At 47.1% G+C, this 69,904-nt stretch overlaps 2 protein-coding genes, 1 long non-coding RNA gene and 5 other non-coding genes across 12 annotated transcripts; 7 read left to right on the top strand and 1 right to left on the bottom strand.

The window, feature by feature from the left end:
- The first annotated feature begins 3,028 nt into the window (after positions 1-3,028).
- DHX37 (DEAH-box helicase 37) lies at positions 3,029-34,152 on the top strand. Of its 5 annotated transcripts, none has more exons than XR_006264487.1 (27): positions 3,029-3,243; positions 6,278-6,447; positions 9,376-9,488; positions 10,965-11,307; positions 14,199-14,347; positions 15,179-15,271; positions 16,453-16,549; positions 17,424-17,537; positions 20,291-20,392; positions 20,586-20,700; positions 21,308-21,403; positions 21,609-21,691; positions 22,526-22,673; positions 23,120-23,196; positions 23,523-23,755; positions 25,601-25,712; positions 27,422-27,528; positions 27,619-27,807; positions 28,276-28,400; positions 28,516-28,632; positions 29,902-30,074; positions 30,867-30,981; positions 31,106-31,243; positions 31,427-31,535; positions 31,629-31,702; positions 33,358-33,455; positions 33,611-33,648. XR_006264487.1 is itself a non-coding variant. In XM_043442620.1 (27 exons), the coding sequence occupies exons 1-27, from the start codon at positions 3,138-3,140 to the stop codon at positions 33,630-33,632; spliced, it is 3,489 nt and encodes a 1,162-aa protein (XP_043298555.1). In that variant the 5' UTR covers positions 3,029-3,137; the 3' UTR covers positions 33,633-34,152. The 5 variants fall into 5 exon arrangements, 3 of the variants coding, with proteins under 3 accessions (XP_043298555.1, XP_043298578.1, XP_043298563.1); XM_043442620.1 differs by having other exon boundaries at positions 31,441-31,535; positions 33,273-33,455; positions 33,611-34,152; XM_043442628.1 differs by having other exon boundaries at positions 3,030-3,243; positions 31,441-31,535; positions 33,611-34,152.
- A 4,675-nt stretch (positions 34,153-38,827) lies between these two features.
- On the bottom strand, positions 38,828-38,899 carry TRNAA-UGC. Its single transcript has one exon. It is a non-coding gene; the product is annotated as a tRNA-Ala (tRNA).
- A 262-nt stretch (positions 38,900-39,161) lies between these two features.
- Positions 39,162-39,233, top strand: TRNAD-GUC. The gene has a single exon. It is a non-coding gene; the product is annotated as a tRNA-Asp (tRNA).
- A 1,551-nt stretch (positions 39,234-40,784) lies between these two features.
- LOC122424609 lies at positions 40,785-45,391 on the top strand. Its single transcript, XR_006264483.1, has 3 exons — positions 40,785-41,102; positions 41,669-42,082; positions 45,234-45,391. It is a non-coding gene; the product is annotated as an uncharacterized LOC122424609 (long non-coding RNA).
- Positions 41,494-41,566, top strand: TRNAF-GAA. The gene has a single exon. It is a non-coding gene; the product is annotated as a tRNA-Phe (tRNA).
- TRNAD-GUC lies at positions 42,066-42,137 on the top strand. The gene has a single exon. It is a non-coding gene; the product is annotated as a tRNA-Asp (tRNA).
- On the top strand, positions 45,109-45,180 carry TRNAA-UGC. Its single transcript has one exon. It is a non-coding gene; the product is annotated as a tRNA-Ala (tRNA).
- Positions 45,392-51,877: 6,486 nt separating the features above from the next.
- Positions 51,878-55,068, top strand: UBC (ubiquitin C). The gene is given in 7 exon segments (XM_043442600.1): positions 51,878-52,016; positions 52,942-53,675; positions 53,677-53,759; positions 53,762-53,833; positions 53,836-53,879; positions 53,881-54,520; positions 54,523-55,068. Coding segments are annotated over 6 exon segments (2,061 nt in total). The 5' UTR covers positions 51,878-52,016; positions 52,942-52,944; the 3' UTR covers positions 55,014-55,068.
- Positions 55,069-69,904: the final 14,836 nt, after the last annotated feature.

Raw genomic sequence — 69,904 nt, 5'->3', positions numbered from 1 at the left:
AAATGTTTAAAAGAAAAGCATTAAGCACTCCCTCCTGCCCTTCTTGAATGAACTCTATTTCAGAGTCAGCAAATAGTTGAGAACGCGAAGTTCTTTTTAGGAAATCCAGGTAGTAAATGAAAAGGGAGTGAGAGAGATTAGAAAATAAGTTTGCACCCCTTAATGAAATGATGGACCAGGCCATGATCATCAACAGACTGAAACCAAAAGGTGACATGTTGGTGGAGAACTTGAAAATGGAGGGGCCTGGACCCACCAATCTTGGTGGTAGAAGTACCAAAGCCACCTGTGTGATGGATTCTTCCCAAAACACTTTGGACCCTAACTTGATGTGACCTCCACATCTAACTCATGGTTTACAGGAAACATAGGGAATGGAAGCAAAAAAAAATTAGCAACAGCAGAAGTTAAAGTCAGAATGTGGAACACTGAACAGCATAAATGACCTTAGTTTCTTCAATAAGTAAATGATATAAAAATAAAACAATTTTTGTCAACTCAGAGTGAAAAGTTATCTTTTAAAATATTTACTTTATTCATTTACTTGGCTGCATCAGGTCTTCATTGTGGCAGGCAGGAGCTTTCAATTGCAGCACGTGAGATCTAGTTCTCTGACCAGGAATCAAACCCAGGTCCCTTTGCACTGGAAGTATGAAGTCTTAGCCACTGGACCAGCAGGGAAGTCTCTGAATCTTGTTTTGAACTTACATATTTCTAGATTTCTGGTGAGGTTTTCATATATTCACTGGTGTATATTTCATCATCATCTTTTAAAAAAAATATTTAAAGTAAACTTTTAAGAAGTACAGTATACAAGACACCCTAGTGTTTCAGGTGGTAAAGAATCTGCCCGCAATTCAGAACTAGGGTTCGATTCCTGGGTTGGGAAGATCCCCTGGAGAAAGGAATGGCTACCCACTCCAGCACTCTTGCCTGGAGAATCCCATGGACAGAGGAGCCCAGTGGGCTATAGTCCATGGGGTCTCGAAGAGTCAGACACAACTAAGTGGCATACAAGCAGAAAAATATTCAGTCATAGGTGCTTCTCTATGAATTTAAATGACACACAAGGTGACCAGCACCCAGGTCAAAAAAAGGAACATTATCAGTTTTGCCAAAAGGCTTCCTTTGCCCTCCTGTTCACTATGCCCCCTCCAAAATTTAGGGGATTCATTTTTGCCTGTTTTTGAACTTATGTGAATTGGATCATAAAATATGATCTTTTGTGGCTGGCTTCTTTTGTTCATTATATTTATGAGATCCACACTGTTGTGTATTTTCCTTTCTCCTTTTACTTTATAGAATGTTCTTTATATCTTCTGGAGGTAATCCTTTGGTATATAATATTTTAGAAGAAAATAGAATGTACTATTACCAACCTAATAATAACTTTTTATTTACTTAAATAAGCATACTTAAAGAACTATAGACTGCTATTATCCTAAACAATAAAACCCATGAAAACACAAGTGTGATTTGCTCATTATAACTTTTCCCCCAAATCCTTTTTTTAATTAATTAAAAGAATGTTCATATGTATGCTATCAAAATCCTCTCATGCTCCACCTGTGTGTTTGTGGGGATTTGTTTTTGCTTTTCTGAAGAAGAGGGGAGCTTGTTCAGATTAATCACAGTTATCATTCATTCTCACGTTCGACAACCGTTACTTACCTACTTGGCAGCCAGCTCTTGTTCTGGGTTATTCAAATGCTTTTCCTGCAGCAATGACTTTAACTCTGGAATATAACTTTATCCTCTCTAAAATTCTAAAATAACTTCTAGCGCCTTCACTTTTTTTTTGATGATATAATTTACTTACCCTTAACCATTTATGCTTTTAATAGAAAAAAATGGAGACACAGTCAATTCAGTTCACTCAGTCATGTCCAACTCTTCACGACCCCATGGACTGCACCACGCCAGGCCTCTCTGTCCATCACCAACTCTCGAAGCTTCCTCAAACTCATGTCCATTGAGTCAGTGATTGCATCCAACCATCTCATCCTCTGGTGTCCGCTTCTCCTCCTGTCTTCAATCTTTCCCAGCATCAGGGTCTTTTTCAATGAGTCAGTTCTTCGGATCAGGTGGTCAAAGTATTGGAGCTTGAGCTTCAGCATCAGTCCTTCCAATGAATATTCAGGACTGATTTCCTTTAGAATTGACTGATTTGATCTCCTTGCAGTCCAAGGGACTCTCAAGAGTCTTCTCCTTCCGGCACTCAGCTTTCTTTATGGTCCAACTCTCACATCCATACATGACTATTGGAAAAACCATAGCCTTGACTATATGGACTTCTGTCAGCAAAGTAATGTCTCTACTTTTTAATATGCTGCCTAGACTGGTCATTGCTTTTCTTCCAAGAAGCAAGCATCTTTTAATTTCATGACTGCAGTCATCATCTGCAGTGATTTTGAAGCCCAAGAAAATAAAGTCTGTCACTGTTTCCATTGTTTCCCCATCTATTTGCCATGAAGTGATGGGATTGGATGCCACGATCTTAGTTTTTTGAATATTGAGTTAGTGAAGACACAATATAGCTGTTCTATTCACAAAATAATTACAGAATTCAGAAAATACAATATTTCCGAGTGCAATGCAAAAAATGTGATGTGGTCATGAAAATGCAAAGTTGTCTAATCGATGCCTTCTTTTACTTTTTCTGTCTTTGTAATGAAAATATTTAATGCCTTTTTTACTACACAAATAATGTTGCTTGTAAGAATATCAGAAAGTACAGATAAGCCAAAAAAAGAGGGAAGAAGACTGTGTTAGGAGTAGATTATATTTTTAAAGCCGACAAAACACTCTCATTCCCAAATTAATATTAGTAGATAATTCAGATTTAGAGGCTCAAACCATATTCCTGCGAACAGCCCTGGGCTTAAACAGAAGACTCTGTGGCACCTCAGGCCCCGCCCCTCCCTAACTTGGCCCCGCCTCGCTCCGCCCCCACAGGCCTTGATTTTTAAGGTGACCCCGCCTCTAACCCCGCCCCCAAGAGGTCTGTTAGTACCAGCTCTCGCGATAGCGTAGCCCGGAAGTTTTCCGTCCTGAACCTTGGTGGGGGCCCACGTGGGTTGGGCTTAGAAGTGCGCGGATCTTGCTATCCTACCTGCAGGAACAGGAGTTCGGGCGCCATGGGGAAGCTGCGCCGGAGGTACAACATCAAGGGGCGCCAGCAGGCGGCCCCCAGCACCTCGAAAGGCCCTCCCGAGCCGCCCCCCGTGCGGCTGGAACTGGAGGGTAAGAAGGCCCGGGACAGGGGCTGGGTTTCGGGTGAGAGACCAACCAGGGCCTTGGGGCCAGGGCTGGCCAGTGGGGCTGAAGGACGCCGGGACTATGTCTTGCTTCTGCGACTCCGGAAGGCTCCCGGAGAGAGGCCACCCACCTCAGATGATCCAAAGAAACGGGGAATAGTGACAGTTTTCGTTTTAACTGAGTTTGGAACAATACCTGGAGTTTCTTTCCAGTATGGTCGTAGTATAGCAACGTGGGGAATTTGGACAAGAAAATAAGATAATTACATTCATTTTGATGGCATCAATTATAACCTCCCTACCAGCGACCTTTAAGTTTGTATTTTTCAGCCCAGGTCTGTCTGTCTAGCTCCAGGCTGCTTGACATTTGCTAAGACTCCTCTGTTTTGTTAGGGAAGACTATGATGTGCTAGGCACTATTCTAGGAGAGTAACAGAAGATGAGATTAAGGCGGGAGAAAAATCCCTTCCGTGCAGTTTATATGCTTTTGGGAAGAAACAAGTAAAGAAAAACACAGAATATATAGAATATCTTGCATACATTCATACTAAACAGATAAAGTACAAGAGGTGTTTGGTGGGTTGCAGAGTTTCGTAAGGTAGACGGGGAAGGCCCCGTTGAGAAAGCATTGAATCCTTAAGACCTGAGTGCCATCAGAATGGCTGAGTGGAGATGAAATATTAAGTGGGGGCAGGATGGGTAGGACCTGGTGGGTCATGGTGAGAACAGTGGACCTGCAGGGTTTAGAGCAGAGGAGGAACAAGGCATGGGCTTAGGTTTTAACAGCATCACTCTGGTGCTGTGTTGAGGAAAAGCAGTAGAGGGCAAGAATCAGGGTGATTGGAAAGGAGGCTGCTGAGTACAGTCAGTAGGGCAGGAGTTGATGCTTGGTCTGGGGAGGCAGCAGCCGAGGATGTGTGAGGTAGTTGAATTCAAGATATATTTGGAAGATGGAGCTAATAGGATTTGCTGGCTGACTGTGCACAAGAACAAAGGAGATGTCAAGAATGAATCCCAGGTGTGGGGTCCAGTGGCTGGAAGCTGGAGAAGGCAGGGAGGGGCCAGCTTGGGAAGAGGCCAAGAGCTTGGATTTGGATATGAGTGTTTTGGAGGCCCTGTTAGATATCCAAGTAGAGGGATAGTCAGGCAGCTGTTGACTCAGATGCTTAGAAGAGGCAAGTCCAGGGGAGATAGCAGTTTGGAGTCCTCACTGTGTATAGATGATATTTATTAAGTCTGAAGACTGGACCACCTCTCACTGAGCAGTGAGTTTAGCCCAGTGAGGTGAGGGGAGACCCTTGGGAGTGTGGTTGTCCAGGGACCATGAAGAAGACCCACCCAACATTTGTGTCATGTTGCTGTGGGGTCAGAGAGGGAGAGGAGGACCCCTGGATGTAACACCGGGGAGCCCATCAGTGACCTTGATGCGTCCAGTTTCACAGGAGAGTTGAGGATGAAGTTATTGAATGAGTTCAGTTGTCTTGCTGGCCCTTGAAACTGAACACACTCCAAAGTTAAATTCATCCGGCTGCTTGTATAGGATCCCTGAAGCTCAGTCGGATTCAGGCATTAGGGAAGAGTGGGCCTAGATTCTGGAGGTGGAGGGAGGGAGAACCGGGCCCAATGGGGAAGCCTACTTCTCTTCACCCACTAACCAGCCTCCTCTTCCACACTCTCCTCTTGGACCCTGAAGGCAGTGAAGTTATGGGAAAGATTGTCAAGGGGAGAATCTGGAGTCTGAATTCCCTCCTCAGAAGTTGCAGGGATTGGCTGGGAGTTGAAGTAACTCACCTGACATCTCTGTGCCTCAGTTTTCTCAGCTGTCACATGGGTCCAGCAGTTACATACCTGTTCATAGGGGTGGTATTTTGGGAGAATATATTTGTAACTGAGAATGCTTTGAAAAGTAAAGACAGGCTGTGTCTTTACTGACCTGACCTGTGATGGGCATCGTTCGTTGTAGCAGCAGTGACAGCTCAGGAAGTGAGATAGACTGACAGTGAAGTGAGCGCAGAGGAGCCAGAGGTCTTTTAGACCCAAAGATTTGAGAAAAGTTTCTCACCCTCGAACAAGACATCTCCATTTATCCTTGAGACTTTTAGGGGCCAGAGGGACCTTATAAGATTATAAAGCAGCTTGCCTTCTGCAAAGAGCCTTCTCTGATCACTGATCCAAAAGTTACCCTCTTTCTTATTTTTAGCATATCCCCCTCCCCTTTTTTCTTCCTATGGCATATTGGTTCCCAAATTTTTTCCTCTAAGGACATTTTTAACGTTCTTAAACATCGAAGACTCCAAAGTGCTTTTGTTAGTGTGAGTTCTGTCTATGGAAATTTATCATATTAGAAATTAAAACAGGGATTTGGGGGCTTGGGGTTTCTTTTTTGTTTTTGATTGACTTTTGGCTTCCCTGGATCTTTACTGTAGTGCACGGGCTTCTCTTATTGTGGCACGTGGACTCAGCAGCTGCAGCACACGAGCTTAGTTGTGACGTAGGATTTTAGTTCCTCAACCAGGAATGGATTTGCACCGCTTGCAGTGAAAGCGTGGTGTCTTAACCACTGGGACCACCAGGGAATTCCCAAAAATGCTGACATTTAAAAATAGATATAACACAAGCTCAGAACTTAGTCCACTGTACACCCGGAAGAGAGTATCTTCTAGAGTTATTGTAAAAGTGGTTTTGACCTCACAGACTCTATGAAAGCAGGACCCTACTGGGAGGAAGACACTGGTGTAGTTTATTCCCTCCTTGCTGTACCTCCTTCTGTCTCCTCAAAACACAAGTATGGAGGTACCCCGACTCATGGCTGAGGCTGACCTGTGGCAGGTACTGGATGGAGAGTGTAGTAAAGGGGCGGCGGGCCTACATCCCCATTCCTGTGCAGGTGCTTGGATGGCTTGCACAGAGGGCAGGAGGGCCACCCCAGAGGAAAACAGCATTAAGATGCATCTTGAGACCCTAGGCATCCTCGCTGTCCAGCCTCCAGGGCTGTGGGTCAGGCGAGTGTATCTTTTCAGATAAGGACACGTTGAAAGGAGTCGATGCAAGCAATGCTCTTGTCCTTCCCGGGAAGAAGAAGAAAAAGACCAAAGCCCCTCCCCTGTCCAAGAAGGAGAAGAAGCCTCTGACCAAGAAAGAACGGAAGATGCTGCAGAGAATCTTAGACCAGAAGGAGAAGAAGAGCCAGGTATGCATGCTCTGTCTGCACTCAGCCCTCCAGACTGGCGAGGGATGGGGAGAGAAGGGGTCTGTGTCCCCTGACATGATCTCTGCAATAGGACCATCAGATGGAACTTTCTGGAATGAAGGACAAATTCTTTGTCTGCAGCATATAGTACACTGGTCACCAGCCATGTGTGACTGTTGAGCACATGAGATGTGGCCAGTCAGATTGAGAAATTGATTTTTTTTTTAATATATTTATTTGACTGTACCTGGTCTTAGTTGCAGAATGCGTGATCTTTAGTTGCAGCATGTGGGATCTAGTTCCCTGACCAGGGATCAAACCCAGGCCCCCTGCATTGGGAGCATGTCCAGCCACTGGACCACCAGGGAAGTTCCAGAGGAATTGAATTTTTAATGTGATTTGGTTTTAATTAATTTAAATGCAAATAGCCACATGTAACTAGTGCCCCATGTGGGACATGCAAAATCAGAACCTTCCAGCCTTTGAAGGAAGACATGCTTCTGGTGTGTCTGTCAGTCTGGAATCGGTTCAGGTTTATAGAGACCAGGTTTGTTGAACTAGGAGTCAAGTCGATCAACGTGCTCACTCTTTATTCTCCACCCCACATTCATTTTGTTTGTTTTTTAAACTTTATCCTAGAGAGTTTTGGCCTTTTTTGCTTAATGTTTTCTTAAGGAGAAAATTTTGTATTGAGAAATTCTAACATAAATAAAAGTAGAGACATTAGTGTTGCAAGGTCCCGTGTACCTGTCATCAGCTCCAACAGTTGTCAGGCCCTTTGTCAACCTCGATCATCTCCACAGCCAGCCACTTTCCTTCCCTGTAGATCAGAGCCCAGGCAGCCTCAATCTGTACTGCTTCTGTGTCTGTCCTGACAAATGACCACCAACTGGGTGTCTTAAACTGTGGAAATGTGTTCTCTTGATGATCTGGAAGCCAGATGTCTGAAATCAAAGGGTGGGCAGGGCTGCGCTCCTTCCGAAGGTTCCAGGGGAGGGCAGTGCCTGGCCTCTTCCAAATCCTGGTGGCTCCAGGTTTCCTTGGCTTGTGGCCACATCACTCCATTCTCTGCCCACATCTTCACGTGGGCTGCTTCCCTGTGTCTCTCCTCTGTGTATCTCTGATAAGGACACTTGTCTTTGAATTTAGGACTCACCTGGTTAATCCAGTATCTCATCTTGAGATCCTTAATTACCCTTAACTTGAATAAGATCCTGCCCCGGGACATAGGCTTCCCAGGTGGCGCTAGTGGTAAAGAACCCGCCTGCCAAGTGCAGGAAACTTAAGAGACTTGGGTGTGATCTTGGAGACCAGAAGATCCCCTGGAGCAGGGCATGGCAACCCACTCCAGTATTCTTGCCTGGAGAATCTCCATGGACAGAAGAGCCTAGCAGACTTCAGTCCATAGGATCGCAAAGGGTAGGACACAAATGAAGCAACTTAGCATGCACTGGGACATGGATGTATCTTTTTGGAGGGCCACCATTCAACCCATTATGTAGCATTGTATCCGTGAATATTTCAGTTTGCATCTCTAAAATAAAGACCATTTCCAATAACTGCAGTGCCTTTAGCACATCCAGATTTTTTTCAAAATACCATCAAATATCCAGTAAATAGTCAAACCTTGCACCATTTCATTGCTGCTCCCCACCCCATCTCTTGTCTTTCCCCCTTATCATTTGTTGCAGAGATTGGTTTGTTTGCCTCAAAGACTTTCCAATGGTCTGGATTAAATTTTTTTTATCTCTGTCATTTAAAAAGTGTTCTTCCACTGTCCAGTTTCCTATAAATTGGTAGTTGGATCTGGGGCAGTGGCTCAACAGAGACAGTTTTGCCTCCACTGAGACCATTTGGCCAAGTCTGGAGACTTTTGGGGTTGTGACGATTTGGAGGATGCTAGTAGCATTTTGCGGGGTAGAGGCCTGGGATGCTTTTAAATAGCCTGCAGCGCCCAGAACATCAAAAAATTACCTGATTCTAAATGCTAGTAGTGTGGAGACTGAGAAACCTGACCTAAAGGCTTCAGGACACTACCTCCTAATAGTCTTTTTAAATTGGAGTATAATTGCTTTACAATGCCATGTTAGTTTCTGCTGTATAACAACATGAATCAGCTATAAGTCTACATATATCCCCTCCCTCTTGAACCTCTCTCCCATCCCTCTTTAGTCGTTTTGACAGGGTGACCACACAGGGTGCTGTGACCACCAGGGGACACACACAGGCCTGCCATTAGCAGCTCTGACATTAGTCCCTGGAGCTCTTCATCCAGGGGAGGACTCACTGTCCTGTGAGTGTGTGCTGTTTTTTAATCCTGCGAGCATCTTTGCTTGCTGTTTTGTACGTTGTTTTTTCTTTTCTCGATTATGAAATTTGCGCACGCACATATACATGTGTGTGTACATATATATACATATATGAGCACATATAAAGTATCTGTATAATTTCAAGAATAGTGAAACAAATACTCGTGACTTGCTCACCCAGAGGAAGGGAACCAACTGGGCCCACCCCCCTCACTGCTTTATTCCAAATAGCGTGGGGACTACTTCCCATCACACAAAGAACTGTTCCTCCCTTGTACTAACTGCCAGGGAGTCTTGCATTATACAGATGGGCCCTACTTTATTTATTCCATCTCCCTTTGATGGGCATCTGGCTAGTCGATAATCTCTTACGACACACCATGGGGCAAAGAACCTTGTTTCTCCAACCACAGAGTCTGTAAGGGGACGAGAAGCCACCCCAAGCTCACATGTCTGTCGACGTTAAGAACACTGTGAAACCAGGCAATTGAAGTTCAGCCTTTGGTTTAAAAAAGACTGTGGGTGTTAGGGATGCTGTAAATTTATTTAGAGTCTCAACTTCCCTTCTAAAGAGAGGCTTATGATGCCAAATGCATAACACACTCGTTTCCTTCCCCAGCGAGCTGAGATGCTACAGAAATTGAGTGAAGTCCAGGTTTCAGAAGCTGAAATGAGACTCTTCTACACCACGTCCAAGCTGGGCACCGGGGAACGCATGTACCACACCAAAGAGTAAGTCACCAGGTTCCTCTCTGAAGCCCGTTCCTCCCGCCAGGATTCCCAGGGCAGGGAAATGTCTTGGAAGTTATGGGGTCTTCTGGGGTTATGAGAAAATACATTTGCAATGACCCATGTGCTAAAATACATCCAATGGGTAGAGACCTCACATGCTGCTGAATATCCTACACTGCGTAAGACAGCAGAGTTCCTTACTCCAGGGATGCTGGTGTTTCCCTGAAGCACCGAGTCTTGCATTTCAGGTCCCTCCAGCTGGTGCCGGGATGAGTAGGTTAGAAATTACCATCAGGCGGTCAAGAATTCTATTTAGCCCATTAGCAGGTTTTGTCTGGTTCATGTAGCATCAGTAGGCATTTGGATCTTTTGTCCATGTATGAGTCTTCTAGAACTTCGGTAACAAGGCGCCACAAACTAGGCACCTTAACACAAGAGGAATTTATTCTCGTGGCTCTGATGGCCAGAAGTCCAAAGTCAAGGTGTCAGTGGGTTGGTTCCTGCCAGAGACAGGAGAACCTGTTCCATTCTGTTCTCTAGCTTCTGGTGGTGCCAGCAATCCTAGGTGCTCTGCAGCCCACGTCACCCCAGTCTCTGTGTCATTGTAGTGTCCTCCATGTGTCTCTCTGAGTCTTCCATGGCCTTCTCCTGTCTGGGTCTGGGCTTCTATTTTCTTAGGACACCAGGCACGGGATTTAGGGCCCACCACAATCCAGTTTGACGTCATCTTAATGATGTCTACAAAAACCCTGTTTCCATATAAGATCATATTTTGATATCTGGGTGGCTGTGAATTTGGGGAAGACAGACACTTCCACAATCAATATTTAAGAATTAGGAGATTTCATATGAAAATCCCAGGTTCCACCTCATGCCCCAGTATTGACCTGTTGGATGATGTGGCCACACCAGCTGGCATTCCCGCAGGGCAGCTGGCCTGAGGTGGGGCCCATGTATTCCCTCAGCTCAGGCCCCTGCTCGCTGCTGTCTCACACTTGGCCTGTGTTCATTTCCAGTACCGTCCCATAAGACTTGGGGCACATTTAACGACTGCTTATTGAATGCAAAGTGCATCTCAGGCTCTCCTTTGGGCCCTAGGAATAGAGCAGTGCACAAAAATAAAGTTTCTTCCCATAAGGAGCTTACGTCCTGGTGATGGGGAGATGGGCAGTAGTTAGACAAATACATACACATCTAGTGCTGTAATTGCTCAGTAGAAAAGAGCAGGGTGACGAGGATGGAGGGGGTGGGAGAGGTGATGAAGGCTGCAGAGTCAGGGGAAGTCTTCCTGAGAGGCGACCTTTGAGTCAAGTGAGGGAGAAGTTACCTGCAGGGACCATGGACAGCAGGTGCAAAGGCCCTGAAGCAGGAAGGGGTGTGGCCTCTGAGTCCTGCCTCTGATGAGCCTTCAGCAACCCAGAGCTGCCTCAGGTCAGCTGGCCCACCCTAGAGTCTAATTTCTGGCCTTCCTGGCAGGAAACCAGATGATATGGCAGCCCAGGGTCCGGAGAAGATCAGCAGCCTCAGTGGGGCCCACCGGAAGCGCCGCCGCCAGGAGGCAGAAGAAGAGTCTGAATCCTCAGTGGACTCTGAGCCCGAGGAGGCCCCAACAGACAATCGATCAGAGGCCAGTGCAGGGTCGGCCCCAGTGCACCTGCCACCAGCTCCATCTGGGGCCACAGGCCAGAGCCCAGTGCCCAGCGGCCCAGCCAAGACTCCTGCCCCTCCGGCAGCTACTCCCACAGCAATCTCTGCTCTGGCCAGGCCCGCATCGAAGCCTGCCGTCTTCATCCCTGTGAACCGCTTCCCTGAAATGCAGGTTGGTCGCTCCGGTGTTTGATGGAGAGCTTAGGGGATCAGGTCAGTACGGTGAGGGGCTGAGGGTGCAGCAAGAGGGCATCCCAGGATGTGAGCAGGTTGCGTCTCCTTCTGTGTCTAGGTTTCAACATCTGGGAAAGGGGGATAGCTGTACCCGCCTTGTCAGGCTGATGAATGAGTACCTGGCACGTGGTGGGGCTCTTGAGATGGGTGTCAGCTGCCTTTCTCATCTTCTGGTCGCTGTCACCTGCAGCCTCTGACCATGGGTCCTGGCCCGTGTCCACTCCTCGGGACAAGAGCTTAGGCTATGGAGTCAGTTGACCTGGAACGGAGTGCTGGTCCCTCCACCTCCCAGCTCATTCCTGGGCCCCACTTTTTTGATCTGTGGAATGGGGGTAACTGTCTACTCACAGGGGTTCCACTTCTCTGCACTTGGTTTCCTTGTCTGGTAAAGTGAGTGTCTTACTGGGTTGTCACGACAACAAGATTAAGGGACATGAAGCTCGAGGCCCATGGAAATATAGAATAGAAAATATTAGTGCGTTGTTCCAATTAAGAATAAGTCATTTAATGAGACTGCTTTGAGGTTGGTGATGCCTCAGGGTTTGACCCGTTGTAAATGGTGGTTACTCCATCTACCTGCCAGCCCAGGAAGTAGGGCGGTCTGCAGCCTCTGGAGCTTTCAGTCCAGCGGACAAGACCAAGATGGACAACACAGTGTCACACAAGGGGGAGGGACAAGAGCCACGGAAGGGAAGATCGGGTACCATGAGGGGCAGTGCGGGAGGACATAGGCTCATCAGGGCAAGTGTCTTCTGGGCTAAGAGCTCAGTGACCAGCTGAAAACAGGGGACCTGTCCCATACTGAGAACTGCGTGAGCAAAGGCCCTGAGGCAGAGGGCTCATGGGTCTCAGAGCAGCAATTTCAAACCACAGATTGGATTGTGGAAACATGTGGGATGCCGCCAGCTTTTTTTTTTTTTTTTAATGGAAAAGAATAGAAAATATTAGTCACTGTTCCTTATGAAAAGTAGTAGTTTACTGAGTGGGCTTCCCAGGTGGTGCTAGTGGTAAAGAACCCACCTGCCAATGCAGGAGACGTAAAAGATGCAGGTTCGATCCCTGGATCGGAGAGATCCCCTGGAGGAGGGCACAGCAACCCACTCCAGTACTCTTGCCTGGAGAATCCCTGGACAGAGGAGCCTGGTGGGCTACAGTCCACAGGGTCGCAAAGAGTCAGACACAACTGAAGCGACTTAATATACACGTTTAATGAGATTGCAATTCTGGTCACAGGTACATTTGTGTGCTTATACATGTTAGGTAGTTAGAATAGGAAAAAGGAGTCCAGAATGGCGGTGGCAAAAAGACAAGGAAGGGGAAAGCCCATGAAAATAGAACAAAGGAAGGTTCGAGAACCGGAGTGAAGACCTCAGGTGAAACAAACAGCACTCATGGCTAGCCCAGTTTACATAGGGCAGGCCCAGGGGGAGGAGAAAAAACATATAAAAAGAAGAGCCAAAATTGGGCCAGGGGCCTCTCTTTTCTCATCTTTTAGGTCAGCCTGCCCTCACACCGTGAGGATGTATTTTTCTTTACTTTCTGAATAAAACTGAGCTATAACACTGGTCCGTCCTAGGGCTTCAAATTTTTGTTGTGATGAGACAGAACAGGGAAATTACAAATTCCCTCGACACATATAAAGAATTAGGGTGAGCTCACTGCTCTAACAGACCTTGAAGTGCCACTAGCTTCACGCCACAAAGGTTTCCTTGTAGGTGATGTCAGAGCCTGATGCTATCCACTGGCAAGTGAGGCGTGTGGGATTCTGCTCCACACACTGATTCAGCGACGCAGGCTCACCACCATCCAGCATCCCTCGTGTCCCCCAGGTTCCTCCCTTGGCCTGTCTCTGTGGTTTTTCCATAAGCATATTCCTGAGCCTAGGTTTGTCTGTTTTTATAAGTGGCCTTGTGTCACATATGTTTTCCTGCACTTTGCTTTTTTGTTAATCAGCGTTATGTTCCTTGGATTTACTTATCTGTGAAAATGTATGTCACTGAGGTCCATTTGGTTTGGTTTTGGTTTTGAAACTGCTGTAGAGTATTCCTCTGCTTGAATAGAGCATGGTTTAAGTAGTCATCTCTGGCTGGACATTTGAGATGTTCTAGCTTTTTGCTCCCATCTTCTCTGCTGATGGGACATTTTCTTGTCCTTTTCTTGTCATCACAGGTGCAAAACTTTGGGGGACAGGGTTTGCAAACTGGAGGTCACAGCCGTCATGGGATCATGAGATAGCCAGCGCTTCTTTCTTCCAATAGAATATAAGTAGAGAACAGAATTTTTAAAATTAGACATGCTTCACACATAATCAGAGCAAGCAGGGGTTCACAAAACTCCTCCCTCACTATGTAATACTTGTGTGTGCATGTATGTGTGTGTGCATGTACATACACTCATGTGAGTACCTAGCAGGATCACACCTAGGATGTGATGCTGTGTCTCACATCCTGAACTTTGGTAAAATTAGCACCTGGTTGTTTGCTTAATTGACTCTTCCATAAGTGTGAACTCCCCCCAGCAGCAGCGGAGGATTCTTGTGCCGCCCAGGGGCTTCTCTGCACCAAGCTGACCCTTTGGATGCTAGATGTGACATTCCAAAGGACCCAACCTGTGTCTCTGGCCCCCTCCCCAGCCGTCAAGGCTTCCATCCTCCAGGGGGGCCCACCTGTTGCCCCTTGACTGGGTGCCAGCCGCTGCCTTTGTAGGAACCACATCACCTGTATAGTCTTGCTTTGAGCAAAGACCCCTCATCCCGTCGGCCCTTCTGCAGCGGCTGCAACCCCCCTCTACCCCCCATTCCCTGGGTTCTGACTTCCTCTTTCTCACCAGGAAGAGCGGCTGAAGCTCCCGATTCTCTCTGAAGAACAAGTGATCATGGAGGCAGTGGCTGAGCACCCTATCGTCATCGTATGTGGTGAGACCGGCAGCGGGAAGACCACCCAGGTGCCGCAGTTTCTCTACGAAGCAGGCTACAGCAGGTGGGGGCTGGCCACAGGGTCCGCCGCAGGTCTCTCAGGTGACAGTGAGACTTCCCCGAAGTTGTTAGGAGCACGGGCTCCTGGAGATCTAATTCCAGTTCTGTGGTTGACATGGTGTGTGACTTGGGGCAATTTCCTTAACCTCTCTGGGCCTCAGCTGTGAGATGGGGGCTCAGCATTGCCACCTACTTCACAGGGTTGTTATGTAGATGAAATGACTGGGTTTGTGTAAAACACCTAGGTCAGTTCCTAGTGGGAGCGGCGGTGTGTCATCTCCTGTTAGCCCTTTTGACCCGTGTATGTTGAGGTCCCCAAGACTGCCCCCAAGTTCAGCCGTTTTCTTGGAAGACCCCCAGGTCCTACAGTGAAGGACACAAAGTTCCCATCAGCAAAGGGGGAAGGCACATGGAGTGAAGTCTGGGGGAACCAGGCGCAGGCTTCCAGAGCCCTCTCCTGGGAGGTCACACAGGACATGCTTCATCCCCCAGTGATGACTTGTGACAACACGTATGAGTGTCCTCTACCAGGATGCCCGTAGAGACTCGGTGCCCAGGGTTCTTCGTTGGGAGTTGATCACATGGGCACTCTCTGCCTGGTACCTGCCAAATTCTAGACTCCCTGAAGGAAAGCAGTTGTCAGCATGAATCGTGTAGTTTGTACAGACAGTCCAGGCCCAGGGAACCCCTCTTGTCCATCAGGGAGAGGTGGGAGCCCCCCTGAAACCCAGGGTCCCAGACACCAGCCAGGGGCATTTGTAGGGACAGCAGCCTCAGGCCTGCTGGGTCAGCTCCTTCCTGCCTGAAAGTCAGCCCTGTGTTCTCCCTCTCACAGCGACAATAGCATCATCGGCGTCACGGAGCCCCGCCGAGTGGCCGCCGTGGCCATGTCCCAGCGAGTAGCCAAGGAGATGAATCTGTCGCCACGGTGAGTGCTCTGCTTCATGGGGGAGGGTTGAGGGTGGCCGTCCAGACCCACCGAGCTGAGCCGTGACACACGCCCTCGTTCACCCTCGAGGCTGTTCACAGATTGCTATATCTTTCCTATGCCATTTCATTGCATATCTTGAAATTTATAGTATACACAAAGCTGCCCCCACTTTCTTTCATCCTCTCTATTTAACTTGTTAGTGTTAAATTTCCAACCACATGCAAAAGTGGAAAGACCAGTATAACGAGCCCCCACGTACCCGAGACCCGGTTTCAGGAATCATCACCTCATGACCAGTTCTGTTTCATGTGCCCCATGCTCTCCCTCAGTTCTTGGGGAGCAAGTTTCAGATGTCTCATCATCTCAGCCTCAATATTTCATTGTGTAGGTCTGAAAGATCAAGACTCTGTTTTGGGGATTTTTGTTTGTTTTTGGCTGCCCCTCGTAGCTTGGGGATCTTAGTTTCCCAGCTGAGGACTGAACCTGGGCCCCTGCAGTGGAAACTAGGAGTCCTAAACACTGGACCACCAGGGTACCTAGTTGCTCAGTCGTGTCTGACTTTTTGCAACCCCATAGACTGTAGCCCTCCAGTCTCCTCTGTCTATGGGGATTCTCCAGGCAAGAATACTGGAGTGGGTTGCCATGCACTCCTCCAGGGGATCTTCCCAACCCAGGGACTGAACCCGGGTCTCCTGCATTGCAGGTGGACTCTTTACCATCTGAGCCACACAGGGAAGCCCTAGGACCACCAGGGAATTCCCTGTAACTTGTTTTTTTTTTACAGACAACTCTAAACATAATTGCAGTACCGTCACCATCACTAAAAAGTGTGTCCTAACTCCTGAGTGTGTTCCTTCCATGTTCCCATTTCCTGGATTGCCTCCTAAGAAGTTTTTAGAGTTGATTGTTTACACTGGACTCCAGCCAAGGTCTGTGTGCATGTTTGATTAACATGCCCTGCACTTGTCTGTGAGCTCCCCTCCCCTCACCCTGGAGGCCAGGGTTCTAGAGAGGGAGGCAGAGTGGCCCAGTGTCTGGGCCTTGGTAGGGGAGCTGGTGGGCACTGCCTTTAGCCACCTGCCTAGCAGGTCCAGGCCTACTCTGCTGGTCTCTTTGGAGTGGCTACAACCCCAAGTAGCCGCAGCTCTAGGGGACTGATCCGTAGCTTGTGCCTGCAGGGTAGTCTCCTACCAGATCCGATATGAAGGAAACGTGACCGAAGAGACCAGAATCAAGTTCATGACTGATGGTGTCTTGCTCAAGGAAATCCAGAAGGTTGGTTGCTTTTCTCATGTCACAGAGCAAGGCTGGTGAGCGTAAGGGTGGGAAGCTAGGATGTCACCCAGGGTGTGAACAGCCAGTGTGGCAAAGTTTGGCAAAGCACTGCATTTACCGTCATGTTGCTGTGTGACCTTGAATAAGTTGCTTAATCTCTCTGGGCCTTGGTTTCTTGATCTGCCAGCTGATACCTTCCTCCTAATTGCTTTAAATCATATGCAGCATGAAAGCACTTTAGCAGAACACCTAATAGGTGTTCATTACATGTGAGCTTATATGTTTATTGCAGTTTGGTTCACAGACTTTATGCATTAGCCAGAAGCACACTGCTACCCACTGGCTGTATGATGTCCCCCTGGGCAGGGGTCCCTGGGGAGGACAGAGGTGACTTCCTGCCTCTGCCTCGAGGCCAGTCAAGATCACTGTGAAGGCGGCTGTGTGGTTTGGGGTCTCATGGCCCCTGTCTGTATGGCCCGTGCTGCCTTGTTTCCCCTGGTCCCCACCCAACATCCCCTGGTCTCTTTTCCTGCCTGCCTCCCCACCATCCGCATTGATAGCTCGGCTGTAATAGATCACAGCTGCCTTTTCTCTAGCAGTTTCTCTGCCAGGCCCCAGGCTCTGTGCTGTCTGCTTTACAAACAGTAATTGTCATCAAAACTTCTCCATAACCTCTTGAGATGGGTCCTCTTGTCCCATTTTACAGATGAAGAAATAGGCCTGGGGTCGTAGGCCATGACTCCCTGCAGGCCAAGTGCTCTTGGATCCGTGCCAGCTACCAAAGCAGTTCATTGAATGGGTGCTTTGGGGTGCACACTCGTCTTGGGGTGCTCCGGCCCAGGCGGCCATCCTCATCCCTGGACCTCCTCCCTAGGACTTCCTGCTGCTGAAGTACAAGGTGGTGATCATCGACGAGGCCCACGAGAGGAGCGTGTACACGGACATCCTCATCGGCCTCCTGTCCCGCATCGTGTGTCTCCGAGAGAAGGTAGGCAGGAGGTGCCAGGGAACCCCAAGGCCCACTCAGCCCACGCCCATCCACACCTGGGCTGCTGCTGTGAGAGGGTCTCCTAGAACAGCATCCTCCAGGCCAGGAGCCAGGGCTCTGGGTCTTGGTGTAAACAGATTCCAATCCTAGGTTCAGCCTCCTCATCATCTGTTACCTTTCCCTCTGTCAGAGCAAGAGGCTCAAGCAAGGAGTTCATGGCGGGCCAGGCTGCACTGTGGGCTTCCCAGGTGGCTGAGTGGTAAAGAACCCACTTGCCAATGCAGGAGATTGAGGTTTGATCCCTGGATCGGAACGATCCTTTGGAGAAGGAAATGGCAACCCACTCCAGTATTCAATGGGCAGAGGAGCCTGGCGGGCTATAGTCCATGGGGCTACAAAGAGCTGGACATGATTGAGCACGCATGCACTTAGCCAGACCCCACTGCATCTGGCTTTAAGACACCAGCCAGGTCTTTGAAATCCACAGAACTGATGGGGCCACCCACCAAGCCTTTATGCTCCATGTCCTGTGAGACACCCTGTGCCCGGCCTGGGGTCAACATTTTCCTCCATCTCCCCCCTCCCTCGATCGGGCAGGGATGGTCATCAAAGGGATGCTGTGCTAGGATGGGGTGCCGTGGAACAGTTCCCGCCAGTCCCACTGAGAGGTTGATGTTTCACCACACCCAGTTCTTAGAAGTGCAGAATCTTTGTCATCAGACATCAGTTCTGTGTGGGCTGTGTGCCAGGCATCGATCAGATCTCAGTGAACAAGACAGAGTTTCCTGCCCTCATGGGGTTTCCATTTTAGTGAAGGCAGCTGGCAGTAAGCAACTCAGAAGCCTGTGAATTCCTGGTGGACAAAACCAGAAAGAGGGAGCAAAATCAGGCAGGAGGTAGAGGGTTGGTAGTATGATGAGACTCAGAGAGGGTGGCCTTTGAGTGGGGGGTTGGAGGAAGGGAAGGAGTGAGAAGCAGCTGCTAAGAGGAGGAGATTCTGAATGTCAAGAAAAGCAGGTGCAAAGGCCCTGGGGCAGATGTAGGGCTTGTGTCAGGTTTTATTTTGGGGTTTTTTGGTTAACTTTATGTAATTGATGCATTTAAAGTGTGCAGTTCAGTGGGTTTTAGCATATTCAGAGTTATATGCCATTACTACAGTCAACTTTAAAATATTTTCATCACCCTGAAAAGAAACCTTTTAGCTATCTCCATAGTCCTCCCTCACTCTCCCATCTCAAGGTATCCAGTCTATTTCCTGTCTCTATGGATTTATCTATTCCATATATTTCACATAAATGAAATCACACAATATGTGTGGGTTTTGTTTTTTTTGTTTGTTTGTTTGTTTATTTGGCTGCACCAGGTCATAGTTGTGGCATGCAAGATCTTTGATCTTTGTTGCAGCAGGCAGGATCCAGTTCGCTGACCAGGGACCAAACCCAGACCCCCTGTATTGGGAGCACAGAGTCTTGGCCACTGGACCACCAGGGAGGTCCCAGCATGTGGCCTTTTGTGATTGGTTTCTTTCACTTAGCACATTTCCAGAGTTCATCCCCATTGTCACGTGTCAGTGCTTCATTCCTTTTTATGGCTGAATCATCATCCATTGTGTGGCTGGACCACATTTCATATACCCGTTCATCTACCGTTGGAGACTTGGGCTCTTCCCACTTTCCATCTCTCGTGAATGTCCATGTCCAGGTGACCGTGCTTCCTTTCTCTTGGGCCTATGCCAGGGGCAGGGTTGCAGGGTCCCACAGGGGCTCCTCGTGTAATCATCTGAGCCGCTCTAGACTGGCTTCCGCATTGGTCATGCCTCCTGTCTTCCCACCCACAGTATACAGGCTGCCTTCCACATCCTCACCCACACTTGACATTTTCTGTGTTTTTAGTCCTCAACCATTCTAGCAGCATCTCACTGTGGTCTTGATTTGTGTGTTGAGATGGTCAGGCCGCTGAGGGTGGCGGAGCAGAGCGGGTGAGGTGGGAAGAACAGGAGATGCATGGGGTCATGGAGGTGCAGGGGGTGGGGCCAGATGGGGAAGGTTGTGTTGGGGAGGAGGTGGAACCTTTGGTCTGCACTGTGCCTCTCACCGTGGCTTTTGTTCTCCAAAGACACTGAACTTCTGGGGTTTGCAGTTTACAAGCTTCAGAAGACAGCTTCCACGGGCTCGAGAGCAGAGCCCACCACGGGGGGCATAGCAGGTGCTGCTGAGGAGACTGAAAACCAGGCACACCCACTGCACCCATCCCTGAGTCAGGCTGCACCTCCTTGTCCATTCTGGGGACAGACAGTCATGATGTCGGGCGGGGGCTGACAGCAGCCATACCCACTGTTCCCGTGTGTGGGGTGGACCCCAAGCTCAGCCCTCCTGTCTCGCCTAGCGTCATCAGAGCTTGACTCGGGAATCTTTTTTTTTTTTAAGACTTTGTTTATTTTTTACCGTGACACACTGCTTGCAGGATCTTAGTTCCCCAACCAGGGATTGAACCCTGGTCCCCAGCAGTAGAAGTGCTGAGTCCTAACCACTGGACCGCCAGGGAAGTCCCTTAGGGGGAATCTTAAGGGCTCCTTTAACAGGCCACTACCATCCACTTCTACTTTTTCTTGGATCTTTGGCACCCAGAAGAGGGGTTGAGGAGCAGGTTGTGGGGCTGGAGATGAGACCAGGAGGGAAGAAGTCTGCCCCAACCCTGCCATCAGTGTTCCCGGCCCCGGGTGGCCGTGGGTCCCCGGGTCTCTTGTTCCCCAGAGGCACCTGCCGCTGAAGCTGCTCATCATGTCGGCCACGCTGCGAGTGGAGGACTTCACCCAGAACCAGCGGCTCTTCACCCAGCCACCCCCGGTCATTAAGGTACCATCCAGGCCGGGGTCTCAGGGCTGCCGGGGGGAGGAGGGCCCCTCTGTCAGCCACAGCAGAGCTTGGAGTTGCCTGATGGTTGGGGTGGTAGCAACCAGAGACCTTTATGGTCAGAGTTCAGAGAAGGGGGAGGGCTCAGCCCTGGGCTCAGGTCATCCCCCACCCCCGCCCCCATGCCTCCCGGTAGGTCGAGTCCCGGCAGTTCCCGGTGACAGTGCACTTTAACAAGCGGACGCCACTGGAAGACTACAGTGGGGAGTGCTTCCGGAAGGTCTGCAAGATCCATCGCATGCTGCCCGCAGGTGAGACCCTGGCCGGGTGGGCCGGGGGGTCCTCCCCTTCCAGACCCGGGGGTGCAGGCAGCGGTGGCTCAGGGTAGCACTTGGCCTCTCTGTGTCTCAGTGTCTGCAGTGGTCCTGGGGTGCTCACCGCACCTGCCCTGCCCCATTCTGCCCCAAGGATTGCGAGGCTTCAGGGGCTAACCAGACAGTGGGGCTGTGGGTGCCTTTTGTCCCCACAGACACAGAGCAAGTGGACAGGGGTGTTTCACTTGAGTGTCCCTCCTCACCAGCCCCCCCGCCACAGTTCTCCCCATGTCCCCATGGCACATGCTCTGGTAGTTCCATTTATCCATTTACCAGGTGATGGACACTTGGGTTGCTCCCACTTCCTGGGAGTAGACCTGCTTTCCCAGTGCTCATGTCCAGGGATTCAATGCCTGTTTCCATGGTAACAGTTTAGCGCCTAGTCCCAGCTTGTCCCATTGCTCACCTGGGCCTCTGCAGCCTTGATTTGACCAGTGCTTCCTCGCGCCCCAGCTCTCAGATCAGGGCCTGGCATACGGTCATGGCCAAGGCCGCATCTGCCACGTGAACGAGCGGGTCATGGTGGGTCTGGTTCTCCCCACAGGCGGCATCCTGGTGTTCCTCACGGGGCAGGCAGAGGTGCACGCTCTGTGCCGCAGGCTGAGAAGAGCTTTCCCCCTCACCAGACACAGGCCCCAAGGTAACTCCAAGCGGAAGCCCGTCACCCAAGAGGCTGGGGGGCTGGCGGCCTGGCCTTCGGAGCCTCCCTAAAGGAGCTGGTCCCTTGCTTGCCCTCCCTTCCCCGCGAATGGTGATCAGTGACCCTGGACAGTGAATGGCGGATCCTGCTGACCTGTCATGAGCCCGGAGATGTCTTTCTTCCTAATTGGTTCATCTTTTCCCAGAAAAGGACGATCAGAAAGATTCAGCAGAAGAAACGAGGAGGTTTAAGAAGTCGCGGGCACGGGCGAGGAAGGCCCAGGCTGTGGTAAGTAGAGACCAGAAAAGGCAGCCCAGGCTCTGAAGCGGCCTTGTCCACGTGGTGGGCACCAGCCCTGTGCACCCGCACAGATGTAAAGTTAATTAGAACCACATAAGGGAGTTCCCTGGCGATTCAGTGGTTAGGACTCAGTATTTTAACTACTGAGAGTCTTGGTTCAATCCCTGGTCAGGAAGCTAAGATCCTGCAAGCCACACAGCATGGCCAGAAAAAAACCCAAATAAATTTAAGATTCAATTCCTTGGTCATTTTAGATACTTTTTCGGGTGCCCAGTGAGCCCCAGGGACTGCTGGTGACCTTGTTGGGCAGCAGGGATCTAGAACCTTCCTGCTGAGAAGGGAGTGGTTGGCTGGTGCTGCTTCAGGGGTGGAGGGTGGGCTGGGATTTCAGACATTCCAGGCTCCCTGTGCTGGGGGCTGGGAGGAAGCTTCTGGAAGGCCCAACCCTGAGGCCTTGAGCAGGGCCTGCAGACATGCCCAGGTGGGATGGGACAGAGAAAGCGGCCCTTGGGGTTTGCTGGAGAGCTGGGGGTGGGCAGGCCTGTCGTTGGGGGCTTTCACCCCAGGGCATTTGCACGACTTCACTATTGTTTCTACACCATGCTAGGCAGCGATCTCAGGGCTTCACATTGTGTTAGTTCTGCATCCTCAGGGCAGCCCTATGAGCGGTCCTGTGGCCATCTCCGACTCCCAGATGAGAACACTGAGGCAGGGGTATCATGTGACCGGCCAGGGGTCATGTGGCCTCGGACTCTGCTCGCGACACCAATCTCCACATAGGGCCATCTGCAGCCCTCCATGCTGATGTCTTGTTTACCATAGACGCTGCCCCAGATCAGCTTGGACAATTACTCGGTGCTGCCAGCGGGCGAAGGCGATGAGGACAGGGAGGCAGAAATGGACGACGAGGAGGAGGCGGCCCTGGGCTCTGACCTGGATCTGGACTTAGGGGACGACGGGGCAGACGGAGGTGGGACCTGGCAGGGACTCGGCTCACCTGCCTGTTGAGCCCCAGGCTGCTGGTTCCTGCTGCATGGGCTAGGGTTGAGCAAGGAATCCTCCCTGGGGATGACCCCCAGGGGAGCTGGGGTTTCTGCCTGCTCCACCCTTTGCTGTCTCCTGAGCTCCTGCAACCACCGAGCACAGAGGAGGCCTTCAAATATCTCTTGTGCTGGTTGTCACGGGGTGACGCTCCCAGACTCGGCTTTGCAGGCAGTGCGGGGATTAAAGGGGCTGAGATTAAGCCCTTGGGGGTCCCTATGCAGGGCTGGGGGCTCTCCTGAGGAGAGACTGCAGTGTGCCCACCCTCTCTGCTGGTGCCCGGGCTTGAGCCCTGGCTGTGGAGCTGCAGGGGGGAGCCTCTCTGGCAGAGCAGGCAGGGGCGCAGGACACAGCCGACCTCTGCCGCCCCTACAGGTGAGCAGCCCGATGCCTCGCTCCCCCTCCACGTGCTCCCTCTGTACTCACTGCTGGCCCCGGAGAAGCAGGCGCAGGTAACCGTGTGGGGCCTGGGATGGAGGCCCAGCAGGGGTTCCTAGGATGTTGAGATGGGGGTGGGTCAGGCCCTGGGTCACCTCCCCATCAAGCTGTTAGATCAGCACTCCAGGCTTTTGAGAAGGTCTTGGGATCTCCTACTTGGAGAGCATTCCCACGTTCAGTTTGGGAGCAATGGCCAGAGGCAAGGAGAGAACCCGCTGACCTGGTCACCTCCAGGCCCTGCCCTGCCTGCTGACTTCCTCTGACCTCAGCCCCGTGATTTCTTCCCTGACTGGCGAGACAGTGGTCAGTTTTCTTGCTGCCATCCGCCCCCCCATCCTAGGTCTTCCAACCTCCCCCAGAGGGGACACGGCTCTGTGTCGTGGCCACCAACGTGGCCGAGACGTCCCTGACCATCCCGGGCATCAAGTACGTGGTGGACTGTGGGAAGGTCAAGAAGAGGCACTACGACCGTGTCACTGGCGTGTCCTCCTTCCGCGTCACCTGGGTCTCCCAGGCCTCAGCCGATCAGCGGGCGGGCCGCGCGGGCCGGACGGAACCCGGCCACTGCTACAGGTGGGGCTCCCTGGGGTCCCCCCAGTGTCCTCAGGGCTACTGTGCAGTGGTCACCCACCCTCGTCCGGGGAAAGGGGGTCCCATGTCCCACTGGAGACTGTGTCCTTGGGGTCCACACACCCTTTCATGTTGGCTTTCAGGCACTTGCATTATTCATTATTCTGCTACTGATATCAGGCCCTGTGTTTATTAGCACCTTTGTTTTTATTTTATTAATAGCTTTATTGACATGAGATTCCCATAGCATAAAGCTCACCATTTTGAAATGTGCAATTCTGTGGATTTTAATATATTCAGAGTTGTACAACCATCACCACTATTAATTTTCTTTTTAAAAAAAAAATCTATTTTTATTTATTTATTTTGCTGTTCCGGGTCTTAGTTGTGGCATGTCGGATCTAGTTCCCTGACCAGGGAATGAACCTGGGCCCCCTGCATTGGGAGTGTAGAATCTTAGGCACTGGCCCACTACTGTTCATTTTCAAATATTCTCATCACTGCAAAAGAAACCCAATACCCAGTAATCAGTTTCTCCCCACACCTCCCTACCATCCCCACCCCCCAGGATCTGGCAACCACTATCTACTTCCTGTCTGTATGGATCTGATCATTCTGGACATTTTCTATAAAGGAAATCAGATGGTATGTCACCTTTTGTATGTGACTTCTTTTCACCCCACATCATGTTTTCAGGGTTCATCCACATGATAGCCAGTCAGTGCTTCGTTACTTTTAATGGCAGAACCACATTCTGTTGCACGTTGGATGGACCACATTTCCCATGCCTGTTCATCAGCTGATAGACATTTGGATTGCATCCACATTTTGGCCCTTGTGACTAGTGCTGCTGTGAACACTCACGTACAAGTATTTGAATGTCTGTTTCCATGTCTCTTGGGTAAATACCTAGGGAGTAGAATCTCACAGTTATGTGGTGATTCTGACATTTTGAGGAATATGCCAGACTGTTTCCACAGCAGGCACCTTATTTTATATTCCCACCAGCAGTGTGTGAAGGTTCTAATTTCTCCACGTCTCACCAACGCTTGGTATTTTCCACTTCATGAAAATGAAAGTACAAGGTGGTATCTCACAGTGGTCTTGGTTTGCATTTCTCTAATGACATTGAGCATCTTTTCACATGCTTATAGGTCATTTGTACTTGTCTTCTTGAGGGATATCTGTTCAGATTTGTCGTTTATTTTTCAGTCATGTCTGTGTTTTGATTGGTGAGTTGTAAGTATTCCCTGATGATCCTGATGTTAGATCCTTGTCAGAGGTATCATTGGCATTCTCCAGAGGTATTCTCCCAGTTCATGTGCTGGTTTTTTTTTTCCCCTCCTTCAGTAACTAACTTTACGCCATTCTTCTCAACTTTGCTTTAAATTACAAAAAAAAAGAAAATTGAGGAACTATGCAAAGAAAAGTAGTAAGAAATAAAGTAGTTGAGTGCCGTGTGCCAGGCACAGTTCTAAGCTCTCTGTGTGTGACACCTAAAGTATCTTCACCAGGGACTTCCCTGGTGTTCAGTGGTGAGACACCACACTCCCAGTGCAGGGGTCGCAGGTTCAATCCCTAGTCAGGGAACTACGATCCCACATGTTGCATGCCTCAGCCAAATAAATAAATAATATTTTAAATAAATAAATAAAGTATCTTTCCCAGTCTTGACGGGTAGCTGCTGTGTTAGCCCATCTCACAGGTAAGGAAAGTGAGGCAGGAAGTGGGTAAATACCTTGCCTAGTAAGGTGGTGGAGTCAAGATTCAATCCCAGATAGTTTGGCTGAGTCTCTTTTCTTACTTCCTTTTTTTTTTTTTAAATCTCTGGTGCTTCCCTCTGCTCAGACTCTACTCATCTGCAGTTTTCGGTGACTTTGAGAAGTACCCGCCTCCTGAAATCACCCGGAGGCCGGTGGAGGATTTGATCCTTCAGATGAAAGCTCTCAACATCGAAAAGGTCAGTTGTAGCCACAGCCCTGCCCTCGCTCCACTGACTTGCCAGTGTCCCTGAGTTCAGCCTGGTGTTCTTGGGCAGCCTGAGCCCCCTCATGGGTTATTCCCCTTTCTTGGGCTGTTCCCGATTCCCTGTGGCCCTAGGAGCTGAGCCACGTGGTGCTCACCCAGCCCCCTGGTGGTCTCTTATGAGACCCCCACCTTCCCAGTACTGTACCTTCTGAGGAGAGGGTGGTCAGTGACTTTGGGGCTCAAGGGGTATTCTGCCCACTTGGTCCTCTAGGGGAAGGGTCACTCGCCTCTCCCCTGCTCCCAGTGGGGTGGGGTAGGCAGAGAAACCCCCTCCCTATCAGCTGTCACTCCCAAGCCTTCCTCTCTCGAGCCACTGGCAACCATGAGTCTACTTTTTAATCTCTGTGGAATTTATATTTTGGACTTTTCATAAAAATAGAATCCTTTGATACTTATTCTTTCTTATCCGACTTCTTTCAGTCAGCATTGTGGATTTTTGTTTGTTTGTTTTAGCCAATTTAAAATTCATTTATCAATCAGTTCAGTTCACAGTAAGATAACCTCATAAAAGAGAGGATCAGGCTTTTCATTACATTAGTATGTTTGGTATTTTTTTTCACTGTCAAAGACCCTAGCTGACAGTTTGAATCAGTTTATTTCGGAAAATATTGTAAATTGACAGCTGTTTTATATTTCTGTTGCTTTGATAATCCACGGCTGAACTTATCAGTGGTTGTGTTTTAAAGGTTCATCCACACTGTGACACACGTCAGAGTTTCCTTCCTTTTTATGGCCGAATCGTACTCCATTGTATGGATGCGTAGACCATAGTTTGTCCATCTGTTGATGGATATTTTGGGTTGTTCCCATCTTTTGGCTGCTACAACTAATGCTGCCATGGACATTTGTGTACAACTATTTATTTGAACACTGGTTTTGAGTTGGTCGCTCTTTCTAAGCAACCTTCAGGCGATTCCTGAGCCTGGTCACTCTCTGTTTGCTGATTATCTCATTGCCTGGGCACATTTTCTCCCATGAGACTGTTTATTCACGTGTATACTCACTGGTCATCTGCAATGAAAGGTCAGTGGGGCCAGAGCCCTTGTCTTGTTTTTATTGTTTTTTTCATTTTGTTTTTATTGGCGTATAGTTGCTTTCCAGTGCTGTGTTTATTTCTGCTGTACGGCAAAGTGAATCAGCTATGTGTATATGTTTACCCCTCTTGCTTGGATTTCCTCCCCGTTTAGGTCACACAGGGCACTGAGTAGTTCCCTCTGCTACACAGTAGGTTTTTTTTTTTTTTTTTTCATGCATCCAACCTACACAGTAGGTTTTTGTTAATTATCTGTTTTATGCATAATATCAGTAGTGTTTACATGTCAATCCCGATATCCCAGTTCAGCCCTTGTCTTGTTTTTATCAACCTCTGTCACCAGGAACAGCCCCTGGTGCACACGAAGTGCTCAGTACATGCTCTTGAGTAAGAGATGATGTGAATGAATGAACAAAGAGGGCCTTTGGGGTTCCCCTGGCACATGGACTTTGAGTGTGCCCAGGCCCCCATGTCCCATGTTCTGAGCGTGAGTGGTGCTTGGAGGGTAGGCAGTGGGAGCCCCATCCCCTTGCCAGACCTGCCCTCGCCCCCTCCTCCAGCCCTCCTCTGCACTCACGTGTCTCCCGCCATGGCTCCCTGTGTCCTAGGTCATCAACTTCCCCTTTCCGACACCCCCCTCCGTGGAGGCCCTCATCGCTGCTGAGGAGCTGCTGATTGCACTGGGTGCCCTGCAGGCTCCCCCAAAAACAGAGAGGTAGGGGAGGGACTTGAGGGAAGCGGAGAGCCCAGCTCCCACCCCGTTCTCGGCTCTGACCCCCCTCCGAGCTGACCCTCCATCCTCCAGGGTGAAACAGCTACAGAGGTCCCGGCTGAGCTGCCCCATCACCGAGCTGGGCAGGACCATGGCCACGTTCCCCGTGGCGCCACGCTATGCCAAGATGCTGGCGCTGAGCCGGCAACACGGCTGCCTGCCCTACGCCATCACCATCGTGGCTGCCATGACTGTCCGGGAGCTGTTTGAGGAGCTGGACAGGTGGGGGGCTGTGGGACGGACATTCAGGGATCGGGGTGGGTGGGTGGGGGGAGACCACCCTGGGCTGAGCAATGCTGTGAAACCCAGCCTCCTGGGGCATAACTGACTCAGTGAGTGGTCTTGTATGAAATCTATATCCTCCCTGCGCCCTGCCAGTGTTCCAATCTCTGCAGATCTTGGAGGGGTTGGGGGGGGTGGCTGGGGGAGGTGGTTTGTTTTTGAATTTTGCCTTGCCACAAGGCTTGTAGGATCTTAGTTGCCTGACCAGGGACCAGACAAACCCATGCCCCCTGCAGTGGAAGCCCCGAGTCATAACCACTCGTCCTCCAGGGAATTCCCAAGACCATGATCACAGTGATCAGTAACCCCATCAGGCATTTTCTGGGCCCGCTCTGAGAAACTGGCAGGTGCCCTGCCCCTGTGGCCACAAGCATCAGGGCAAAAAACCCAAGTGGTGTGTGTTCGTAGGCCAGCCGCCAGTGATGAGGAGCTCGCCAGACTGAAGGGCAAGCGGGCCCGCGTGGCCCAGATGAAGAGGATCTGGGCAGGGCAAGGAGCTTCTCTGAAGCTTGGAGACCTCATGGTGCTCCTGGGTGAGTGCCCAGCATGGGCATGGCCTGTGGGTGGTGGGGAGGGCGGGAGGGCAGGATGGGGCAGCGGGAGGGCAGGATGGGGCAGCAAGCTAGTGCTCCCCTCCTCTTTGCACAGGTGCCGTGGGAGCCTGCGAGTATGCAGGCTGCTCACCCCAGTTCTGCGAGGCCAACGGACTGCGGTACAAGGCCATGTTGGAGATCCGGCGACTGCGGGGCCAGCTGACCACTGCAGGTACGTACGGCCCCCCACCACCCTCTGGCCTTCTGCTATCCTTGGGCAACACCCAGCAGAGAACTTGACCCTGTTGACATTCTGAGCAATGTCATCTACATATAGTCATTTCTCGTGCACAGATTCCGTATTTGCGAATTCACACATTCAGTAAAATTTACTGTAGTGTGTGGCACTTCTGTGGTCCTTTGAGGACACGCACGTGATCAGGGCAGTGACACATGGATGCTCTCTCATCAGGTTGTCTGTCCGTCTCATCTTTTCCTTGGTGACGTCCCTCTCATTGCCCTCTGTCCCAGGTCTAGCGTGGACCAGCTGCTGGCTGCACCTCCGGCCCAGTGGCCACATCCAGGGGTCTCTACTCTCAAGTAGGGTCCAACCCTGGTTTGTTTCTCCAGCAGTGGAGAGGACCTCTCTTGTTGAAGTTGGGGAGCAGGTAGCGGTTCAGCCCCCCACTTTCCACTCCCGTTTAGTCTGAGCAGTGAGGACCAGACCTGTTTGAAGCCACATCAAGGCCTGGCGTGGGTGGCAGATCTTCTTTGTCCAGCCCAGGGATCTGCTTCCTTCCCGTTTTTTTCCTTCTTTCACTTTTAAACAACATGGGTTTCACTAAAGGTTTTGCAGAGAAGACAGATTTACATTGCAAATCTCATAACAGAAAGCGCTGGAATTCCCTGGTAGTCCAGCAGTTAGGACGTGGGGCTTCTGCTGCAAGGGGTGCAGGTTTCATCCCTGGTCAGGGAACTAAGATCCACAAGCCCACTCTCCCCTCCTGCCTTCCCGGTCCTTCTTATTTTCACCCTTCTGCTCCCTCCCACTCAAACAGCAAGGCCCAAAGCCCCATCTCCTTTCTCCCTGCTGCACAGTGGGCTTCAGATCCTTCTTGAGTGGAAGGAGGAGGCCTCGCCCTGGGTCTCACGCCAGGGCTCCACAGCACAGGGCGCTCGGGAGAGATGGTCTGTCTCCACGCTCTCCTGCTCAGAGAGCATGGCGCATGCACTGGGTCTCCTGGGTGGGCATGCTCCCTGCCCCAAGGCTGACAGGGAGTCAGGTGTGGGCTGTCTCAGCATAGTCTGCTGCCCACAAGGAACCTGGGGTTTTGTCCCAAGGAAGGGGCAGACATGGGTGTGGGTGGGCAGCTGTTTCTGCCGCACTGGGGGCTTTGTCTCCCGGCAGCCTCTGTGCACAGGGGCCTAGATATACAAGTGGCTGAGGCCAGGCAGAGCCAGCCCCGGGCCTGGCCGTCCTGACACCTGGCTCCCCTCTCAGTCAACACCATGTGCCCTGAGGCTGGGCTCTTCGTGGACCCTAAGATGCAGCCACCTAACGAGAACCAGGTGACCTACCTGCGGCAGATTGTGACAGCCGGCCTGGGTGACCACCTGGCCCGCAAAGTCCAGAGCGAGGACCTGGTGGATGACAAGTGGAAGAACGCCTACAAGGTTTGCCGCTGGCTCGGGGTTGGCCAGCGGGGCAGTCATGCCCAGGGCCCCTGCCCTCCCCATCCTCCCATCTGTCTTGTGTTCTAGCAGCCTGAGCGCTTAAGACACCTGGCTCTGGACAGTGTCAGGATGTCTGTGGGCGGCAGCTGGAGGGACCCTTGGCTCTGGGTGGGCCAGTCGTCCTCGGTCATGGGTCCCCCTGCCCCTGGGAAAGTTCCCACCCAGGACCAAGGTGAAATGACAGTGCAGCTGCTTCTCACTTTGAGCATGAGCTTCCCCCCAACTTCACTGAACAGAGACAGAAATCACATCCCATGCTCGCCACTGTAAAATGTACAATTCAGAGGTTTCTGGTCTATTCACAGAGTTGTGTAACCATTACCATATTAATTTCAAAACATTTTTATCACCCCAAAAAAGACACCCTGTACCCATTAATCACTCCACATTTTCTCTGAATCTCCATACCCCTTGAGTCTGCTTTCTGTCTACATGGATTTGCTGTTCTAACGCATTTCCCGTGAATGGGATCCTGCACTGTGTGGGTTTTACACTGGCTTTTTTAGCTCAGTGTCCCATTTTGGGCGGGTCATAACTGTAGCCTGTGTCTGTACCTCTCCCAGCAGGCTACCCGCTCCATCGGTGGACACACCCTGCTGGTGTAGCCATTTGTCGTTTGATGGATGCTGTCCTGCTTTTCTGGCTAAGGGTGTAACTGAATTCACAGCGGTCAGCCTCATGTGCGGCTCATGTATCTCCCAGACTCATGCCCACCTACTATCTCTCTTGCAGACGCCCCTCCTCGACGAGCCTGTCTTCATCCACCCCAGTTCTGTGCTCTTCAGGGAGCTCCCTGATTTTGTGGTCTACCAGGAGATTGTGGAGACCACCAAGATGTACATGAAAGGTAGTGCAGCTGGCTGGACCCCCACCTGACCCCCTTGCTCTGGTGAGCTGTGTCGCCGGACCTGTGTGGGGAGAGCCCACGAGCCCCTCACTGAGACCCCATCCCCTCTCTCCCGGGCCCCCAGGCGTCTCGACCGTGGACATGCAGTGGATTCCGGTCCTGCTGCCTTCTTACTGCCAGTTTGACAAGCCCCTGGAGGAGCCACCCCCTGCCTACTGCCCCGAGAAGGGGCGGATTCTGTGTCACCGGGCCAGCGTGTTCTGTGAGTCAGGGTGACTTCCCAGTGGCCTTGGGCTCCAGTGGACACATGGTTCCCCATCCTGTGTGCCCTGGGAAGTGTCTGCGTCCTGGGCAGTGTCATCCCAGGCTGCAGGACCCTGCAGGTGGGAAGGGATGGGACTGCGCGGGGAGCCGTGGGGATCCATCACGGCCCCTCGCTCACCAGCTCCTGTGCTCCAGATCGCGTTGGCTGGCCGCTCCCGGCCGTCCAGGTGGATTTCCCAGAAGGCCTTGACTGCTACAAACACTTTGCCCGGGTTCTGCTGGAGGGGCAGGTAGGCAGCCCAGCAACTCCCTCGGCCCCTTCCTTGGCACCATGGGCAGGACGTGAGTCCTGGATTCCCCACCATCCTGTGATCTCTCCCCAGGTCTTCCCCAAGCTGGCCTCATACAAGGGCTGTTTGCTGTCCAGCCCCAGCACGATGCTGAAGACATGGGCCAGGTATGGGCTTCCCTGGGAGCATCAGAGCAGGCAGGTGATGGTGGAGGAGCTGTGTCTTGGGGCTGCTGTAACAGATCCCTACCCACCGAGGGGCAGACATGTATTCTCTCATAGTTCTGGAGGTTAGAAGTTCAAAGTCGGGGTGTCAGCAGGGCTGCACTCCCTTTGAAGGCTCGGGGGGGATCCTCCTGGCCTCTTCCCACCCCTCGTGGTTCCAGGCACTCCTTGGCCACCACATCCCTCTAGTCTCTCCCTCTCTTTTCCCATGGCTTCCCCTCGTCTCTATGTTTCTCAGGTTATCAGATTCGGGGTCCACTCTCTCCCATTTGACCTTGTCTTAATTACATCTGCAAAGACCTTCTTTCCAAATAAGGTTACATCCTGAGGTTCTAGGCAGACATGGACTTTTGGGGAGATACTAGCCAACCTATTGGCTTCCCAGATGGCTCAGTGGTAAAGAACCCACCCGCAATGCAGGAGATGTGAGTTCAATCCCTGGGTGGGGAAGATCTCCTGGAGAGGGAAATGGCAGCCCTCTTCAGTATTCTTGCCTGGAGAATCCCATGGGTAGAGGAACCCAGTGGGCTATAGTTCATGGGGTTGCAGAGAGTCAGACACGACTTAGTGACTAAACAACAAGTCAGCCTATTGTAAAGCTGCCAGGTGCGAGCCCGAGGCACCCTGTACACCTGTGCCCCTGGGGGCTTCTGCCCACTGAGCATGAAGCCACCCCAATCCCACCTATCGTCTTCCTCCTCCTGCCCTTCCTCCTGGTCTCTGCTTATCCCCGCTCCTCTCTTTAGGCTTCCCTGGTGGCTCAGATGATAAAAGAATCCACCTGCAAAGCGGGAAACCTGGGTTCGATCCCTAGGTTGGGAAGATCCCTTGGAGAAGGGAATGGCAACCCACTCCAGCATTGTTGCCTGGAGAATACCCATGGACAGAGGAGCCTGGCCGGCTGCAGTCCATGGGGTCGCAGTCAGAGATGACTGAGCGGCTAAGCACACACACTCCTGTCTTTTTCTTCTTTCTGCCCATGGACCAGTCCCAAGAAGCTTCCTCCCTCTTCCTGAGGCTGGCACCCCAGACCAGGCAAGGGGCTTGAGGCACCAGAAGCAGGCAGACAGGTGTGCGCACACACCTGCATCCCCCGGGGACTCAGGATGGGGCTGTGCTTCCAGGAGCCCCTGCCTACCAGGTCATTCACCCAGCACTTGGTTGTGAGCGTCCACTCTGTGCCAGCGGTGTTCTCGTGCTGGGATCGAGCCACGACCGTGTTCTGTGCGATGTTCCAGTGCAGGGAGGTTGAACAACTAGTACAAAGGGAAGGTGGTGGCCCAACCATAAAGGGACAGAGCAGGACGTGGGAATGAGGCATCGGGCAGGGAAAGAAAAGGAAAGCCTGACTGAGCAGGTTCAGGGGAGGCAGGGCTGTGAGGCAGGCAGAGGTCTGGAGGAAGGTTCTAAATGGGACAAGCAGCAACTACAGAAGCAGTCTGGGTGGGTGGATCAGAGGCAAGTGGTAGGAGGTGATGGAGTCAAGATCCTTTCATCCATCCGGCACCCCCAGCATGATGGACAGAAGGAGACCTCCTGGGCAGGGCTGGCCTGGCAGTGGACTTCAAGATGCCCCATGTCCTGCATCCCACCCACAGGCTGCAGCCCAGGACAGAGAGCCTCCTGAGAGCCCTTGTTGCCAAGAAAGCCAGCTGCCGAGATGCCTTGCTGGTGGCTTGGAGCAAAAACCCCAAATGTGAGCCTGACCAGGGCAGGTGCCCCACAGCAAGGGGGTTGGGGGGAAGATGGTATGGGGCCACCCAGGGGACCTGGGGCTGGTGGGAGGGTCTTCCCTGCAGCTGGCGGGCGGGCACAGAGCTACTCTGACCGCCCTCCCTCCCTTCTCTGCAGACCTGCTGGCCGAGTACCTTGAGTGGCTCCCACAAGCCATGCACGCTGATGTTGAGAAAGCCTGGCCGCCCACCCCTAACCACTGATGCGGCGCCTGCCTGCGGGCCAAGGGGGCCTGGCAGCAATCAGGGTCCGCTGTGGCCACCCTGACTCCAGACTGCACTCAGGAGATGGGTGGAGCCCCGGGACACCCTCTTGGCTCAATCCTGGGCACAACTTGCTGCCATCCTGGGCAGTCCAACCCAGGGTGACTTTTTTAACTATTTATCACATAATGGATAATGGTTTTATCTCCCACGCTGGTCCCGTTTTAAACATGCTCTGTGGACTACATTAGTCCCTTGTAGAGCAGCAGGGCCAAGGGTGAAGGCAACCGTGGACCCTTCCTCTGCTCTTCGTTCCCTGCCTGTATGGTGCAAGCCCCTCCCCTGCCCCAGCCAGGGAGGGCCCCCAGGGCTCCAGCCGGCTCCTGTGGAGCGGGCAGGGTCAGCTCCCCGCCGGCTACATTGCTGTGTAATAAATCATAACTGACAACAGCTGTATACTGAGTCTAGTGAGTTCTTTTGGTGAATCTCCAAATTGGGGTGGGGGGGTGGCAGGTCTGGGAACATCCTGCCTGTGCGTGCTTGCACACTCAACACACGCACACACGCATGTGGAAACTAGTCTGGGTAGATGCTCACAAATGTGTTAGTGGTGATACAGGGCACAGTGAGCCTATAGGAGTTGATCATTTTTCTTTTACTTAGGTTTTTGCCCTGAATCAACTTTCGCTAATAGAAACACAAATTCGGGAATTTCCTGGTGGTTCAGTGGTTAGCACTCTGCACTTTCACTGCTGGGCCCCAGGTTTGATGCCTGGTCAGGGAACTAAGATCCTGCAAGACTTGCAGAGCAGCCAAAAAAATAAACACATACATTCCATAATATACATACATAAGACAAAACAACAAAGATACGTGGGGGTTAATGTTTCCAAAACTATTCACTTTCTCCACAGCGTGGCCCTAGTGTTCCCCAACTAGGAGGTCTCCCCTACTCCTTCTCCGCCCACATCTAAGCCATCTGCCAGGTCTATTAGTTCGCTTCCAGGATCTGCCCTTTGTGCTCCCCACTTCCACTACTGGGCCACCCCCACCTCCACTGCCAGGATGCCACCACCGGCTCCCGCTTGGGCCGTGGCAGTGGCTTCCTGGCTGGTCTCAGGTCCCCTCTGCCCAACTATGATGAATTTTCCACATGGCAGCCAGAGGGAGCCATTTAAAACATATCACATCCTTCCCCTGCAACAGGTCTTCCAGTGTCTTGGAAGAGTCAACCCTCTCCTGTTGTTTAGTCCCTCAGTTGTGTCCAACTCTCTGTGACCCCATGGACTGCAGCATGCCAGACTTCCCTGTCCTTCACCATCTCCTGAATCTTGTCCATTGAGTAGGTGGATGCGACAGAGGACGAGACGGCCATCCAACCGTCTCGTCCTCTGTCGTCCCCTTCTCCTGCCCTCAATCTTTCCCAGCATCAGGGTCTTTTCCAATGAGTCAGTTCTTCACATCAGGTGGCCAAAATATTGGAGTTTCAGATTCAGCATCAGTCTTTCCAAAGAATACTCAGGACTGATTTCCTTTAAGATCGACTGGTTTGATCTTGTAGTTCAAGGGACTCTCGAGAGTCTTCTCCAACACCACAGTTTGAAAACATCAATTCTTTGGCGCTCAGCCTTCTTTAGGGTCCAGCTTTCACATTCATACATGACTACTGGAAAAACTAGCTTTGACTATATGGATGTCTCTGCTTTTTAATATACTGTCTAGATTTGTCATAGCTTTCCTTCGGAGAAACAAGTGTCTTCATTTCATGACTACTGTCACCGTTCACAGTGATTTTGGATCCTAAGAAAATAAAGTCTGTCACTGTTTCCATTGTTTCCACATATATTTGCCATGAAGTGATGGAACAAGATGCCATGATCTTTGTTTTTTTGAATGTTGAATTTTAGGCCAGCTTTTCCACTCTCCTCTTTCACCTTCATCATGAGGCTCTTTAGTTCCTCTTTGCTTTCTGTCATAAGGGTGGTGTCATCTACATATTAGGTTATTGATCATTGTCCCGACAATCTTGATTCCAGCATATGCTTTATCCAGCCCAGCATTTCTCATGATGAGGTCTGCATATAAGTTAAATAAGCAGGGTGACAATATGCAGCCTTGATGTACTCCTTTCCCAATTTGGAACCAGTCTGTTGTTTCATGTCCAGTTCTAATTGTTGCTTCCTGACCTGCATACAGATTTCTCAAGAGGCAGGTAAAGTGGTCTGGTATTCCCAGCTCTTGAAGAATTTTCCACAGTTTGTTGTGATCCACACAGTCAAAGGCTTTAACATAGTCAATGAAGCAGAAGTAGATGTTTTTCTGGAGTTCTCTTGCTTTTTCTATGATTCAACAGATGTTGGCAATTTGATCTCTGGTTCCTCTGCCTTTTCAAGTTCTCTGTTCAATATACAGTTGAAGCCTAGCTTGGAGGGTTTTGAACATGATCTTGCTAGCGTGTGAAATGAGTGCAATTATGCAGTAGTTTGAACATTCTTTGGCATTGCCCTTCTTTGGGATTGAAATGGAAAATGACCTTTTCCAGTCCTGTGGCCACTGCTGAGTTTTCCAAATTTGTTGGCATATTGAGTGCAGCATTTTAACAGCATCATCTTTTAGGATTTGAAATAGCTCAGCTGGAATTCCATCACCTCCACTAGCTTTGTTCGTAGTGATGCTTCCTAAGGCCCACTTGACTTATCACTCCAGGATGTCTGACTCTGAGTGAATGATCATACCATCATGGTGATCTGGGTCATTAAGATCTTTTTTGTTTAGTTCTTCTATGTATTCTTGCCACCTCTTCTTAATCTCTTCTGTTTCTGTTAGGTCCATACCATTTCTGTCCTTTATTGTGCCTATCTTTGCATGAAATATTCCCTTGGTATCTCTAATTTTCTTGTCCTTGGAGAAGGAAATGGCAACCCATTCCAGTATTCTCGTCTTTTCCATAATACTGTTTCCCTCTATTTCTTTGCATTGTTCACTTAGGAAGGCTTTCTTATCTCTCCTTGCTATTCTTTGGAACTCTGCATTCAGATGGTTATATCTTTTCTTTTCTCCTTTGCCTTTCACTTCTCTTTTCTCAGCGATTTGTCAGGCCTCCTCAGACAGCCAATTTGCCTTTTTGCATTTCTTTTTCTTAGGGATTGTTTTGATCACTACCTCCTGTGCAATGTTATGAACCTCTGTCTATGGTTCTTCAGTCACTCTATCAGATCTAATCCCTTGAATCTATTTGTCAATTCCACTGTGACAAATAGTTGATGATTATTACATCTATTACTATGGGCAAGGATCCCTTAGAAGAAATGGAGTAGGCCTCATAGTCAACAAAAGAGTTCGAAATGCAGTTTTTGGGTGCAGTCTCAAAAACAACAGAATGATCTCGGTTTCTTTTCTTTTCTTTTTTTTCGGTTTATTTTCAAAGCAAACCATTTAATATCACAGTAATCCAAGTCTATGCCCCAACTATTAAGGCTGAAGAAGCTGCAGTTGAATGGTTCTATGAGGACCTACAAGATCTTCTAGAAAAGTGAAGTCGCTCAGTCGTGTCTGACTCTTTGGGATCCCATGGACTGCAGCCTCCCAGGCTCCTCTGTCCATGGGATTTTCCAGGCAAGAGTACTGGAGTGGGTTGCCATTGCCTTCTCCAGGGGAATCTTCCTGACTGCAGGGACTGAACCTGGGTCTCCTGCATTGCAGGCAGACGCTTTACCCTCTAAGCCACCAGGGAAGCTAACACCAAGAAAAGATCCTCTTTTCATCATAGGGGAATGGAATGCAAAAGTAGAAAGTCAAGAGAAACCTGGAGTAACCAACAAGTTTGGCCTTGGAATACAAAATGAAGCAAGGCCAAGGCTAGCATTATTTTGCCAAGAGAACACATTGGTCAAGAAGAATACCTTCTTCCAACAACACAAGAGATGACTCTACACATGGACATCACCAGATGGTCAATACCGAAATCAAATTGACTATATTCTTTGCAGCCAAAGATAGAGAAGTTCTATGCTTACTCACTCACTTCAGTCGTGTCTGACTCTTTGCAACCCTATGAATTGTAGCCCACCAGGCTCCTCTGTCCATGGGACTCTCCAGGCAAGAATACAGGAGTGGGTTGCCATGCCCTCCTCCAGGGGATTCATCTCGTGTCTGTCTGCTTCTCCTGCATTGCACACAGATGGATTCTTTACCCACAGGGGCCACCTGGGAAGCCAGGAGAAGCTCTACAAAGTCAGGAAAAACAAGACCAGGATTTGACTGTGGCTCAGATCATGAACTCCTTTTTGCAAAATTCAGACTTAAATTGAAGAAAGTAGGGAAGACCGCTAGGCCACTCAGATATGACTTAAATCAAATCCCTTACAATTATACAGTGGAAGTGAACTCTCTCCTACTCTTATTCATTGAAGGCAAATTCCAGCCCCCACTGCTCTCAGCCTCAGGGCCTTTGCATCTGCTTATATCCTCTGTTTCTGCAGACAGTGTCTGGTCACACACACACACTTTATCTATGGCAGCTCCCACATCCTCCTCCTTTAGTCTCCATGTCATCACTATTACTGTCTTCATAAGATTCACTGCTCCTTGCTTATTGCTAGCTTTCTAAACTGGAATACCAAGTCTGGGAGGGGTGTGAAATCTTGTATGCCATATCTGGGGCTACAAGGGTAATTGACACTACCGGAGCACACAGTAGGTGCTCAATGTGTCCACTTTTCTTTGCACTAGGTGCTTAGGAGTCCTTGAATGAATAAATGTCCAGTTGCAAAACCCTGCTTAGAAAGTTAGTGCTTTCTAACCGCTTGATTACCCAAATCACTAGGAATGTTAAACACCGCAGGCTCCATGCCGACCTGAAAGGGAATCTTCAGGGGCGGGGACAGGGACGTCTGATTGAGACCAGGGGCATTTGACTAGCACTACATGAAAGGAGGAGCCTAATAGGCTACAGTCCATGGGGTCGCAGAGTCGGACACGACTGAGCGACTTCACACTTCACTTCACCCTCTCCAATGAAGCCCACTTCTTAAGTCAGATGATACGGAGAATTTAGGTCCCCTTTCCTGATTTACTGTGTGACTAATCCAGAGGAGGTGGTTTTAAAAAAAGAAAAAAAAAAAAGAAAGCGTGGAGATGCCGGGGATTGAACCCGGGGCCTCATACATGCAAAGCATGCGCTCTACCACTGAGCTACATCCCCTCCCCCGAGAAACAGTATTCTTGGAATGAGGATATAGGAAATCGCATTTTCTCCTCTTTTCCAAACGTTGCGTTCGTTCTGGACACTCAGAATTCAGTCCGTGAGTGCCTTTACCAATTCAAAATAGGTCCACATCCCTGGGAGCCCGCTAGCCGGGGACGCCCAGCACTGAGCCGGTGGAGATGGTGGTGCAGAGTAGACGTGGCAGCAGAAGAATGGTATTTCTTTATGAGTCCGGCTGGAGACAGTTACGCAAGCTGCATCCTCGTTAGTATAGTGGTGAGTATCCCCGCCTGTCACGCGGGAGACCGGGGTTCGATTCCCCGACGGGGAGGCTGTCAAGATGTTTTAATTCACTACAGACTCCAAAAGGTCTCCCTTAACAGCCTATAATGTACAGATAATGAAACGAAAGCATGCTATAATCCCATTTGTAACCAGTACGGGTAAATCACGAAAGATGTTCGTGACCCTAAGAACATAGATGAAAAGGACTTGATACTCAGCCAGAAGCAAAGTTCTCTTTTATTGTAAGAATAAATATGCAGTGAGTGTATCCATACTTGTATGTTTAAGAAAATTTAACACATCATTATGACTATAGTTTAAAATGAAAATTGCTCAGAGAACAGATTTCACATGCTATCATGATAAAAAAAGAAATGGTTATTGTGTCAGATAATGAAAAACTGTACTGTGGTTAATTTCAGACTATATAAATGTTTCTAATCACATTGTACACCACAAACTTACACAATGGTAAATAATTATATCTTAATAAATCTGGATAAAATTTTAACAAAATCTTCTATTGAAGTATAGTTGGTTAGCAATGTCGTCTTAGTCAGTTACATTTCTGATCACAATTAATGACAACTAGAGCACGCATTATATAGCTCCTGTCATATACAGGGTAGTATGCAGAAGCGCTTAGCAGGTGTGCACTCATCTAGTCCTCACAGCAAGTCTGGTGGGGGTCAGTTTAAGATAGTAAACAGATGAAATGCAGGCACAGAGAAAGGGTCCAATAACTTGTCTAAGGTCACATAAATCACAATCTGGTCTAGACACTGGTTACTTCTGGGAAAAACTGGGATAGGGTGGGAGTGACTCTGCCTTTCCAAAATTCTGTACGTCCGTGGACTGTGAATTTTTTCACTCTCCTTCCCTTCCTTCCTTCTTTCCTTTCTTCTGTACTCGATTTTTATCAAATTGATACACTACTGTGCTTTCGTGAAAAGCAGCAGTAGGGGTCTCCGGCCGTATCCCCTCTCTCCTGAAGGAATTCTGGAGATGCTGCTTTGGTGTATTGTTTATTTTGAGCTGTCAGCATCTCACTGGTCTCGCTGCCACTTGAGTCCCTCCTGTCCATTCTCCACAAGGAAGCCAGGGGAGACTTTAAGATGTAAATAATATCACTCTCTCCCCAGAGGCTTACCCACACGGAAGAAAGTACAAACCCTTTACCAAGACCTTCAAGGCGGGCAAGACCTGGCCTCTGTTCACCTTTTTCTTCTTGCCTCCTACCTTCTGCCCCCTCACCCTCTTTGCCTCTTCCATGCTGGCTTCCTTTCCATTCCTACAAATAGCCCGACTCTTTCAGCCCCAGGGCCTTTGCATCAGCTGTAGCCTCTACCCCAGAGGCTCTTCCTCAGCGGGCTCTTCATTCCCCAAGTCTTCCCGGCATTCCCTTCCTCTTACTGCCCCCATAACCAGGTATTCCACCCCCTCACAACCATTTATTTTGCTTCTTAGCATTCCTATCACAAGGAACTATTTTGTTACCGTATTTGTGACTGGATCACATAGACATTAAGTGCTTCTCAAACACTTATTAAATGACTTCGCATCATGAAGGACCTCCCCACTTGCTCAACCTCTCCCAAACAGTACTCCCCACCCACCCACCTCCCAAAGGGCAGGGAAGCAGAGAGAGCAGAACCTGGATGCCGACCTGTTGATTTCTTGGTGCCTTGAAGCTGAGCAGGTGTCACGGGTGAGGTGGCTATGCTTGGAGTCTGGATTTGAGTCACTTAGTGCCACGAGGAAGCCACAATCTGGCCCATAGGGCCTCCCACACGCCTTGGGTGGTCAGCCATGGGCTGCTTGCCATGCCTTGGGCTGCCCCGGGAGCTGCACCCAAGGGGAAACCTTGTTCTTTTGCTCACAGAAGAGATCCTGAGAAAGCGGAACTCTGAGCAAGGTAAGATTCAACTAATATTTTTAAGAACCTATTAAGTGCCAGGCACTGTTGTCGGCCTTAAACGATACAGCAGTAACCGAGGCTGATGACTTCTCTGCCCGTCGTGGATCTGTCATTCTAGCTGGGGAAGGGAGGCAACAGATGATGGACAAGGAAAACAGTACCTAGGCTAATAGTAAACAATACAGGGCTGGGGTAGTGGTGGGAGGCGTGATCAGGGAAAGCTTCTCGGAGGCGACCACCATGAAGGACGAGAAGGGGCAGGTGCGGGGCAATCCTGGAAGGCGTGCATTCCAGCTGATTCAGGTCCCCCAGCAAGGAATCCTCTGGTCTATGACGCGGGTCCCTTAGATCACGAGGGGGAGAGAACTGCAACCCAGCGCCAACAGTAGCCGAAATAGCTCAGTTGGGAGAGCGTTAGACTGAAGATCTAAAGGTCCCTGGTTCGATCCCGGGTTTCGGCAGCAGCGTTTTTTTCTTTCTCCCCCCTTTCCACTTGTGTCGGAGGAAAACAAGACGATTCTTTCGAATGATTAAAGGTATTTCATTTTCTTCGTTTAAACCAGCTTCGAGTAGTATCAGAGGGAAGCCAGACGGTGTGGGTACTTCCTCGCACTTCCCCGACTGGAAAAATCCGACAAGTCGAAGAATTACTTGAAGCCATTTCTTTCATTTCATAAACTACCTCTGTTAGACGTTTGTTGACGTCTGTTGGTTACTTTTTGCTGGTTATTTTTTGCTGCTTATTAATTTCTGTTCTCAGAACCCTCGCGACTAAATCATGGGCCGAGGAGGAAGCGGATTCTTTAAGACAGAATTAAATGAAGTGGAACTTTTCCTTTTTGTATTTTGTAAGAAAAGATGAGATATTTAACCTTTTAGGACACGTCACCGGTTGAGGAACGCTGAGGAACACTGAGTGTACCTTTAAGAGCTGAACTGGAAAGGTTCTGGTAGAGCTAGTCCTCGTTAGTATAGTGGTGAGTATCCCCGCCTGTCACGCGGGAGACCGGGGTTCGATTCCCCGACGGGGAGGCAACTTATTTTCTGTCGCCTACACTTTATTTTCTTTTTCTTTTTTGTTCTATATTTTATTTTCATTTCTCTTTCAAGCCAGTTCTTCAGCTTTCATAAAAATTCCTTATTCTTCTCTAAAAAACTAAACCTGGCAAGCAAGCGAGATTTGGTCTGGCGATTGTCTTATTAACTGCTTGGTCACAGTCACCCACGAGCGCCTTCACTTCTTCCCTTGGTTACAAGAAAAAAAAAGTTCTCACATTGAAGTGGAATTTTCCATTTCCAGCATGCCACAACGCCGCTGTCAAGTGCTTGGTTTATATAATGGTTTCCCAAAATAAAACTGTTTCCCTCTAAAACGAGAAGATGCTCACTCTGCTGCAAATATTTCATCTTCTTAGGTCTTGCGCCGGCCCAGAGGTTGGCCTTCAGAAAATGTTCATGGATTTGAAACAGAATGACTCTAAACCGAACTGTTTTCTCGTCTTTATTCACTTGCAGACTGAACTTTTTGAATATAGCTATCATTCTCCCCAGGCTCCTAGTCTTCATTCATTTATTTGCCTGTTCATTTATTATTTTTTTTCCACACTAATTCTATGAATATTTACTGAGTAGTTGTCTGCCAGGCACTGTTCATGGCACAGAAGATAGAGCAGAAAGCAAGACAGAGGAGGCTCTGCTCTCACGAACCTACCAAGTCAGGGGCACAGACAATAAACAGTGTAAAAACAGGTTCTGAAACCGATATATGCTATGAAGAAAAACAAAACAAATCAAAGTGAATGCAAAGGATTCATGGGTGCCTTTATTTTTTTATTAAAAACCTAAAAAAAAATTTTTTTTTGGCCACAAGCACATCAGGTGGCATCTTATTCCTCGACCAGGGATCAAACCAGCCCCCCTGAAGTAGGAGGGTAAAGTCTTAAGGACTGGACCGCCAGGGATCCTTTCAGAGAGTTAGTCAGGAAGGCCTTTCTGAGGACCCTGACAGTGAGAGAAAGATGATCATGAGTATATCTGCTTTCCATGCAGAGAGAATGGCAAGCACAAAGGCCCTGAGGTGCAGGGAGTCTGGTCTGCCTGAGGAACAGCAAAGACAGGTGTGTGGCTAGAGTTCTCCTAGAGAGGAGGACGGGAGTAAGCGAGGGACACTGGCGGGGCAGGGGCCCGCAGATGCCAGATCACAGAGATGCCAGATCACCGAGAGCCTTAAAGGCCACTGTTAGGAGTATGGATTTGATTCTAAGTTTTACACAGAAAGGAAACATGATCGGATTTGTCTGGAGCAGAGCAATCAGGGACACCTACTGAACTGACTACAACCCTTCAACTGGCTTCCAAGCCAGGTCCAGAATACCTCCACTTAAGCCACTATCCTTCTTCCATCCTGCAGGTAAGGTCGCTCTTGTGGCTGTCCCCTTGAGCTAGGGGTATAAGGTCAGACGATGGCTTTCTACAGAGCTCCATTCGGCACCTCACCCCAGCACTCTCCTGTTCTTTCTCTGTTTCACCAAACAGCATCAACAAAGCATCAATCCACACCTGGGGTGATTATGCAAAGCAATAGGTCTTCGCTGGAGCTCATATAACAGCATTTTAAATAATGAGAACTGGCATTTCAGAGCACAGGTCTTGTACCAGGCACTGTTCTAAACCTTCTTTATGTGAAGGAGACATATCATTTGACATCCCTTATACATGGAATATAAAAAGAAATGATACAAATGAACTTATTTACAAAACAGAAAGCGATTCAAACTTAGAAAATGAACTCATGGTTGCCACAGGGAAGGGATAGTTAGGGAGTTTGGGAAGGTCATGTACACACTAATATATTTTAAATGGATAACAATCAAAAGTCTATTGTACAGCACATGGACCTCTCTTCAGTGTTATGTGCTTCCCTGGATGGGAGGAAGCTTTGGGGGAGAATGGTTACTAACACAACATTGTCAATTGACTATAACCCAATACAAATTGTTTCTGGAGCTAAAATAAAAATAAAAATGAAAAAAATAAAATAAAATAAAAGATCAACCTTCTCTGTGTAACTCATTCAAAGGTCACAATCACTCTATGAAGTAGTTACTATTCACATCTCCATTTCACAGAGGAGGCCCAAAGAGGTAAAGTAATGAAATCACAGCTGCTGGGTCCAGTGTCCTGGACACCAGTTCATTTGGACTTTACTGTGAAGAGTTTCAGGTATCCACAGACTGGAAGAGAAATGATCAGTTGAGGATTGAGGTAGCAGGGTATTTTCAGGTGCATTCTGCACATCATAGTAAGTGACTCTATTTCCTGCCAGGAAATCTCAAGTGCTGGTGGGAAAAGGTGAAGCCTAAGTTTTCTGTATTCTCCTTGTCTCTCACCCAACCGGTGAGTGGCAACTTGTTGACTTGAAGGACACTCCATTTTCATCGAAGTACAGTTAATTTACAGTGAGTGCTGTGTTAGTTTCAAGTGTATAGCAAAGTGATTCGGTCACACATATATATATTCTTTTTCTGTTATACATAGATATACATATATTATATACATACATATATATATTATTTTCCAGATTCTTTTCCATTGTAGGTTCATTTTTATAATGGTCTGCAAATCTCAAAGTCACCGAAAGTTGGAATGATTGTAAAGAACAAGAAACCAGAGATTTCTGGGTGGGGGTGCAGTGGGGGCAAGTCCTTATTCATTGGAAAGAAACTCTTTATTTTCCTTTCCTTCTTTTCTGATTGTGAGGCGCAACATTTATGAATAGGTCTGTCTCCCTTTGTTCCTTGGTTCCGGTATCAGAATTTCGGCTGCGGAGCTATGAACCACAGGCCTAGTTCTGAAAGATAAAAGTCAAGTCCGGATTTATTTTGGTTGGTTTTTGCTAAACAAATATACATTTAAACCATTTAATATACAAAATTTTATTTGGAAAAAAAAACTGAAAAATAGACTATAGCAGAGAATTTCAGAATTCATGTTGAAGAGGGAGGGGGATGTAGCTCAGTGGTAGAGCGCATGCTTTGCATGTATGAGGCCCCGGGTTCGATCCCCGGCATCTCCACTACGGTTTCTTTTATTTTTTTTCGTGATTTCATTTTACTTCAATTTCTGCAGGTGTTCACCATACAAACACCTCAGACGTGATTATAACAGGAGGTATTACAGTCAATCCTAAAGGAAATCAGCCCTGAATATTCACTGGAAGGACTGATGCTGAAGCTGAAGCTCCAATACTTTGGCCACTTGATGTGAAAAACTGACTCATTAGAAAAGACCCTGATGCTGGGAAAGACTGAAGGCAGGAGGAGAAGGGGACGACAGAGGATGAGATGGTTGGATGGCATTACTGACTCAATGGACACGAGTTTGAGCAATCTCTGGGAGATTGTGAAGGACAGGGAAGCCTGGTGTTCTGCAGTCCATGGGGTCGCAAAGAGTTGGACACGAGTGAGAGATTGAACTGATTACTCCTCCAGTCACTATGTGAAAAGGAGATTTTCACAATAGAGGTGACCCACCCCTTGCTTAACTCCCTAACACTCTCAAAGTAATTTTGTTAGAAGAGGCAGAAGGAAACAGTTACAAGAAACATGTCAAGGCAAAACCTAATGTGATGACTGAAACCATGGCAAAAGTGAGAATAATCATTTAGGGAGTTTACCCCCTGCTTCCTGGCATTTGACTGCAGTTAGAGGCCTGGAGGCCTGGTGACTCATTCCAGGCCGTGAGACGGCAAGCTTGGTAGTCATTCAAAGGTCTAAGCGGCTGTGCTGGCCTGTGCCCTTTTTTCTGCTCTCAGTAACGACCATTTTTCAAAGGCAGCCACCCAAAAGGAAACCAGCAGTTCGAGGAGGCAGCATTTTGCTTCCTGCTTCCTCCCCAACGGGCCACAAATGAATGCATGAATGGCTGTGGCACACATACCTTTTCAACCTGTATTTGTACACTGTATTTTATCCTTAAAAATAAGAGCTATTTTATTAAAAGAAGGGATCCTGTTGCATTCTGTAGGGTTGGCAGTTCTTTGTCTGCAGTAATAACGAATTTGTCAGCCATCAAATCCTTTCTCTCATTTGATCTGACCTCATATTTTAAATCATAAGAACAGCTCAGCTTAGAGCTGGAGGGATCTGACTCTGCACAGACCTCATGTTTTGAGATGAAACTGAAATTCATGAAATGACTCACCAGTTGGGGAGTGAAATACCGGTGACAGCTTCTCTTTGTAAGGAAATTCCATGAAGGTTATTTCTCCCTAAATGTCAACAAGGTTTTAAGAGAAAAAAAAAGTTGAGATTATTTTTAAAGTTATCAGACCTCACATGAAATGAATCATATGCTTCTGTTTTACTGTGTATCTTATGATTAAATAGTTCTAACGGCACAATGATAAAGAAAAAAACACCATAAGGAAGAAAGAACAAGGTTTGCGCTGGGAAATGGAGCTTTCTAGAAAAGATGTCTTGAATCTTTGGGGAAAAAAAATGTTTTCCAATCATTAGATCTGGTTTCACAATTAAAAAAAAAAATCAAAGCCCTTTGTATGAGGTACCAAAAGTAGTCACATTCATGGGACTGCCCTTACAGTCTTCTGGTTAAGACTCCATCCTTCCACTGCAGGGGGCAGGGGTTTCATATCTGGTCAGGGAACTAACATCCCTGCATACAGCACTGCCAGGAGTAAAAAACAAACAAAAAATTAGCCAAATTCATAGAGACAGAAGGAATGATGGTGGCCAAGGATTGGGCGTGAAGGATTAGGGTGAGTGTTTAATGAGTACAGAGTTTCAGTCTTGCAAGATGAAGAATGGTGACAGATGGTGGTGATGGTTGCACATGAACTGAAAATTGAAGGGTAGCAGAATATACCACCCGAAAATATGTTCCTTTGATATTATTTTGAGCTATTGGCACTTGAAAAACAGCAAAGTGAGGTTTTCACTGAACTCCACTTATTTGCCCAAACACAGATCCTTCAAAAGGAACTCAGTGGTCCTAGATCCTCTTCCCAAGAGTTTAACTAACCAGAGAAGATTGGCTTTTGACATAGGAGAGACTAAAATGACACTGAACTTTGTCACAAACTATCATATCTCTATTCTTCTGTTCTCCCAGTAAAAATCATTTACTCTCCCTTTAGAGACCTTTCTATATTAAGATGATGTGTGTGTTAGTTGCTTTGGGACCCCATGGACTGTAGCCTGTCAGGCTCCTCTTGCATGGAATTCTCCAGGCAAGGATACTGAAATGGGTTGTCATTGCCTTCTCCAGGTGATCCTCCTGACCCAGCGATCAAACTCTGGTCTCCAGCACTGCTGGCAGATTCTTTACCATCTGAGACACCTGGGAAGCCTGTTAAAATGGTATGTAAGCCTAAATTCTAAAGTCTCCTCTCTGAGTGACACATTTTCCCTCTGGAGTATGTCCCTAACATAACACGAAGTGTGCTTGTTAATAAACTATTGTTTTTTGTCTTTAATATCTCTTACTAATCTTTCATTACAGGTGTCTGGGCTAAGAACTCAGAAGGGTAAAAGGAAAATAATTTTTCCTTCCCTACAATATACTTACCACTACTGACTTGTACACTTAGAAGTGGTTAAGAGAAAAAAAAAAACTGGTTAAGAGGATATATCTTGTGTGTATTTTGCCACAATCTAAAAACAATAAATTAAAACACAAAACAAAGCAAAGACCCAATAAGTTAACTGCTTAACATTCCTATACTAGGCAAAATTGGAGACTAGAACTTCAGTATGATTTTCTCACTGGTAGATTATGAAATGGGTTGTTTTGAAGCTGGACAAATTTGTGTTCTGCCACACAATGCAAATACACACTTGTTCGCAGCGAAAGGAACATAGTCTCTAGGGCCTCTTCTTTTTTTTTTCCCCAAGCAGTAGGTTTCCTTGACTTCCTTTTATGGTTATATAACTGATGACACTGCAAGGCAAAACTTTCCCATCCAGCTCTCCGATTTCACCCTCTCTTGGGAGGAAAATGTTTGTTGGTCATTTTGTGGACATTCTCATGATGTTAAGCTCCATACAATGTTGTGACCTTCAAGGGGAACTGAATCTGTTGGGGGAAGGAGGAAAGGCAGGCGGACAAACAGGCACCAGTCCAATCTCCTGCAGCCCAACACCCAGGCCCTTTGTGAGCTCAGCTCATCACATGCTCGTGCCTGCCTGCCAATTCTGCCTTGTTGCTGGGCCTCTGTCACTCTTCCATTGGTGCCAGCTCTGAGGCAATCCTTTCTGGGGTGCCTGCAAAGGACGGATAAGTGGGTGGAAGAAACTGAAAATGGATCCAGTGACTCATCCTGCTTCTGGCATGTTCTAGCATATTGCATTCTAGGTCAGGGGATTTTAGCAGTGTGACTTGGATTACTGAATCCAAGTGGGACATTTAGATTTTGGGAGCCCTTTTCAGCAAATAGAAAAGCAGTTGTAACAACAACAACAATAATCCTCTGTAGAGCAAGGTTTGTCAACACAGTGGATTACTGACATTGGGGGCCAGGTTAATTCTGTATTGTGGGGGAATGTTCATTGCAGATTGTTTAGCAGCATCCCTGGCCTTCCTCACTAGATACTAGTGGCACCCCTCAACCCCAATACCATAGTGTGACCACCAAAAATGGCTCCTGGGAATTCCCTGGAAGTCCAGTGGTTAGAACTTGTGCTTTCACTGCTGTGGCCTGGTTTCAATCCCTGGTTGGGGAACTGAGATGCTACAAGCCTAGTGCTGAGCCAAAAAAAAAAAAAGAAAAGTCTATAGACATTGTCAAATGACCACCCAGGGGCCAAATCTCTCGTGATTGAAAACTACCGCTCTGGAGAAACATCAGCCACCTGTCTTTGGAGAGGTCATTTTTCTCTCCCTTCCCTCTCACCTCAGGGCTAGACCTTGGGCAAATTTTTATTTCTATTTGCTTCAACCAAACCCACAATTAGACTTAAATTAGAGAGGGCAAGGGTATTGCAGAGAACTCTTCTGATAGAGATAACATCAGTGTTTTCAGTTTCTAAGAATATAGTTTTCTCTTTGGAGATAACCCCTGGCCCATTCCCCCCTCCCCTCTCCCTCCTTTGAGCCTCTCTTCTCCCTCCTCTTTATCTTTCTTTCCTCCCATGTCTCTGAAATCAGGCCTGTTTTTCTCTGTACCTTTTGGATTCTGAAAAAAAACTATCTCACAAAGCTTGTGACTCAGGCTTTAAACAGCATGAATCACAAGGCTTGCAGCAAGCGAACAGCCAAAAGCAAACAGGGTGTGGTTTGAAGCCAGGCCTGGTCATCTGAGAAAGAACCTCACCTTTTTGTTCTTCTGTAAATCTCTTTCTGAAATTTAGGGAGCAGGGGGAAACCAAAAACTTAGAGCCTCAATGTTCTGTCCCTTTAAATCTCCTTTCCAAAAATTTAGAAATAACTTGCACAGAAATCTGTATTAGAAGTCACTGTGAAACCACAGAAATGTGGTTTGCAGGGAGAAGGGGCTCCAAAGAGCTCCAGTTCGCTAAGTTTCAGTACAGAAAAAATTTGGTGAGAGGCAAAGTGATAAATAAAAAGTGATTTATTAGACTAAGATGATTGTAAGGTTTACAAGCGGGAGGGTGAGAGGGTGCTGCTCACCAAGTACTTAGTGGGCTACAGTTTATAATCAAAAGAAAATTGGGGAGTGGGAGAAGACCACCTTCTTCATTCTCAAGTAGACATCAAGCTTCCATCATCAGTTCCTCCTCCATATTGGGCAGGGTAGTTTTCTTATCCCTGCCTGGTCGAGTCAGGATGGTCATGGCATGATAGCGATGAGCAAAACGGTGGTAACATATACTAAAACTGGTAAATCAAGTCAGGTTTCAGTATAATGTCACCCTTTCTTTTTATTTTTTAGTGTGCCCAGAGGAGCATGTCCTAGGAATCAATACGTTATTGAGCTCAGTGGGCAGGATGTGGGTCTCATTCTACCATTGTTTCATTGGTTTGGGGGCCTGCCTGATGCTTCTGTTGCATGGTTTTATTGCTGAGCAAGCCTGCTTGCTTTTGTGGTTAAGTAAAGCTGCTTTCTTGAGTGAAAGACCCCTTAATTTATAAGGATCTCCCTTACTCTTTTCCCTATGTGATTAGTCCCAATCACATAGGGTCTACTAACATGAAAAGTGACATTTTATTTTTAATTTTAACTTCCCAGTAATAAACTCATCCTGAAAAATGTTAAAAATTGACAGAGGTTAAAGGCTGTTTAGAAAACTGCTTGGATCTTTTTCATAACTACATATATATACACGGGTTACCAAAGAAAATATATACCAGTTTTGTTTTTATTCACATTTTATGTATAATCTTTAAATTATGTAATGTTCATAAGCTCAAGCAGGAATGTAGTCTTTTCCTAATGGCAGAATATTTCTTAATTGGTTGCCTCTTTTTCTATATACATATATTTTTGAAGGCTTTACCAGTAAAAACTTAAAAACACCCTCCTCTCATTTATAGAAATAGGAAATAGTCTAGAAGAGTCCAGAAAGAACAGTAGCTGGGGAATTGCAGACATGAGGGATTTTTCACTGTAAATGTCATGTCAACATGTTAAAATATTTTAGGGTTTCATCGTATTCATATGGTTTACTTTAAAAAATCTGCTGGAGAAATGACATAGAGATCAATCACAAAATACATTATCATAAAAAATAAGAAAGATCTAACTGGTAATCTTTCTTCTTTTACCCAAATGAAATTTGCCTATAGAAGTTTTATGTTTGGGATATTTCACCCCCAGGAATAAACAGAACTTAGATTCAATTAGTATCTTTTTAAAATCTTGGGCTTAAACAGGTTTGATTTCTGATTTTTGAGCTCAGGTAAATATCAACAGAATTCAAATCCTGATGCCTCCCGGATTACAAATCAAGCACAAACCAGGAAGCCTAAAGAGCAATCTGGAAAGTTCTATCAGCTTCCAGGTCCAGCTCAAAGAGTTTTACACGGCTGTGTGGAATTTCTGCTTTTCTTTTCAAAATTCAATGTACTCCTGCTATAGGGATTTCTCCCTTGGAAACTTATTTTTCATTCCTGTTCGGAGGAATTCCTGAGGGTTCTGACGACCTGTCTGAGGCGGGCTTTAGACCGTAGCCCTGATATTTGCCGAGTCATTCACCTTGTCCCGGTGCCCGCCCGGTGGGGGACGGGCTCGGCCGCCACAGGTTGGGGGCTGGACCCCCGGGGAGGCCTTCCGACGGGCTGAAGATAAAGTGGTTAGGAAAATATTGTCGTTATCTAAAGTAGACCCAGAATAAAGACCCCTCTTTATTCGCGAGGTGGGGGGAGGGGCAGGGAGGCGTGCGCGCCTGGGGATCCGGACTCTGGCTCGGCGTGAGGCGCTAGACCGGAGCACTGTCCGCCTAGGGCGGGTCTCGCGAACGGCGGGGCCCGTCCGGGCTGAGGGGAGGGGGCAACGGGGTCGGTTGGCAGGACAGCCGGTTCCGGACGCCCAAACAAATCCGTGCCATGTTTTCGCACCTGCCGCTCCCCGCTCCTTCCGGGCAAGTCGAGCGCTGGCTGCTTCCGCTGTCTACCGTTCAACGAAAGCGCTGATCCCTCCGCTCGGCCGCTCAGGACGGCCGCCCGCTCCCCAGCAGAATCGGCCCCAAAGCCCCAGTATTCATGAGAGAGCACCTTAAGTGGAGAATGAGTCGATTCTGGGGGACTGCTTTTCTCTTTAGAGGGTCGGAGGCCTGCGAAAAGTAGTCCCTTCCCGGCTTTTTGCGGAAGAATCCACCGGGGCGGGGCTACCCATGAATATATAAGGAAGCCCCGGGTGTGGCGTAGGCAGTTCCGTCCGGACCGGGAGTTCAGATTTCGTTCTTCTGTGTTCGGTGCTGTCACCACCACCAATTGGTGAGGAGGGATCCCGGGGATGTTGTGGCCGTGCAGCTGCTGGGGGCGCGGGTGGTTTGCCGGCCCACCGCGGGCCGAGGGGCATCCGGGGCCTACAATTCCCCTGGGCGCGCGAGCAGCAGGGTGGCCCTGAGGGGTAGGAACGCGGCAAAATGGCGGCCGTTCCCGATCCCTCAGTGGGAGAAGGCAGGCTCTGAGGCTGGTTCTGAGGTGGGACGCGAGGATGGGGAGTAGGGAGGGGACTGTGAGTGTAAAGTGAACGCGAGAGGCCCGTGAGGTCTCCGTGGCGGCAGGGTCCAGCTTTCTATGGGACGAGGGTTGGGTAGCGTGTGAGGGAGTCGAATATTAGGTCACGGTTTGACAGGTGCGACTACTCGATTTCCTGTCGCAGTGGTGGTGGTGTTTAGTCGCTCAGTCGTGTCCTACTCTTTGCAACCCTGTGGGCTGCAGCAATACAGGCTTTCTTGTTTTTCGGGGGCTAATAACTGCAGACGCTACTGAGCCGTCCTACGCCGGCGATGGGGGAGGGGACCCGCTGGTCACCGCAGTTAGGAGACGTCAGCCCTTCTGTGGGCTCATAATCTAGGGTGGGGCCATCTCCCGGCATGTATGTGGGGAGGTGTTTACTCCTTTTGGGACACAGGGTTTGGGCCTGGGGTGGACGCTGCAGTGTTGACAAAGGACAGACATCAAGTGAGGGGGGAGGATAAGTGAGGCCCGTGAATTGATTTGGGTCAGGCTTCCCTGCTTTTCACTCTTAAGTACCTGAAACTGTGTTTTTGAGCTTGTCAAGCTTGTGAGTTGTTGGGCAAGTTAGTTGTTTGGCTAGCACATAGTGAAGTTTTTAGCATTAAGCGTTGGTTGAGCCGTGAATTAACTGCTAAATGCTGGGGCTCTTTTTTGTGTTATTTTTTTGTTCCAACAGACAATGCAGATCTTTGTAAAGACCCTCACTGGTAAAACCATCACTCTGGAGGTGGAGCCCAGTGACACCATCGAGAATGTCAAGGGGAAGATACAAGAAAAAGAGGGCATTCCTCCAGACCAGCAGAGGTTGATCTTTGCCGGGAAACAGCTGGAAGATGGGCGCACCCTGTCTGACTACAACATCCAGAAAGAGTCCACTCTGCACCTGGTCCTCCGCCTCAGAGGTGGGATGCAGATCTTCGTGAAGACCCTGACCGGTAAGACCATCACCCTGGAGGTGGAGCCCAGTGACACCATCGAGAATGTCAAGGCCAAGATCCAAGACAAAGAGGGCATCCCCCCGGACCAGCAGAGGTTGATCTTTGCCGGGAAACAGCTGGAAGATGGGCGCACCCTGTCTGACTACAACATCCAGAAAGAGTCCACTCTGCACCTGGTCCTCCGCCTCAGAGGTGGGATGCAGATCTTCGTGAAGACCCTGACCGGTAAGACCATCACCCTAGAGGTGGAGCCCAGTGACACCATCGAGAATGTCAAGGCCAAGATCCAAGACAAAGAGGGCATCCCCCCGGACCAGCAGAGGTTGATCTTTGCGGGGAAACAGCTGGAAGATGGGCGCACCCTGTCTGACTACAACATCCAGAAAGAGTCCACTCTGCACCTGGTCCTCCGCCTCAGAGGTGGGATGCAGATCTTCGTGAAGACCCTGACCGGTAAGACCATCACCTGGAGGTGGAGCCAGTGACACCATCGAGAATGTCAAGGCCAAGATCCAAGACAAAGAGGGCATCCCCCCGGACCAGCAGAGGTTGATCTTTGCGGGAAACAGCTGGAAGATGGGCGCACCCTGTCTGACTACAACATCCAGAAAGAGTCCACTCTGCACCTGGTCTCCGCCTCAGAGGTGGGATGCAGATCTTCGTGAAGACCCTGACCCGGTAAGACCATCACCCTGGGAGGTAAGCCCAGTGACACCATCGAGAATGTCAAGGCCAAGATCCAAGACAAAGAGGGCATCCCCCCGGACCAGCAGAGGTTGATCTTTGCGGGGAAACAGCTGGAAGATGGGCGCACCCTGTCTGACTACAACATCCAGAAAGAGTCCACTCTGCACCTGGTCCTCCGCCTCAGAGGTGGGATGCAGATCTTCGTGAAGACCCTGACCGGTAAGACCATCACCCTGGAGGTGGAGCCCAGTGACACCATCGAGAATGTCAAGGCCAAGATCCAAGACAAAGAGGGCATCCCCCCAGACCAGCAGAGGTTGATCTTTGCCGGGAAACAGCTGGAAGATGGGCGCACCCTGTCTGACTACAACATCCAGAAAGAGTCCACTCTGCACCTGGTCCTCCGCCTCAGAGGTGGGATGCAGATCTTCGTGAAGACCCTGACCGGTAAGACCATCACCCTAGAGGTGGAGCCCAGTGACACCATCGAGAATGTCAAGGCCAAGATCCAAGACAAAGAGGGCATCCCCCCGGACCAGCAGAGGTTGATCTTTGCGGGGAAACAGCTGGAAGATGGGCGCACCCTGTCTGACTACAACATCCAGAAAGAGTCCACTCTGCACCTGGTCCTCCCCTCAGAGGTGGGATGCAGATCTTCGTGAAGACCCTGACCGGTAAGACCATCACCCTGGAGGTGGAGCCCAGTGACACCATCGAGAATGTCAAGGCCAAGATCCAAGACAAAGAGGGCATCCCCCCGGACCAGCAGAGGTTGATCTTTGCCGGGAAACAGCTGGAAGATGGGCGCACCCTGTCTGACTACAACATCCAGAAAGAGTCCACTCTGCACCTGGTCCTCCGCCTCAGAGGTGGGATGCAGATCTTCGTGAAGACCCTGACCGGTAAGACCATCACGCTGGAGGTGGAGCCCAGTGACACCATCGAGAATGTCAAGGCCAAGATCCAAGACAAAGAGGGCATCCCCCCAGACCAGCAGAGGTTGATCTTTGCCGGGAAACAGCTGGAAGATGGGCGCACCCTGTCTGACTACAACATCCAGAAAGAGTCCACTCTGCACTTGGTCCTGCGCTTGAGGGGAGGTGTTTTAAGTTCTCCCTTTTAAGCTTTCAATAAATTACATTGCACTTTTCTTTCAATAAAGTTGTTGCATTCCCAAATAGTGTAATTTATTTATTTAGGGGTGGGTGAGAGTTCAAGGGTTTTGTTCTACCAGATATTTTAGTAGTAACCTGAAGGTAAAAAATGTCAAGAAAAGATGGCCTTAATTAGAACTGTAGTGGGTGAGTATAAATGAAAACAAAATTTGGAGGTTGTGGTTAGAATTCTCCATATGTACACTCATATGTAGATTTACTTATAAACTACTGATTTTAAAAGCACTGAGTTTGGGAGTTGTGCTTAAGAGTGGGAAAGTTTCCGAAACACCAGCAGGGAGGTGATATTAAAAAGGGTGGGAATGGTGGAAGAGCCTGCAGAAAAATCACCTTTAGTACATAGTTGCGAGTTCACATTGAGGTGCACAGAAAATGGTTTTACCAGAATTTTGAGAAAGATGTGGCATAGTCTCATTAGATTTCATGCTAGAAAGTTTGGGATTTAGTAATTAAAGCTACTGTCATTTTTGTTGTAAAGTTGTCAAGATTCTTTAATTTTATATGACTATGAAGAATTTATATACAGCTTAATTGTGGGTGAAGCAGTGGGCTCTTGGTGTTTTATAGTAGTGACATTTACCAAGGCAGGTGCTATTGGTACACTTTTTAAGTCATAATGAGAGCCAAAGGTTTTTGAAAGTAGGAAGGAGCTGGTGGTAGGCACTGCTGAAATCTGACACATTGAAGGAGTTTAAATAAGAGGTGGTTTCCTCCAAAGAACAAATTGACTCCAATTTCTCCCTTCCACTCTCCCATATTTAGGGTATCCACATGTAGTATCTGTGCAGAGAAAAATTTGTATTACTGAAATAGCTAAGTAAGGCCTAGGTGTAAGGGGACAAGAAATGCCGTTTGGTAAATTTGTAAATCTTAGGCAAATTCATTACTTGTGGTTTTTCACTTCATTTTTACAAATGCCTGTATATTTCATTGGATTTTCATGATTCACTCATACAAGTGAATATATAGGTCAAGAAGCAACATTACAAGAATATGTGGAACTTCACACATCTAGTCACAATGTGAATCTGGTCAATATGTGAATAGACCTGTAACCACATCTAATAACTGTGAATAGTTTTTGTATAAGTAATTGTGTTGCTCATTGAAAATGAGTGGTCATAAATAGGGGAAAAACTTCAATAGCATCTTGAAAATGGCCATTCTGTGGGACAGGTTTTGCATGATTCCTCCATCAGTGTTATCAAATGATGAGTTCTTTGTCTTCAAGTATGAGTGTGTCAAAGTCTAGTTAGCACTCAAGAAGGTGGGGCTGGGTCATTTCAGCAGGACACGTGTGCACTGCAGTTGGAAGGGTCTTGACTCTGGAGCAATAAAGCATAAGTCTAATATAGCTATGTGGGTATTGCAGGGTGGGGATGCTTACTGGAGAAGTCATGGAAGAACACGTGGCTCCTTCCTGTCAAGTTTAATGAAGGAAATTGCTAATCACAAATGTAAATACTTGAAAAGTTTTGAAAAACAAGTACAGTTGAGTACAAACATTAAAATTGATGTAGAAACTGAAAGTTCCGTATAAGCTTATGGGGGGGGGGGTGGAATTAGTATATTTGCCTCACTGTTTATGGTTAAAATGTTTACACACATTGTGTTTACAAAGTCAGAGGTAGCCCTCGTAAGTCCCTAAGTGTGTGTGTGCTCAGTTGCTCAGTCATGTCAGACTCTGCAACCCCATGGACTGAAGCCTGCCAGTCCCTTATGCAACTTTCCAGGCAAGAACACTGGTGTGGGTTGTTTCCTACTCCAGGGCATCAGTGTCTCCTGTGTTGGCAGTTGGATTCTTGGCTAGTTAACTACATCTTACCAGTTATGACATTTTTTTTTTTGGCCACTCTGGCATGTGGGAATCTTAGTTTCTCAACTAGGGTTTGAACCTGTGACCCCTGCAGTGGAAGCCCAGAATCTTAACCACTGGACTGTCAGGGAAGTCTGCTAGGGATAACTAAAATTAGTTTGGTGGTATTTTGGACTCCTGTGTAGTAAGTACATATATGCATATACATACATACAAATACAAGTAGGACCATTCACAGTGTTTCTCAGCTTTTTTTTTTTTTTGACTAGGCAATTGATGTCTTTCTGTGACAGCATGTCAAGATTGCTGTCATTCTATTTAATATTCTAGCATTCAATTGTATAGATGCCCTATGATTTACTTAACCTGTCCACCAACATTTGTTTCTAGGTTTTTGCTGTTAAGATGCTGGTGAAGTACATCCTTATACATGTATTTTTCATATAGTAATACTTGGATAGTATAAAAACAAGATTTCTATTTAATGAAGTTCTTGGTGATAATTTAAAAATCAGTCAAAACAGTTTTATAAATACTATTGTCATGATGTTTTCCTACTTTTTTGAGTAATACTTGCATGTGTTTTAGATATATAAACAGTATATAGTGAAATATATTCCATTTTTTTTCTCCCAGTTCTCCACCTGCCCTAGCATATATATACTTTCAGAGTTTCCCCATGCATGTACAACAAGCAACTACTACTTTACACAAAAGGTATAAACTAGTTATACTGGTTTGCAGTCTCTTGCACCATGCTTTTTAACTTTATATTTTTTATAGTTTGATAGAGCTCTTATATCCTTTCATTCTGTATAAAGGAAAAAGACACTTTACATGTCATTTTCTCAAAGACCACGAGAGCAACACAATCCCTAGTGAATATTTACAGGACCCTCCAACAAATATAAGCTTGTCGGGAACAATAATGATACGGTGATGAATGAGAAGCATTTCTAATATCAGGGGATCTAGTCTCTAGTTAAAGAACAGAAATGTTAGACTTCTTCAGTTTCTGAAAGTTGAATGATCGCTAAATCTGAAAGTACCCCAATGTTTGAGTTAATACAATGTAAGGATTCAGTTACATAGATGGGATCATGTGAATGTTGAATAAACCAGAAGAAAAATGTGTGGCTCATATTTTTTAGTATTCCTTTTTTGTCTGAAAGCACAGCAAAATCCTTTTCGCATTATTACAAATATGGTTCTCACAGAGGTATGTTTAGAGATTGGCAAGTGCTTTTTAATTCAGTGTTATCAGCCTTAGTGTGTAGTGCTTATCTGCCAGAAGAGGGAGCTATGGGGACAGATTTTTGGTTTAGTCCTGAAGCTTGCAACGCCCTCAAGCGGTTGTGGTTGGCCAGGCAATTTGTGCTTTTAATACTTTGCTGTTTCTCAGAAGGTTGCTTTCTCATCAGTAAAACTTGCCGTTTCCCCAATTCCTTTTACCTTATCCTTTTTCTGCCAGTCCTGAAGCCATCTCTTTTTATTTCAGCTGGAATGACTCCACAGCATCTAATGGAGACTCCCGTTTCTTACAGCATCTCATCAGGTCTAACCCCTTAAAATGCTCTTCTGCCTGCTTCTCTTAACTGCTGGTCACTTTCTTTTTTTCCATATGCTCTCTGACATTTTCCACTTTGTTTCATTCCACCTGTTCCCTTTTCCTAATATACCACCACTACCCTATATCTGACTTAAAATGTTTATCCTTGGCTGTGGTGAGGAAAGAGCTGGGTTCCTGGGACAGCACAGAGGTTAAGTAGCTTTTCAGAGAAGCCACATACAGGATGGCAAGAGGTCATTGGCAGAATTTCCTGGGGCAGGAGGCTGGCTGAGAAGTGACTATCAGCACAGATTTGTGGAAAGTATACGTATTCCTCAGAAACCCACAAAAGTATCAGGAAGGGGAACTGGTAAGTGGGCTTCCTAGAGGGTCATATACAATGCAGAACAGACTTGTCATACAGGCTTTAAAGGAAATGCTGATCCCTCCACACTGGTTTACACACTCCCTGCCCCCTCCTCCTCATTGGGAGGGATTGGATGGATGAAGAGATTAAGGCTTTGGCTGGAACAAGAAGACATGGAAGAGATACTAGCTGAAATGAAAAGAGGTGGAAATCTGAAGACAATAAATGTGTTCTATTATATATTTTTCAGAATGGTGTACATGCATGAGGAAACTGGCAAATCCAGAATGGTAGACATTTGTTAAGTCAGCTGGTCTGGTTCTTCAAAGTCTGTCCTTGAAAAAAAAGCATAGGGTTCTTCTAGATTAAGAGAAGGAATTCCTTCTCTTAATCTAGAAGAACCCTATGTGGTCCAGCGGTTAGGAATCCACTCTCTCATTGCTAAGGCACCAGTTCAATGTCTGGTAAGATCCTCTCTCTCTTAGGATATTGATAACTCAGTCCTCACCATGCACTGGGCTCACTTCAATCTGAAACTTTTTTTAAAAGATTTTTATGATACGGACCATTTTTAAAGTCTGTTGATTTGTTACAATACTGCTTCTGTTTTATATCATTTTGTTGTTTTTGGCTATGAGGTGTGAGGAATCTTAATTCCCCAGCCAAGGATTGAACCTGCACCCCCTGCATTGGAAGAGGATGTCTTAACTGCTGAACCATCGAGAAAGTCCCTCAATCTGAAACTTCTTAGTGACTCTGCGACAAAGGCAAATTAGAAGACAAGAAATGTGTTCCAGATTTTATTGATGCAGAAACTGAGGCATAGGAGGTAAAGGGAGGGTACCAGACAGTCTGGCTCCAGTTCCATGCTCTTTTTTTTTTTTTTTTTTTTTAGTATTATATATTTATATTGATTTTTTGGGCATTTTTAATGTTTATGCAATTTGTTTGTTTGTTTGTTTGTTTGTTTTCATTTACTCATAGCTTTAATTTTTTTTTTTTAAATTATTATTTTTTTTTTTCCAGTGGGTTTTGTCATACATTGATATGAATCAGCCATGGATTTACATGTATTCCCAATCCCGATCCCCCCTCCCACCTCCCTCTCCACCCGATTCCTCTGGGTCTTCCCAGTGCACCAGGCCGGAGCACTTGTCTCATGCATCCCACCTGGGCTGGTGATCTGTTTCACCATAGATAGTATACATGCTGTTCTTTTGAAATATCCCACCCTCACATTCTCCCACAAAGTTCAAAAGTCTGTTCTGTATTTCTGTGTCTCTTTTTCTGTTTTGCATATAGGGTGATCGTTATCACCTTTCTAAATTCCATATATATGTGTTAGTATGCTGTAATGTTCTTTATCTTTCTGGCTTACTTCTGTTTATGCAATTTTTAAAGGTTATTTCCCATTTATAATTATGAAATATTGGCTATATTCCCTGTGTTACACAATACATCCTTGAGTCTGTCTTATACTCAATAGTTTGTACCTCTCACTCTTAGCATCCTTATATTCTTCCTCCCTTCCCTCCCTACTGGTAACCACTAGTTTGTTCTCTGTATCTGTGAATCTGCCTCTCTTGTTTTATTCGTTAGTTATATTTTTTTAGATCCCACATATAAGTGATAACATTCAGTGTTTGTCTGACTTATTTCACTTAGCATAATGCCCTCCGAATTCATCCATGTAATTGCAAATGGCGTTATTTCATTGTTCTTGTGGCTGAAGAGTATTCCATTGTGTATATATAGTATACCACATCTTGATCCATTCATCAGTTGATGGGCACTTAGGTTGCTTCCGTATTTTGGCCATTGTAAATAATGCTGCTATGAACATTGGGGTGTGTGTATCTTTTTTAATTAGTGTCTTTGGTTTTTTCGGATATAGACCCAGAGGTGGAATTGTCCACTCTTAACCATTATGCTCTCAGATCCCTGTGGAAGCACCATAAAGATTGAGGCTTTTTCTGTTTTATTGCTCTGACCTTGGCTCTCAGTGCTAAGGGCCTAACATGTCTGAATCAGGGTCCAGTTCCAAGAAGTAGTTTATTTCCTTGCTGGGCTGGGTGGTGGAGCCATTGCAGCAAGCCCTGGGCCTCAGGAATAGTCAGCCACGTCACGCATTTAGGAGAATGAACAGCTTCAGGGAAGTCTCAGGCATAACTCATTGGTGTGGATAAATGAAAGTCAAAGCCAAGTTGTTAGAAGTTTGTAGCTCAATTCCAAGAAGCTAACCACATGTGGCTATTTACATTTAAATTAGCTAAAATCAAATAAATGTGTTCATCCATTGCAGCAAGCCCTGGGGATTGGGATGGGGGTAATTCCCTGGTGGTCCGGTGGTTAGGATTTGACCCTTTCACTGCTGTGGCCTGGGTTCAATTCCTGGTCTGGAAAATAAGATCTCTGCAATCTGCAAGCCTTGTAGCCTGGCCAAAATTAAAAAAAAAAAAGTTTAGTAGAAACATGTGACTAGTGAACATGTTCCCATCATGGCAGAAAATGCCCTGGAATGGTGCTGGTGTAGATGAATCATTATTTAGCTAAGCATTCTTCTACTGTTAGATATTCATGTTGCTTCCAATATTTTGCTACTATAATCAGTGCAACAAGATTATAAAACTATTCTTTCATTAAAATAAATTTTTCTTTTTATACAATTTTTTGGGGTTTTTTTTGTCCTTAACTTGTGGTTTGTGTGATCTTAGTTCCCTGACCAGGAATTGAACCCAGGCCCTCAGCAGGGAGAGTGCAGAGTCCCACCCACTGGACTGCCAGGGAATTCCCTGTAAGACTGTTCTTAGACATAGATCTTTGCCCATGTGTGTGTGTATATCTGATAGCTACACTTCTCAAGGGAACTTGTAGGTAAAAGGGCACTTGGATTTTACATTTAGACAGACTTTGCCAAGTCCCCCTTCAAAGAGGTTACTCAAATTTACACTCTGCCAACAATAATCAAGAACCTGTTTCCCACAGCCTGGCCAGAACTGGGGCTTCAACCTTGGATCTTTGCTTGTCCACTAGGTGAATAATGATATCTTATAATAGTTTTAATTTGGAAATTAAGTTTCTCCCAGCACCATTAGGACCTCATTCATTATTCCACTGACAAAAGTGCTTTCAATATGACAAACATTTTTCCAAGTCATTTGTATCTTAGTTGGGGACTTTGTCCTTCAGGACAGTGTCTACTGTTTATATTGATTGCCTCACCCATCACTGGTTTTGAACTGTGTGCTGCTAATTATTAGCTATGGTGGATGCAGAGGGAAAGGCAAAATTGGATATGGAATGCCCAGAGCTATGAAACTATAAAAGGGCCTAGCTGTCACTTAAAAAAAGAAGTATGATGTTTCTCATAAGAGACTCCATTTCACATACAGCTTGTCCATTTAACTGGACAGATAAGGGGCTATCACCTGGTTCTTATCCTCAAGTGGTTGACTGACTTGCTCTTGGAATGCAAATCTGCAGAGACGTATACATAGGACTGTTGTTGATTTTTAGGACTGTTGATTCTTAAACTGTATAGGGACTTCCCTGGTGGTCCAGTGGTTAAGACCCTGTGCTTCCAATGCAGGAGGGGTACAGGTTTGATCCCTGATTGGGGAGCTGGGATCCCACACGCCAGTCGGTCAAAAAAAAAGACCCCAATGAGGTGGATGAACCTAGAGCCTATTATGCAAAGTGAAGTAAGTCAGAAAGAGAAAGACAAATATTGTATGTTAACGGATGCATAGGAACCCAGAGAAATGGTACTGATAAACCTACTTGTAGGGTAGCAAATGAGACGTAGACATAGAGAACAGATTTGTGGACCCAGCGAGGGAAGGAGAGAGGGGGAAGAATTGAGAAAATAGCGTGGAAACATATACATTACTATATGTAAAATAGATAGCAAGTGAGAATTTGCTCTGTAAACCAGGGAGCTCAACTCAGTGTTCTGTGACAACCTAGAGGTGTAGGATGGGGTGAGAGATGGAAAGTGGGTTCAGGAGGACGGGACATATGTATACCTGAGGCTGATTTGTATTGATGTGTGGCAGAAGCCAACATAGTATTATAGGGCAATTGTCCTCCAATACTTGCATTTGGTTCTATACTTCTCAATATTGTACAATTATAATCTTGATGATTATTAGTTACTCAAGATCAGTTGCTTTATGAGTATTGTTCAATTGTCATCACCAATAGAATGATACTCAAATGTGTTCTTTCTATAAAACTTTATAAGTAATAAAAAAAGACCCCCAAACTGTGTAACATTTAAAGATAGTTATGAAAAAAAAAAATAAAGATAGTTATGGTACACCCGTGTCCATAGCAGCAGCATTCCATAGCCAAAAATGTGGAAAGAATCAAAATGTCTATCAACAAGAAAAATGGATAAACAAAATGTGGTATATACATACATTAGGATATTGCTTAGCCATGAAAAGGAAGAGGATTCTGATACAGGCTGCAACATGGATGAATCTGGAGTGCATTATGCTCAGTGAAGCCAGTCATAAAAGGATAAATACTGTACAAGTCCAGTTATATAAAGTTCTGCTGCTGCTGCTGCTGCTAAATCACTTCAGTTGTGTCCGACTCTGTGTGACCCCAGAGACAGCAGCCCACCAGGCTCCTCTGTCCCTGAGATTCTCCAGGCAAGAATTCTGGAGTGGGTTGCCATTTCCTCCTCCAATGCATGCATGCATGCATGCTAAATCACTTCAGTTGTGTCCGACTCTGTGCGACCCTATGGACAGCAGCCCACCAGGCTCCTCCATCCACAGGATTCTCTAGGCAAGAATACTGGAGTGGGTTACCATTTCCTTCTCCAATATGAGGTCCTAGAGAGGTCAAATTAATAGACACAGAAAGTAGAATAGGGGTTTACCAGAGACGGGCACGGGGAACGGGGGGTTGTTGAAGTAAGACAGTTTCAGTTGTGGGAAAAAGGAAAAATTATGGAGATCATGGTGATGTTTCATGAAAAATGTGAATGTACCTAATGTCACTGGACTGTACACTTGGAACATGTTAAAATGGTTATTTATATGTGTGTGTATACATGGAAAAGTGTTTAGGAAATAGGTGGAAAAATAGAAAATAGTCATAGAGACTCCCGCTTGGGAAGATTTTTTTTTCCTTTTCTTTGGACAGGCCAAGTGGCTTGCGGAATCTTAGTTCCCTGACCAGGAATGGAACCTGGCCTTGCAGTGAAAGCACTGAGTCCTAACCACCGGACAGCCGGGGACTTCCCTGGGAAGATTTTTAAATGTTGTCTGGAAAATGAACCATCTGTGATTATCCCAATGTATAGGTTTCTCCCAGATGCTCAAGGGGATGGAGCATCGGGGTGGAAGAGGGTGCTAGTGAAAAGCTTTGCAACCTAAATGGAGAGTCCAGTTCTCTCCAAGGCCAGCCCCAAACTTCAGCAGCCCCACCAGAGGCCATGGTAAGGGGCTTCATACCACAGTACTCAACACCACTGCCCTATACACTTATAAGTGGTTAGATGGTTCATTTTTAAAACTTTTAAAAAATGTACTTTCAAAAAACAAGCACAGCAAACATGTTGTACTAAAGGTTTGAGCTTCCCAGGTGGCACTAGTGGTAAAAGAACCCGCCCGCCAATGCAGGAGGCAAGAGATGCGGGTTTGATCCTTGGGTCCCGAAGATCCTCTGGAGAAGGAAATGGCAACCCACTCTAGTATTCTTGCCTGAAAAAAATCCTATGGACAGAGGAGCCTGGTGGGTTACAGTACATTGGGTCGCAAAGAGTCAGACATGACTGAAGCAGCTTATCACAGAGCAGATTGAGGTTTGTTAGAGATGGGTGCTGGTTATATTCTCTGTCCTTTCTTGAATGTTTAAACTATTCCATAATTAGGAAAAAACTCTCAAAGTAGTTCTTTAGGATACATGGGCCAAAAACTGATCTAGAATCCTTTTAGTTTTTATGCAAATCCTTAGACTTTAAAAGGAGCAATAAGGCTTTGATTATCTTTTTCAAGTTAAAAGCCTATGTATTCTCAGGTGCTGCAGTGGTAAGGAATCTGTCTGCCAATGCAGGTGGCAAAAGAGGCATGGGTTTGATCCCTGAGTCAGGAAGATTCCCTGGAGGAGGAAATGGCAACCCCACTGAAGTTTGGCAGGCTGTAGCCCATGGGTTCACAAAGAGTTAGACATGACTGAGCACAGTGGTGGTCCAGTGGTTAAGAATCCACCTTGCAATTCAGGGGACGTGGATTTGATCTCTCCTCAGGGAACTAAGATCCCATGGGCATGGGCAACATGCCATGGGCAACTAAGCCCATGCACCACAACTAGAAAAACCTGTGCACCACAGGAAAGATCTAGCATAGCAACCCGCACCCACCCCACCCCCCAAAAAAAAAAGATCAACAGTATGGCTTTGATTATCTATTGCTGCTTCATAAGCCATTCTGAACTTAGGGGTGGAAAATAATTATGATTGTTTATGATGATATCGCATGGTTTTTGGGCTCAGCAGGGCAGTTACTGCAGGAATCTCTCATGTGCTTGGGATGGAAAATGGCTAGAGGAATCAGGGAAGCTTCCTCACTCACTCGTCTGACATTGGGAGCTGGTTTTGGCTAAGACCTCAGTGGTGGCTGTTACCAGAACACTGCATGGATCAGCTTCATGTGGTTGGGGGTTCCTCCCAGCACGGCAGCTGGCTTCCAAGAACCAGCCACCGTTGAAAGCCAGGCGAACAATGCATGACTTCTACCACATTCTATGCATTAGAATCAAGTACAGCTAGAAGGTACAACTTCAAGGTTACATTATTAAAAAGGAACTGATTGTCTTCCACTCTCTCTTTCCTTCTTCCCTTGGGCTTGAAGGTAGACAGGGTACCAGTGAGCCAGCTTTGACCTCAGGGAGGGAGTGGCAGAGCTGCGAGACAGCTCTGCCACATTCAAGGGCAGATAATTCAAGGGGAATTCACATTCAAGGGGAAGATAATTAGTTTCTACATTTTTATTCTGGTTTTTGCCTCCCCTCACCACCACAATGTGGTTAAAAAACACATAACATAGAATGTACCATCTTAACCATTTTAAAGTAAGGAGCTCAGTACTGTTAACTGTATGCACATCATTATAACAGAATCCCAGAACTTTTGCATCTTATAAAACTAAAAGTCATTAAATAACAACTCCCCACCCACTTCCACCTAGCCTTTGGTAACCAGCATTCTACTTTCTGTCCTTAAGAGTCTTGGCTACTCTGGAGTCTTCATGTAAGTGGAATCTTACAGTATGTGTCTATTTTTTGTAACTCTCTTATTTCACTTAGCATAATATCATCACGTTTCATCCATGTTGACAGGGTTTCTTTCCTAATTTTTAAGGCTGAATGATACTCCATTTTATTTGTATACATTTTGTGTATCTGTCTGTCAATGGATACTTGGGCTGCTTCTGTCTCTTGGCTGCTACAAACATGGATGTACAAATATCTCTTTGAGATCCTGCTCTGAATTCTTTTGGGTATATTCTCAAAAGTGGAATTCCTGGATCATATGGTAGTTCTGGGCTTCCCAGGTGGCCCTACTGGTAAAGAACCTGCCCACCAATGCAGGAGACATAAGAGACACAAATTCGATCCTTGAGTCAGGAAGATCCCCTGGAGGAGAGCATGGCAACAAACCACTCCAGTATTCTTGCCTGAAGAATCCCATGGACAGAGGACCCTGGCGGACTATAGTTCATAGGGTCCCAAAGAGTTGGATACCACTGAAGTGACTTAGCATGCATGGTAGTTCTATTTTAATTTTTTGAGAAAGTACCTTACTGTTTTCCATAATGGCTGTACCATTTTACATTCCCACCAACAGTTCCCAAAATTTCCAATTTCTTCACATCCTTCCCAACACTTGTTATTTTCTGTTTGTTTTTTTTTTTAAATATAGTAGCCATCCTAATGGATGTGAGGTGGTATCTCACTGTGGTTTCAATTTCCATTTCTCTGACAGTCAGCGATGCTGAGAATCTTTTCATATGCTGGTTGGCTATTCGTATATCATCTTTTCAGAAATTGCTATTCAAGTCCTTTGTCTACTTTTAAACTGGGTTATTTGATTTTTTGGATGTGGAGTTGGAAGACTCTGTATATTTTGGATATTAACCCTTTACTAGATGTAGGATTTGCAAATATTTTCTCTCCCGTTCTATAGGTTGTCTTTTCACAACCTCTCCCATCTTTTCATGGAGAAATGTCCAAGAATTTACAAATATGTTTTAAAGTCACCACAACATGAAAGGGTTTGGGGGAAAAAATTCTTTCTGTGCTCTGACTGCCCTACCTAGAGATCACCTCTGTTACTGGTTTATTGTGTTGCTTTCCAGAGATTTTCTTTGAGGCTTTGGGATATCATGTCTCTATAGAAATTGTGCAGAGTTTGTATTTATGCAAAGTGAACTGTGAAGTGACACTGGCTTCTCTGGGACAGGTTTCTCCGAACCTCATAATTCTGATTTGTAACATAGGACAGTTGGAGTGGGTGATTTGTAAAGACCCTACATCCTGAATGAACATGGGCCACATGCTGGGGAAGAGTGCTTTCTCACAAGCTTTTGGGCCCTCCTTCACTCAGTTGATGGAAGTTTGGGCTTGTCTTAGAAGGTGATTTCTTAAAGGAGAAAGCATTTACTCTGAGCAGAGTCTGAGTTGCTGTTCTGTGAGAATCTGAGGCTGTGTTTCATTTCTTTTAAATAAGAAAACAGTTCCTCTTGTCAGTTCTTCAGTTCTGCACTGGGCGAAACTCTCATTTCAGTTCTTATTTTTCAGAAATTACAAAGAATGTGAAATGTGGCACAGGAAGAAAACAAATCTGCTGCTTCACCCTAAAATTCTTCCTCAATCTGAGATTCATAGTGTTGAATAAAAAGTTTCTCAGACTCCAGTCAGGGAGCATCACCTTGGACTGCATCTTGGATTAACAGTGCAGAATTCTTGGAGTTTTGACTCAAACCTGCAGAATCAGTCTTTGGACTTGGCTATAAATATACAATTTTACTAATCATGAAAGAAAAGATCCAATTTGCAATAGCAACCATAATGATGAATATTTAGTGGCAAACTTCTCAAGATATGTGGAGGATATAAATATAGATGATGTTAAAATTCTACTATCACATATAAAAGAAAGCTTGAATGAATAGCTAGATGGTCTTTGTTCTTAGAGAGGACGAGTCAATTTTGGAACAATGTTGGAGTTCCTTAGATTTAGCCAGAAATTGACGCAATCCCAATTAAATAACCAACAGAAAATTATGGGGGAATTTGAGAAAATGATGCTGAAGTATAAAAAAAAAAAATGAATGCATAAGGATTGCCAGGAAAAGTGGGAAATGGAGAATAGTGAGGGGAAATTCGCTTTACAGAGCAAAGATTTAAAAATAGAAACACCAACTAAACACTGGAAGAGAATTCTTGGTTTGGGAGCTTTTTCTTTTCTTTAGCAGACTGTCTTTTAAAACGTTTTCTTTCTTTCTTTCCTTATGGCTGTGCTGGGTCCTTGTTGCTGGATGCAGGCTTTCTCTAGTCGCAGTGGGTGGGAGCTACTCTCTTGTTTCGCTGTGCAGGCTTCTCATTGTGGTGTCCTCTATTGTTACAGAGCACCACCTCTTGGGTCCTCAGGCTTTAGTAGTTGCAACATGTATGTTCAATAGTTGTGATGCATGGGCCTAGCTGCTTCTTGGTGTGTGGGATCTTCCTGGAGCAGGGATTGAACCCGTGTCCCCTGCATTGCAGGCAGGTTCTTAACCACTGGACCACCAGGGAAGTCCTGGAAGGAAGCCTTATCTGAATGTAATCCAAAACTAAGAATTCATAGCAATAAATCTGATCATGAGAAAATAAAATTTTGTCTTTTGCAAAATATCAAAAGCAAAGCCAACTTGGAAAATATATTCAGAATTCCTGTTTCAGGCAAAGAATTGTATATGTCCTTCATATACAAAAAGTGAGCACTAACAAACAAGCCAGTAGAAGAAATAATCACGGGAGGTCAAAGTGAAGTTCACAAATGGCTGATAACTATATGAAAAAATGTTCAGCCTCATTTATAATGAAAAGAAGTACAGAGCAAAGCAATTAGTAATCTTTTGTGTATCCAGTATGTGAAAATAAAGAGTTCGATGATAACTCAACTGTTGAGGATACAGAGAAAACACTGCATATATTGTTAGTGGGAGTATAAATGGTGATACTTTTTGGAGACTGGCTTGGGAAAGTTTTTCAAAATGAAAAATCCAAAGTGCATACTTTGGATTCAGTGGGCTCACAGTTGGGTATTCAGCCCAGGTGGCATTGATGGTTGCCCCACCAGAATCTTTCTTTTTTTTTAATTTTCATTGGAGTATAGTTGCTTTTTTTTTTTCCCCTGCCAGAATTTTTCTCCTCCTGCCTTCTCTGGAGCAGAACTCTTTCCTCTACAAGGCATGTATCTGTGTGAATGCCGATGTGCCCATCCAGCGAGACATAGGCAGGGCCTCCAACAAGCCCCTAAAAGAAGACTTTCTGGTGACTTTTAAACACAGGCTGAAATAAAAAGAATGGGGAAGCCACAGCTGATTGGAGAGTGTTTCCAGGCAGAGGGAATAGTGTGTACAGATGCTCATGGTTGGAAGGAGTAGTAGCTGTAGGCATGTGGGTTGCAGGGCTGTAACACTTTGAGGGCTCTGAGTGGCAAATAAGAATAAATCCAATCAAAATTGACTTGAGGGACTTCCCAGGTGGTCCACTGGCTAAGACTCCATGTTCCCAATGCAAGGGGCCCAGGTTTGATCTCTAGTCAGGGAGCTAGATCCCACATGCTACAGCTAAGACCCAGCGCAGCCAATAAATAAATAAAACAATTTTTTAAGAGACTTGAATAACAAGAAGCCAGAAATGAGGCTGCTCCAGTGGGGGTTAATTTAGTATCTGAATATCACCACAAGGACTCAGGTACTGGTTTTTCTCAGTTGAATGTCAGGGCATAGAATTGAATGAACCATAATTCATGGTTCATAGCACAGTTTCATCATTTGGCCCATACAAGGTCTGTTTATATTTTAAGAGTTAACTGGATGCTATT

Source organism: Cervus canadensis, chromosome 1 (genome assembly GCF_019320065.1).
Source record: "Cervus canadensis isolate Bull #8, Minnesota chromosome 1, ASM1932006v1, whole genome shotgun sequence".
Classification (NCBI taxonomy): Eukaryota; Metazoa; Chordata; class Mammalia; order Artiodactyla; family Cervidae; genus Cervus; species Cervus canadensis.
This window is presented reverse-complemented; position numbering and strand designations above follow the sequence as displayed.

Excerpts from the sequence above, each read along its gene's own strand:
- DHX37 (XM_043442620.1), top strand. The coding sequence starts at position 3,138 with ATGGGGAAGCTGCGCCGGAGGTACAACATCAAGGGGCGCCAGCAGGCG. Across the intron at positions 6,448-9,375 it reads AGAAGGAGAAGAAGAGCCAG|CGAGCTGAGATGCTACAGAA; the intron begins GTATGCATGCTC and ends TTCCTTCCCCAG. Across the intron at positions 9,489-10,964 it reads CGCATGTACCACACCAAAGA|GAAACCAGATGATATGGCAG; the intron begins GTAAGTCACCAG and ends CCTTCCTGGCAG.